This window comes from Carex rostrata, chromosome 4 (assembly GCF_964058835.1).
Source record: "Carex rostrata chromosome 4, lpCarRost1.2, whole genome shotgun sequence".
NCBI classification, from domain to species: Eukaryota; Viridiplantae; Streptophyta; class Magnoliopsida; order Poales; family Cyperaceae; genus Carex; species Carex rostrata.
In genome coordinates this window covers 1,188,141-1,260,229 of record NC_135921.1, presented here as the reverse complement: position 1 = coordinate 1,260,229, position 72,089 = coordinate 1,188,141, and the positions used below count along the sequence as shown (strand labels likewise).

Genomic DNA, 72,089 nt, shown 5'->3' with positions numbered 1-72,089 from the left:
GTTTAAATGTTTTTATCATATCTCTATTTTTAAAAAGCTAATAACTAAAATTTAAATTATAAATGATAAAATAAAATTGTTAAATATGATCTATATTATTTTTTCTATGCATTCATAAAATATTATCATATTTTTATTTTTTTAATGTAAATTAATAGGTTGAAAGATTAATACCTAAAAATTATGTACATTAATATATTTTTATAAGCTCTTGATGATAGTCAAAACAAAGTTGAAATGTTATAATTTTTTACACGTGCATATATATAAAATGATGTACTTCATATCTAATGGTTTTATTTTGACTTTTAAGTTTTAAAATTTTGAGTTATTGAAGTTTTTAAAAATGAAGGCATCAAGATGCACAAAAAATGAAGACATTTGAACCTCCCTTGTATATTTGATCATTAGTATTGGATATTTTTGTTCGAGTAAGAAATTATTTGATCTTCATTGAGTTTAAATAAAACATATAAACTTTTTTTTTGAACAGTAGTGGATTCAAGGTCCGCTGATTTTATTAGAAACAAGGAGAGCTAACATATACCAGGAACCAAAATAATAAATGGACCAGATGTGCCACATGGCCCATATCTAACCTTAGGTTTGGTTCGGACATTCCAAATCCCTACCGATATTTTTTTTTAATTATCATGCGTGGGTAGATTGTAGAAGAAGAAAAAAAAGGTACAAACGGATTTCATCCTGCCTTTTTGTGGAAAAATATATATTTGGTTGTTGAGCCTATCTTGGATCGTCAAAAAGCCAACGCACTGGTCAACCCTGCCTGACTCAACCAGGTTTGGTTTCCATTCTAGAGACATGGGTCTTAGAAAACTTTGTTTGGGTTTCCTATGTATTTTAATTTTAAAGCAACCATATTTATTTAATAGCCGTCACAACTCACAATTAATGAAGATCAAATTGTAAATAATGTTAGATATTTTTTTATTATTATTTAGATAGTTAATTTGTGTATTACATTTTGAATAATTTGAAAGTCATTTGTGTATTACATTCTGATGATATTTGGAGGTTGCGAGGTTAAACACACTAAATATTATAAGGTTGTATCTCATTGGAACATGTAGAATAGGATCTAGAAAATTTTAATTTTTTTGCATATATGTACATTGCTCATGAAATAGATTGATTTCAATAGTTTGAGTTTATCACTTTAAACCAATCTAATATATTTTAGAGCTATGCTTATGAAACATGAGCACAGTACATTCTAACTTTGCTCGAGCATTCAATGTGGATGTCAAGTAAGTTACTTATAGCCTCCCAGACTCCCAGTCGAAATTTCTTATTCTAATAAATCTTAGAGAAATTTATATATATCCCTATCAAGTAATAAATACGTAATTAATTATCTAGAAAATGAAAGTGATAAATATTGATTCTTAGGAAGTAAGGCGCTGGCAGTTCCGTGTACAGACAATTGGTATCTTCTAACTTCACAGGACCACATTTTACACCCCGCATGACCACAAACCCGTTTCCAAGACTTAGAGCTTTGCTGCTACTAATCAAACTTTGCTCCCGCAATTCCTAGTCACTTCTCATTTATGTTTCGGCTTTTCTGTTCATACATAACTTTCGTCTTACATCTGCGAATCAAGTTTGGGATGGTAACCACGGGTCTGAGTTGGAGATCAATCTTTTATATTGTGATTCTATTGGTGATTGTCACATGTCCTCTTCTTGTTTTGAAAGATTTGGTTGGTTCGAAGGAGAACCCTGTGATTCCATTCCATTTCCCTTCGGCACATGCGGCAGAGCCTTACCGGGCTTCGAGTTGAACTGCCATGCTGGGGAAGCCTACTTGCTACCAAGTAACAACCAATCTTACATAATCCAGGCTATCCAAAACAATACACTGTCTGTAAGTATTGGGAGTATTTACATCCGATGTTACAAGGATAATGGATCTGAAATAACAGAAGATCATTCTGGTTTATTAAACTTATTGGGAACTCCTTACACAGTATCTACCAGTGAAAATGTCCTTCTACTTGTCGGCTGTGATGATTTACTGAAGATCAATGTCACAGATCACATGCATGGATATTCATATATCCAACAAAATGGTAGTTGATTCGAACCAATGATCTTCAATGTTTCTTCATTTTGTAGGTTTTGTTGCACCCATTAAGGTTTTCTTGCACACATAGCTAAATCAAATGGTTTCTGTTCTGGAACTTTATTACTATGAAATAATTAGTACTAAATGTCAGTATTAATTTGTGATTATGAAAAGGCGCTTTATATTATAGTACTAGCTTCTTTGACGACAGATGTATTATTATATTTTCTTTTTGTTGTTTCCTCTCTTAATTTTTCTTTTTATTGTGGAGTCATGCCCGTTTGATAATTATTTTGTATGCCTGACCAGTATTTCGTGTTGTAACAAATAGTTCCAAACTCGTATTCTTGACAACAGAATAAATCTTTTACATGTAACAATTATGCTGTACTAGTCAATTTCAATTAATTATTCCAACATTCAGATGATCCATAACCAGGCCTGATAATTGAAAACATACTTAACTATTTACTATTTTTCAGATATCAATGAATGCAAGGATCCAGACTTGAACCCTTGCATTGGGAATTGCATCAATGAAATAGGAAATGTGTCTTGCTCTTGCCCCAAAGGCAAGATTGGTGATGGCAAGAAGCAAGGAAGTGGCTGCAGGAGGGTCTTTCCACTTTACCTTACCTTAGGTAATGGACATGTAGAAATCATTTAGGACTTGAAAACAACCATAATTAAAGAACATATCATAACAAACTAAATGCTAATGTGTTATATATGTTGGTATCATAACAAGCAAACAAACCAAATGCTAATGTGTTATATATGTTGGTATCATAACAACTAAATGCTAATGTGTTATATCATAACAAACAAACTAAAGAACATATCATTTAGGACTTGAAAAAAACCATAAATGCGAAGTGGGACTCAGAATCCTCTGACTTTGTGTTATATATGTTGGTATGGGACATTGACTTGTTTTGTTCACATGGACATCCATACTCATCCCCAGAACAAACTAAAATGTATGTTCTTGGCTTGTTTGGGTTACATCCAGACCTGAGGAGTTCACATCCGTTATTAGATTTAGTTGTTTTGAGTTTGGATCGTACTGAAATCTCAAGTTATATTATTTGATTTCTGTTGGAGCAATTCAGGACTGGGTAGTGGAGGATTGAAGTTATTTTGTGGAGTGAGTCTATGGTACTATGCATATCACGGGTTGTTACCGTGCTACGGCTCTATATTCGAGTTTTCAAATCCTAACAGTCGATCCGAACTGTTCATCTTGTTCTCCATATTAATATGTGTTTGGAGACCAAATTTTACATTTTTTGAAATTTGTTTACTATTTTTTTAGATATTTAGAAAATCACTTGATCTGAAAATTCTGGACCATCCAAAAACAGTGATTTTCAATAAATCTAAAAAAATAGTAAAAAAATTTCAAAAAATGTAAAATTTGGTCTTCAAACACATATTAATATGGAGAACAAGATGAACGGTTCGGATCGACCGTTAGGATTTTAAAACATTAATATAGAGCCGTAGCACGGTGCCAAATCGTAATATGCATAGTACCATAGACTCACTCTATTTTGTGTTATTAACTTAGCAAATTAATTTTGTTGGAAGATATTTATTTCTATAAATTTTGCATGAAGTAACTAGGACATGTATGACAAATAAATGCAGAAATTAGCACTTAAAGAAAATTATTCTGAACAATTTTTGCAGGTTTAGGGCTTGGTTCCTTGTTCATATTGACTGCTGCAAGTTTCTTTACCTATTTGACTTTTCAGAAAAGGGAACTCACAAAAAGGAGAGCCAATTTCTTTAGACAAAATGGAGGGCACCTGCTGAAACAACGATATGGCGCTGAAGGAATCGATCCAAAAACAAAGATTTTCATGGAAGAGCAGCTCAAAAAGGCCACAGATAACTACAATGAGAGCCAAGTCCTCGGCCGAGGAGGATTTGGTACTGTATACAGGGGAATTCTCCAAGACAAAAGTCTGGTTGCCATAAAAAAATCAAAGCTTTCTGAGGAAAGCCAAGTAGAACAGTTCATAAATGAGATTATCATCCTTTCTCAAATAAACCACAGAAATGTGGTCAAGCTTTTGGGTTGCTGCCTAGAGACTGAAGTCCCGTTGCTGGTGTATGAATTTATACCTAATGGAACGCTGTTTAACTGCATCCATGATCCTATTCCTTTACCGTGGAAAGATAGACTGCAAATAGCTGCAGATATTGCAGGAGCATTGGATTATTTGCACTCTGCTGCTTCTCCACCAATCATTCACAGGGATATTAAATCAGCAAATATCTTGCTAGACAGGAATTACACTGCTAAAATATCCGACTTTGGTGCATCAAGATCTTTGCCATTTGACCAAACTCATGTAACAACGATTGTACAAGGGACTTTTGGGTATTTAGACCCCGAGTACTTTGCTACACATCAACTAACAGAGAAGAGTGATGTATACAGTTTTGGGGTTGTTCTAGCTGAGTTGTGGTTAAGGGAAAAGCCTATCTCTCTTGATAGACCAACCGAAATCCAAGGTTTAGCTGCATATATTAACATGCTTTTTAGCCAAGGTCAGCTGGCGCAAATGATGGAGCCTTATATAATAGAGGAAGCTGGTTTTGAGCAAATAGAAGCCATTGGAAGGCTTACTAATAAATGTTTGAGCTTGAAAGGAGAAGAGCGGCCAACGATGAGGAAAGTGGCAACCGAATTGGAAAGGCTCCGACAAGCCATAGAGCAAGAGTCAGCTCACATGGACACAGATGCGCTTGTGCCATTGTTGAGTGGGCTCAGGATTGCAGAAAATTCTAGTTACTTAGGTGGTAGAGAGGAAGAAGTCACTAGACAGTATAGTCTAGAGACTAGCATACAAAATTCCATGGAACTGCCAAGATGATTTACTTGGGATATTTCCTGGTCTTTTATGATACCAAGTATCTATCAGACCTTTTAACGAAAAAGAAGAAAGCTAGTAAATTTTGTAAAATAACGAAATGGCTGTTGATCTTTCTTGCTTGTATCAGTATGTATGTTGCCTATGCGAACCTTCTGTGGTGTGTTTTGTTGTAAATGTTACTGCACATGAGTTAAAAATTTGAACTAGTTTTATTCGTCAGAGAATATAGAATGAGTGGTTAAGCACCAAACAGTGGTTTTGCTTTGTAGCAGATATGAAATGAGTGGTTAAGCACCAAACAGTTGCAAACTAATTAATACAATGCAAGTGAGGTAGCATTTATTACCAGTAAAGCTACTGTAAATCCCATCAATTCACAGGGACATTAAATCAATGGAAACCCAACATCAATACCAAGCAGATATCTTTCTACAAGTTAAGTAATGTTAGGAACATCACGAACCAATACCACATGTAGCAGTATTCACACAGTGTGCTTCACAAGGAGTGTCAAAAGTGTAATGCTCGGGACAATCAAAGTTATTTTTTTCTCTGTCATGACAGAAAATAACTTTGATTGTCATGACAGAGAATCTGGACTCGTCTTCTGAACTCATGCAGTATTCACAAGGAGTGTCAAAAGTGTAATGCTCGTGAAACAATATCCATATGTAATGAAAGGTATAAATTTGGTTGGGCTTCTATTTTTGGATGTTGATTAAAAATACAAAATCCTTTTTTTTTTATATATATCTTATATCTTATATCTTTTGTCATACCATCTTGATTTTATGCATTTGATTCATTCTGTTTGTATTAAATAGAGGCTGAGATAAATAAGGTGAAAAGGAACCAAGTCCTTCTGATAAATTATATATATTTTTTTCATACTTATCCTTTAAATTTTTTAATTTTCACAAAATTAATAGTAGTCTCCTCATAAAATGAAATTACATGATATTTATTTATTCTGCATCTTCAGACTTCAATCTTAATTTTCTGACTTTGTCTATGATTTAAATCAAAACGATATAATCTGAAGAGTAAGAAAAAAATAACAAGATTAAATTACATATATCATTATATATATCAAATCAAACCAAGTCATTGGCCGAAAGTTTATCCCATCAACTACGGCATCTATTTATTTTTTAAAATTTGGAAAAAGTTTGGACATTTTTACATGACAGACAAAACTAATTACTGTTTGTATTAGGTCCATATTCTTCCTCTGAAATTTCTAATACTACGCCATCAAAAGTCAATATGTTCACATTACGCTTACAGTCAATCTCAGGCATCTATTTGGAAAAAATTTGGACATTTTATCCAATCAACTACGGCATCTGTTTGTATAGGTCCATATTATTTCTCTAAAATTTATAATATTACGCCATCAAAAGTCAATATGTTCACATTACACTTACAGTCAATCTCCTCTCTTTTTGAAATAGCCTCAGAGGCCCGGCTCATGAGTCGACTCAGCTCGACACGGATTCAGTTCGGATTAAGCCATAATATATATTTGAGTCGGATCGAGTTGGGCTTTTTTCAGTTTAGAGTGTGATTCATTATAAAAAATTAAGCTATTCAACTCATTGGCTCATGAGCGGCTCGACCAGTGATACCATTGCAAAAATTAGGTTGGCACAATAACCTAGATTATTAATTAGATAATTGGAAATTTAAATATGCATTTTATCAATGTTTTTGTTTGTTATCCTACTCAAAGTTGCAATTATTGTTTCCATGAGATTTTTTTTTTCTGAACTGGATTTCATATTCAAGCCATGTATATGCATCTTTGCATGTATATATATCACACACACAGACACACATATATTTTTGTATACTTTACAAAATATCATATAGTGCCTGTAACTGCAAAAAATTTCACGTTTTTATAATTTATTGTAGTCCCGTCCCGTTTACAAGTGGTTTCCACCTGAAGCAGGCTGGGCCAAGTTGAACATGAATTCGATTGGGCCACATAGGCTTATTTAATTTGCATTTGTACTCCTCAACAAAATGGATAACACAACCCTTCATAAACAATGAAGAATTCAGGACCAATGTAAAGACCTGGTATTTTCAGCTCTTTCTGCTGGTGATTATATTATCATTATTATTTTTATTTCTTTTCAGCAATTGTAAACTACGTACCTGAGAACAGATCACTAGCATGTTTTGGAAAAATCAACTCGAAGCGTTCTGCATTTCATTTTGAATCCTTGATCATCACTAAATAATGACTTTCAGAAATCAACTCTAATTTTGTCAACTAAGACAGTATTTTGGTAAGAGAAAAGGTTCTTGTCCATTAGGTTTTGTCCACCATCTGTCCACAACAGCTTTATCCCCTTATTCTGTACCTTTTAACTAGTCCCCCGACCTCCCTGAAAAATTCCCGCAACGGTCTCCACACGCCTTTAACTGTCCGCCTCCAAAGTCAAAACTACCATATTTAAGATTTTTCCAATCTTTTATGTTCTCTTTACTCTCTCTTCAAATTTTGTCGATCAGTTTCACTTTTCAGAGAAAATTCATGGCCTCTTTCTTCCCCGACTTTCTCTCCAACAGCCTCTCCTCTGACAAAATCCAGCTCGCGCCGGATCTCCTCAGTTTTTGTTACAACTTCTACCTCTACGCAAATCAGGTCACCATTAACAACAACGAGACATGTAATCTATCACCGGAGGACACGATCGAGCATGATTCCCTTGTGTATCGCTCTTACTTGAGTGCCAGATCCGACCCCTTGAATCTGTGCCACTAGATCTGGGCAAGTGCCGGATCCAACCCCCTTCTATGGAGACTCGTGCTTCCCTTGGCACAATCTCAAAGGTAAAATCAACTTGATTCAATCTTTGTTCAGTAGATTCAGATTGTCGTACTTTAAGTAACTGATTTTTGTAAAAATAAATGTTGAAATTTGATCTTACTTGACACTTTGACTTGTTTGAAGTTATTTTGTATGAAATATGAACCATGCCGTCTCTTCTATATATGTTGATTTTCTTTTTTTTTGTGTCAAACTAATATTGTTATAATTAAATTCATATATAGAACTATAGTTATTGGAGCAATTAGTTGAAATTAAGTTTAGATTGACCTCAATTTTACATAAGTAGACAAAAATTGAGGATTTTTGCCTTTAAAGGTTTACTGTTTTTTACAAGTTCTTTTGTATGATTTTGTATTCTCTGTTTTTTACAATACATATATATATGAATTGCAATATATATGTCTCATTTTACAGGATATCAAACTGTTATGAAAGTTTCTGGATGTTTGAAAATGTGAAGAACGTTTTTTGTAATATTTGTTATTTAAGTTACAACATTGAATGTTGAATTTTACAGTATTGGTACATATTGAAATATTTTCATATTACAGGCACTCCTATGATTTTCAGTCAGGTAAAAAACTTGTAATATTATTTTGTAATTCTTATTTGTTATAAATCGAATTTGTTTCATTGTTTATTTTATTATTATGCAGGATGACATCTCAAAAGAACGTGTTGTTCTTGTGATGAGGCTTCTTACTCATCCGAACAATGAACACAAGAGGTTTTTAATGTAAAAGTTATTTGTTCATAGTTTTTTTGTTGCTATTATACTATTCTGAATGTTGCGGTGAATATTTTTATCTTGTGTTGAACAAATGTTGTTTGTGGTGAACATATGTTGTTTTGTGGTGAACAAATTTTTTGTGTGATGATGGATGTATATATAGATTTACCAATTTTAGAGTATACATGGTATTATTTTATGGTTTATATTTTGAAATTTTACAGTATACATGATTCTTTGTAGGTTGTAGTTTAAACTGAAATGTAGCATTTGTTACATTTTATCTTATTACAGTATAGATGGTATTATTTTATGGTTTAGTTTTAGAAATTTTACAGTATACAAAAATCAATTGAAAATTTACAGTATTATATGAAAATTTTACAGTATACAAGATTCAATTGAAAATTTACAGTATTATTTGAAAATTTTACAGTATACAAGATTCAATTTTACAGAATATATTTTACAATATACAAGATTCAATTGAAAATTCTACTGTATACAATATTCAATTTTACAGTTCTGCTGATTCAATTTTACAGTATACAAGATTCAATTGTAAATTTTACTGTGTAGAAGATTCTATTTTATAGTATACAAGATTCAATTGAAAATTTTACTGTATACAAGATTCAATTTTACAGTATACAAGATTCAACCCAGTGCGGAAGCTAATAATTAACTCTAACTGCCAATAACCGCTAATAACTGCTAATAACTAACTCTAACTGCCAATAACTTCCTATAACTATAATTTCCGAAAGTACAATTTGAAAGTACATTTATTTTGTCATGTTGTGCAAGTTGCAATCTTTTTCTAACTATCATGGGACCACTTCAAATAGTTGCTGGATGTTTTGTGATTAATTGATATATTTTATGTGATATATTGTATAATTATACAACATGTAGAAGTAATTTTACAGTATTCGCGTAAGTCAAAGCTGTGGACATATGGTGGATAAAAGGCTGTGGACAATTAGACGCTTCCTTTTGATAAATATTATTATGCTTTTAAATAAAACAAAATAATGATGAAAGAAGAAGAAGACAATACTTCCTCTTCAAAAGTCAAAAACTATATATAAGGAAACATAGTTTGTTATTTTCAGACTCTGAGGGCATATTTGCAGGAATTATATTGTTACGAAGTTTAATACTTTTTTCCCCTTTCAGTCAATAAATTCCTCATCGCAGTGAGAAAGTTACAACATTTATACATTCTTTCCTCACTATTACAACAGCAACAATAATAATAAAATCAATAAACGAGAATGATTATTTATAAGGTCACTGAATTGAATTTATAATCAAAGTTCCAAATGTTTATCACCAAGTAGTAAAGCATCCCAATAGCATACGCAGACCATGCATGGTAGTTAAATTTACAATCATCAAATCCAATTCCAAATAAAAATAATACACAAAGCAAACACAAATTAAACAAGGTTCCTTGAGTCATGAATTTTCATGATAGTGCGCTTAAAGTTGCTAAGGTAGTATGAGGCCTACAGCTTAACAAATCACAAATTTTTGTCATAAATAAACACTACAAGGAACTGAGACTCAACTTTATTTTGATCCAAACTATAAGGAAAAAAATACAACCAAATATTATTCATTACATAATAACAACCATCTTAAACAAAGAGCTCTGGGCTGATTTTTGATGCTGCATGCAATTTGAATGTGTGAAAGACCTGCGATATTGAGCACATATTTTTCAATTTTTGAGTTTTAAGGTAACTTGGAAAAAATAAGTAAAACACTAATTATTTTATACCGATTATTTAATATACATCAAATTAAAATGATGGTAATTTAAAAATTATTCGTGGCACAACTTATTTATTACAAAAACATACAACATATAGATTTTGCAACAAAAAAAAAAACGAGTTATTTTGTTGTTTTACAAGCTCTTGTAATCTCATTACATAAAATATTCATGATGAAAAAATAAATGGCAGTGGGGTAAATGTTGCATGCAGGAACAAAAAAAAATACAAATAGTGAATAAATAAGTAGAACTGTTACAATCATAAAGAAGCTAACTCTACTTTACATTCATAAGTAAATCAATAAAAAAAATAAGGACACAACAATTTATTTATTTATTTTGACACATTAATAATTGGTACAAATCCTCAATTATTTTTCATGTAACGGATAAAAAAATTATAGGCACAAGTTTCAGAATGCAAAATGAAAAACAAAAATTTAAGTGGAGGCATACCTTGCACTCAAATCATTGAATGTGATATTGGCTGCCAGCTAGGAAACACGACAGGTGAAATGAAATAGTTGGTGAGTTCCTTCAGCTAAACCCCCAAAATCAACAGGCATATCTAGGCAATACATCCACTTGAGAGAAACGAGGTGCTCGATGCCCTTCGGGACCTCCATTAGCTGTTTCAGTTCCGACAACCCAATCACTTCAAGACTCGCCATGGTGCCCTGCTCCATCTCCACTTGAATCAGATTAGGCATTAGTCCCAAAAACAGTCTCTTCAATTTAGGAAACCACCCTGCCTTAAAAATTAGTTGTTGTCCTTCATATACTCTTTTGAGGAACAAGTACGTGAGGTTTCTGCAATGGGAAAGAGATGGCAGAGGATCATTTTGTAATTCAGACCATCCGAGTTGTAGCGTTTGGATACTATTGCCAGATATTTTGAATAAAGGCCATTCAAGCATGGTTTCTTTCAGTTTCCCATAGAGAGCTAACTTCTGAAGCTGTGGGAGGTTCAGGCCTTCCAGGCCTTCAAATTGGACAATCTCATTCTCATCACTTGCACTAATATCTAAGTTGGAAAGGAAACTCATCTTTGATAATGATTTGCATAACTCTACTGAGTGGTTTTCTTTCACATTCCTTATTCGGAAGGTTCTCAGTTGAGTTAAATTACCCAGTTCTCTTACTACCATAGCATTTGATCTTAATCCCTGTATAGTCTGGAGATCTTTCAGGTAAAACATTCCCTTAGGTAAAGAGATTGCAGTACGGGTAAAAGACCTATATGTTGGATCTACCTCCACCTCATTAAAGAGATGGCGTAACTTTTTTAGCTCTGATATATCATCTGGTAGGTTTTGTATTTTGGAAAGTGCAAGATCGAGTGTTTGCAAGTTGCGAAGTTTTTTGATAGATTTTGGTAAACATTTAACCTTTGTTTTTCTCAGACCCAAGTAGTGGAGATTGAACAAATCCCCTAATGCATTTGGAACCGTGTCAATTGGCAAGCCTTCTAAATCCAAAACAGTAAGATATCTTGACTTATCAAAAACCATGGATAACAAAGGAGATGAGGACACATCATTGTCAACTAACATAAAGGTTCTGAGTTTTGGTAGACAAACATCATGGTTGACCGTCTCCCTCAGATTGATTATTGACAGCCGACGAGTAGAACTATCAACATTTTCTGACTTGTTGTCCTCTAGAATCAATCCAAAATTTTCTCTTTTGCATAAAGAGATGGCCAACTCTCTCAATGTATCATGCATTTGGCACCTCTTCACTCGACCAGAATAATTTGTTTCTACCACTTGTAACATGCTGCGATGTATGAGCTCCATGAGATAACCCTCTGCCACCTCTTCTAATGTGCTTCTCCCTTTTTGTTGTATAAAGCCCTCAGCTATCCAAAGCCTTAGTAGTTTTTTTCTTGGAAGGGGAAAATCCTCTGGAAACAAACTACAATGTAGAAAGCAATTCTTGAGGTATTTTGGAAGGCGCTTGAAGCTTAGATTAAGAATATTTTTTAGTGGATCCAAATTTGGGTTGTTGTCTAGCTCCCAGGTTAGTTGATCATGTACACGTCTCCATTCAGATTCTGTTTTCTCAGAGCAAGATAATACACCACCCAACGAAACAAGTGCTAATGGCAACCCGTCACACTTCGAAACAATCTCTTTTGCCCACTTCTTCAAGGGAGGAGGACATTCATGGTTTCTTTCAATAGGAAACGCCTTTTTACAAAACAGGTCCCATGAATCTAATTCTGGTAAAGGTTTTAGCTCTAACCTATTGCTTTCTGGAGCAAGAGATGCTACACTTGCAATTCTACTCGTAATCATAATTCGGCTTCCTCGATGGTCATTAACAAGCGTGTCCCTTATATCTCGAAAATCATTTAGATCCCACATATCATCTAACACAATTAGATATTTTCTCCCTTTCAAGAGTTTGACCACGATTTCTTTTAATTCTCTGAGATCCTTATTGCCTGTGTTGATTGAATTATTTTGCCCTTCTTTACAAATCTCGGAGATCATATTTTGGAGAAGATTATCCACGGTAAAAGATTGAGAGATATTAATCCATGCATGACAATCAAAGTTATTTTTTTCTCTCTTGAAAACATTAGTAACAAGGGTTGTTTTGCCTACACCACCCATTCCCCAAACAGATATCACAGAGAGTTCTAGATTTTTAGAATTTAGCCAGCTCGTCAACTTCCAGCTATTATTTTTTATTCCCACGATTTGATTTTCATCAATGAAATGGGCAGAGATGGCCATTTTATATGAGTATTCATTTGAGTAGTTTGAGTTTTCCCCAGTACTGACATTTGTTGTCGGCACCCATCTCTCTTTCATCCTTGCAAGATTCACAAGCCTTGTTTCTGCTTCGAGCAATTGAGAGGCAACTCGTTTAAGGTCTACCAATAACTTCGGATCTTTAAAAAGTTTGGTAACATAAATGGATATTCCATCAAACTTTTGATTATTAATTAGGTATGCAAATTCAGATACGATATCTTCAATGTGATTTGCTAACTCATGTACCTCTTTTATCCAAGCTACCTGAGGTTTATTGCTTTGATCATCCATTTCTATCCCATCAAGAAATCCTTGCATCACCCGAAGTTCACTATTAATATTGTTTATGTTTGATTCAAGGTTTTTGTAAGTTGAGCAAAGCTTTGAAAATTTTGAGATTGCTAGCTTGGCTACTTCATTAGTTAAGGTTTTTCCAATGACCTGGAGGGCTGCAAGAATGGCCGCCTCAGCCATGCTCAGTTAACCGGGTTCAACTGTACTATTTTTTATTCATTCATTCGTGAGCTGTTCAAAGCAAATAAATATAACAATTAGGCAATCATATAAAACCTACCATATCATTTATAAACAATTTTCAATTCTCTCTTTTATTGAAAATTGGTTTTCTATTCATTAATTAAAAACTAATAACTATTATATATTCTAAATATGTTAAGACAAATATTGTTGGATTTTATGTATGGAATCTTCAGATTATCTCAAGTTATTTGGATTTATTTGGATTGATGTCAGATGAGTTGGATTGACAATAAGACTGTAGATATTAATACAACGTGGGTATTGAAATTACCACGATAATAAGACAACCATAGTTCCCAGAAAATTGTATCGGCAAAAATTAATACCTCTATATATAACTATAGCGATAATATTTATCGGTTCAAAATAAATGAAAAATTAAAAAGGTGCTGTAGTTGACACTAACTCTTTATCACGAAAATAACTTAGAGATGTTTTTTTTTTTTCTAAAATAAAAAATACTATTATTCCCTGGCATATGTTCATAAAAATAATAAGCGGCAGACTTATTCTATATTTTTTTTGTAGGGGCAATTTCATGTATATCCTTTAAAAGCTTTGAAATTACATGCTGCCCCTCTAAATTTCATAATATCTTATTTATCTTTCTAAATTTTAAAAAATCACAAATTTACCAATTTTATTGCCTTTTCTATTAAAACTCCTATTAAATTTATAATTACCCTTCACTAAAAATAAAATCAAAATATGTAGCCTCTTCCAGAAAAGTATTGGTCTAGTATCCAAGAGCAAATGATCTATATGTCTACTTTTGATGGATGCATACTATTATTTAGGTATATGTTTCGATATACTAACATTTAGGTAGAGAATTGAACAATTTTCTCTTGAAAACGGACAAATTAAAATACTGATATATATTTTTCTTAGACATGCTACATAATTTTTTTTAATAAAGGATAAAATATATACTTTATAAATTTAAAATGAGTTTTAATAAAATAGCTAAATTTGTGAATTTTTGCAATTGAAAAAAATAAATATGATATTATAAATTGTAGACGATGGAGACAATAGATAATTTCAAAGTTTGTAAGGATATATGTGAAATTCCCTCTTTTTTTGGAGGCAACTCTAGTTCTTTCCAACGCACGAATCTTATCGGATACGAATTCCTCTACCTTGGTTTTCCTCCTTTTCATCGTTGTTGCTCTCTACTCAACCCGACCAGCCCTCGGCCTGGCCCTCCTCTCGCCTAGGTTGAGCCCTCGAACTTGTGAAAACTCTAGATTGAATAGATGTGAAACTAGGTGGCGTTCCCAATTTCAGTCTCTCCTTCTCTCTTTACCCTTTGGCTACCCTTTGATGGATCTAGACGTAGATATAAAGCCGCTCTGAGTTACACAGTTGAGACACACGGATGGCTATATAGGGTCTCTATGAGCATGAAAATTTTGGTCTGGTTGCCCATAATATGTGCATTATTTGTTCTTCTAAAGTTATCTAAATGATTTACGGAAGGATAAAAGATGGAAAATATGTGTCTGTATAGGTGCTTTCGACTGAGTCAACACAAGGCATTAAAGAGTTCTTTACAGAGGTAAAAGTTGTCTCGGGTATTATGCATGAGAATCTTGTGCGGGTCTACGGATGTTGTGTGGAGAGAGACCACGGAATACTATTCTACAGTTATCTTCTAGACGGGATCAGGGATCAGCTGCCACTACTGGCAAAAGCAGGATTCTGGTCTGACAAGGGGTATAGGGACAACCAGAGTGGTACTGGTACCAGCGCTAGGCATTGGTACCAATCTATAAGCTGTAAAGAAGGGTTACTACGTAATAAATTTTACATAATTCAAAATAATTGGAAGTAGCATCTAGATGTAGATCTTAAGAAAAAAAAATTAAATTTTGTTTACCGATTTATAGTATTCAAATAAATGGTTTATAGAGTTATGTAATAACATTTATAAAATTAAATAAAATTGAAAGTAGTATCCAGATGCAGATTTTAAAAAATAAATTGATTAAATTTACTGATTTACAGTATTGAAATCAACAATTCACAATGTTATGTCATAAGGTTTACAGAATTCAAAATAACTGAAAGTAGCATCTAGATGAAGATCTAAAAATAAATTAGTTTTGAAAACAATAAAATTTTGAAAAAAAAATTACTAGTTTACAGTATTAAAAAAACAGTTTCTAAAGTTATGTAATAATATTTATGAATTCAAAACAATCGGAAGTAACATCTAGATGCAAATTTAAAAAAAAAAATTACCGGTTTACACTATTGAAAGGAACAGTTACAGAGTTTAAAGTGGTACTAGGACTGCTAATGATTAAAATTCGGCTCAAACTCGGCTCGGCTCAATGAGAGAAGCAAAATGATTCGGCTCTAACTCGGCTCACTTTTAACAGAAAAAAGTTCAACTCGGCTCGGCTCGGCTCATGTAAGCACTTGGCTCGACTGCGCTCGTGAGCTCGCAAGCCGGCTCATATTACATGTTGAAAAAATGATCATTTAACTATTTTAAAGAAATGATCGAAGTGAAATAGAGATATTCTTATGACTTTAAATTACATGTTGAAAAATTTTAATTATTTTTTAAAGAAATGATTTAAATTTTTTTGAAAAAACGATCATTTCTTTAAAATAATTTCAAAATGTCAGCTTTTATTACATGTTGAAAAACATTAAAATTTGAAAAAGAAAAAATTTTAAATCTAAAAATTTTTAAATCTGAAGAATTTTGAAATCTGAAAAATTTTGACATCTGAAAAAATTTGAAATATGAAAAAATTTGAAATCTGAAAAATTTGAAATTTGAAAAATTTTGAAATTTGAAAAAGTTAAAGTTTGGAAAAATTTCAAATTTCAATTTTTTTCAGATTTAAATTTTTTCAGATTTCAAATTTTTTTCATATTTCAAAATTTTTAGATTTCAAAATTTTTCAGATTTCAATTTTTTTTAGATTTAAAATTTTTCAGATTTCAATTTTTTCAGATTTAAAATTTTTCAGATTTAAATTTTTTTTCAGATTTCAAATATTTTCAGATTTCAAATATTTTCAGATTTCAAATTTTTTTCAGATTTCAAAATTTTCAGATTTCAAAATTTTTCAGATTTCAAATCTTTTTCAGATATCAAATTTTTTCAGATTTCAAATTTTTTCAGATTTCAAATTTTTCAGATTTCAAATTTTTTTCAGATTTCAAATTTTTCAGATTTCAAAGTTTTTTCAGATTTCAAATTTTTCAGATTTCAAAATTTTTCATATTTCAAATTTTTTTCAGATTTCAAATTTTTTTAGATTTCAAATTTTCCAGATTTCAAATTTCAAAATTTTCAGATTTTAAAATTTTTCTGATTTCAGATTTCAAATTTCAAAGTTTTCAACATGTAATATGAGCCGGCATTTGAAAATTATTTGAAAAAAATGATATTTTTTTCAAATTTCTTTAGATCATTTCTTTAAAAAATTATCAAAGTTTTTTTTTGAAAGAGAAACATGGGAGTCTAGCCCCCAGATTCCAATAAAATAGACACCAGAGGTGTCAAAAGGTACAGTGTTCATAAGTAAATAATAAAATAAAATTAAAAATGCAAAAATTGAAAATTATGTTACAAAACACAGCACAGTTCTTCGCATGGTTACTCTCCTCGCATTAGTGGTTCCCAGCTATTGCATTCTTGACAGATCTCATCCCCCACTGCCTCAACGTTCTTCCTCTTATCCTGGAACAGTCGCCTACATCTCTCCTTCCATAGGATGAAGCAAAATGCCAACTGCATATGCCTTACCTTAGTATGCTTTGAGAAGAGGAGTGCAGCTTTGAAGGACCCCCTTTGAAATAGCTGACAACTGCTAAGTTCCAGTATCTTCACTGTGATTTCCCTTCGCAGTAGGCTTGTAAACTCGCAAGCATGAAAGAGATGCCTCATTGACTCAGCTTCCTTTCGACACAAGTAGCATATGTTCGGCAACTCCCATCCTTTCCGGGCAAGGTTGTCAGTTGTCAATATCCTATTCTTAACAGCAAGCCAGGCAAAGATTAGGATTCTTAGAGGCGCTTTGAGTTGCCAAATTTTTGCATTACAGTTTTCAATAAACGGCCCACTTGCCATTGCCTCGTAGGATGTTTTTACTGTAAATTTTCCTTTCAATCCCCACTTCCAACTCAGCTGATCAGTTTCCTCTTGACTCACTAAGTATGCATTGAGCTCCTGCATTAAGGCAACATTTTCTTGCTCAGCCTGGATCGATAGTTGCTGAGATAAATTCAGATTCCATTGACCCCCATTCCTAGCTTGCTGAACCGTCATATTTTTTTCCTGCGCGTGGCTGTATAGCTCTGAGTACCTATTGCAAATCGCCCCACTAAGCCAATCATCCTTCCAGAATCTGGTATGATTACCCTGCCCCGCTCAATAGGTGATGGAAAATTCAAAAAAGACCTTAACCTGCTTTAACCCCTGCCATAAGGGAGTAACCTGCCGGATGTCCCATGGTCTGATGGTTTGACCCGATGGTTTGACCCGTAAAGGTCAGTAGCTTCATCCAATCTGGTCTGTCGATTTGTACCCATCTCCACATGATCTTTGACAGGAGCGCCTTATTCATGGTATGCAAATTAAGGACTCTCATTCCTCCTAACCTCTTATGCCTTGTTACCACTTCCCAGGCCACCAAACTAATCCCTCTTTCGTGTTGTTGCTTATGGCCGTGCCAGAGGAATTTTCTTCTAATTTGATCAATCCTTTTGATCACCCACTTGGGTAATAAAAATGTCTGCATCATGTACAATGGCATGGCCATTAATGTTGCATTCAATAGTGTCACTCTGCCTCCTATTGAGAGCATGCTCGCTTTCCAATTTGTCAACTTATTTTCTATCTTCTGTATCAATGGCAAATACTGACTTTTCAGTAATTTTTTGTTGGATAGCGACATTCCAAGGTAAGTGATCGAAAAAACTCCCGGCTTGCATCCCATGATCCTTGCCATGTGGTGCACTTGAGTTTCATCCATTGCCGTAATCAGGAACTCATACTTTTCCAGATTAATCCCTAGACCTAACAATTCTTGAAAGATCCGAAGAATATTTTTAAGAACTTCACCTGCTGGCTGGTTGGTTCTATAAAAAATAGCGTGTCATCGGCAAATAAAAGACATGGTTGACACCCTTGGAATGGCGGCCTGTATAGATTCAGCTGCACAAGTTTCTTTGACCATTTTGCTAGAAAATCCATAGCCAAAATAAATATATAAGGAGATAGCGGGTCTCCTTGACGTAACCCTCTCTTAAGTATGATCTTCTTCCCTTGAACTGAGTTGACCAGCACCTTTGCCGATCCTATAAAGACCCCATTTTTTATCCACTTCACCCATTCTTGAGGAAATCCTTTAGCCATCAACACTCTCTCTATGAACTCCCACGATAGTGTATCAAAAGCCTTAAAAATATCCGCTTTGAACAACCCAACCTGTTTCTTTTTCCTTGTTGCCATTGTAACCACCTCTTGAGCATAAAGAAACCCTTCATTTATGAATCTGTCTTGGACAAAACCTGTTTGGTTTGGTTCCACCAAATCATTAATTTTTAACTTGAGCCTATTTGCCATTACCTTTGAAAAAAGCTTTTGAACCGAGTTTAATAGGCTAATTGGCCTATAATCTCTTGGTTGAAAGGATCCCTTTTTCTTTGGGATAAGGGAAATATAGGAATCATTCAAGGGGTGCATTGTCTGATTTATCTCCCTCAGAACACTGTTGCAAACTTCGAAGAGATATGGTAATAGCATTTGCTTGAATTTTTTGTAGAACTCCCCCATGTATCCATCCGGTCCCGGTGCCTTATTTGGTGCCATATGCCCTATTACTTGCTCAATTTCTTGTACAGAAATAACATCCGACAAGTATTGAAGTTGATGGTCTTGTCCATCATACAGTGACTCATAGTCAAAGTCCATGCTGCTGCTATGGTTTGTTCCCATTAATTTGACAAAGTGGTTAAAAAAAACCTTTGCCTTCTCCTTGTGTTCCAAGATTTGGATGCCTTCCAGTTGTACAACATCAATCCAATTTCTAGTTTTTCTGAGAGTAGCCACTCGATGAAAGAACTTTGTATTTCGGTCTCCCAACTCCATCCAGGTTCCTTTCGCTCTCTGCCTCCATTTGTTCTCATTTGCCAACCTGATGGTGTTATGCCTATTTTCCACAAAGTTTCTCAGCAGCTTCTCCACCCTCGTTAGAACCCATTGTTCCGATTTACTTTCAAGCCATGACAAAGTTTCAAGGCAGACCTTGATTTGGTATGACAAGGCTTTAGTGAAATTCCTCTTCCAAACCGTGATTGCTTTTGTTACCTTTGACAGCTTTTTTGCATACTGAATTGCATTTGTTGCCAACGGAGATTGAGCCCACGTAGTCTCAACCAGCTCCTTGAACTGATTCAACTTGAGCTATGAGTTCTCTATTCTGAAAACATTCGACGTTGGGAACTTTGTTTGACTAATGCATATTAATGGGCAATGGTCCGATAACGGGTCTGTTCGTGCTGTTTGGATAGTGTTTGGGAAACTGTGAATCCATTATGTAGAAACTAGAAATCTGTCTAGTCGTACAAAAGTTGGGTTTTCTCTTTCATTAGACCATGTATACCTTCTTCCATGCAGCGGTAAATCAATGAGCTCTAGCTGCTCTATCAACCCTCTAAATCCCCTCATCTGATTGACATGGTGGTTCATATTCGACCTGTCTTGTAGATTTAAAGTGACATTGAAGTCTCCTGCCACCATCCATGGCATGCCAATTGTCGGCTTAGCCCCCTTTAATTCTTCAAAAAATGCTAACTTGTCCCTCTGATTTGATGGCCCATAAACCCCTGTTACTCTAAGCACTGATGTGTCAATGTTGACCATGAGGTCTACTGACAGTATGTATGCCCCCACCTGCTTATTTACCAATGTCATCAAATTTGCATCCCACGCAAGTAGCACCCCTCCTGCTGTGCCTATTGCTGGCAAAACCACATAATTCATGTATTTTGCGCCCACTGCTTCCCTAACATTTTGTATGTCATCCTCTTCCCACTTTGTTTCTTGCAAGCACAGCACCGTCGGCTTTTCTTCCTCAATTTTCTGCTTTGTCATTATTCTTTTATTTTTCCCTTTTATCCCTTTAACATTCCAAGAAAGAAATTTGAATTTTCTAGTTTGATTCATTAATTAAAGTAATTGCAACATTCATACCATCAATTGCCTTCTTTTCTTTTACAAAAATGAGCCTTAAGAAAAGAAGCAAAATTCGGATCCCACTACCTAGTTCTTCACTGCATTTCACTCCCATCTGACATTCTTGCTCAATCAACAGCAAAACACTAACATGACCTCTACTTAGAACAAAATACTTAAATGAAGAGAAGAATTGGAAAGCATTTAAAAAGGGAAAAAAGGAAAAACAGATGCTAAGGACCTCTTCATTCATTGGAGAAATTGGTACTCAGCATTTTGACCTCCAATTCATGCCCAGCCGCACTTGTCTCACCCTGAATGAGCACCTGATGGCCTTCCTTTGCAGCGGCAAGAAACATTTCTCTTATTTCGGTGGTCATCTCAGCACCCGATTCTTGCACAAGGTGGATTGCGAGATTTGCATCGATATTCGCCTGTCTGCTTTGGAAAAGAAGCTTTAAGCTTTCCTCTTTCTCCTTTTGTGGCTTCCCAAAGAATTTGCGTTGAGTTATCCTTGGGCTTCTTCTGTTTCCTTTATGAAGTTCCAGATTTCCCATTTCACAGCCCATCGCCTGTGGTTTGCTTGGCACCAGCCCACTATCTAAATAAATCTCCCCTCCATTTGCTTTATCTCCCAGGCCCATTTTTATTATATCTCCTTGCAAGCAATCTGACAGCCCATGCATAGTTGGGTTTTGGTCCTCCCAGATATCGGACTCACTGAGCCCGTTTGATTCCTGACCGAAACCAGTGAGGCCCAAATCCCCTTTATAATTTTATGCAAAGGCAGCTTGCTGGGCTAAAATAATTTGGAATTGACTTTGTCGGCCTGGTTCAGTTGCCAACCCATTCCCTTCCTGCACTACTACTGGAAGAGGCGTCCCTTTTGCTCCTTCTTTCTCTCCCGTAACCCCATTGACAAAGCATTTATTCTCTGACTTTTGTTAGTTGTCACGATCCTGCCACAGTCCCAAATCCTTCCCAACACGTCCCAATTTATCTTCCCTAGATGAGAATGATCATTCCACTGTTGTACCCTTTCCCAGAATAGTACCGTGCATTTAATTCCATACTCTTCTCTCGTCAGTGCTTTTTGCAAAGCCAAAAAAATCAACCTGCAACACTACCTGCTGGGTCTTACCATCACACATTTGAACCGTTATTGCATCCTTGCAAACGAGAAAAGGTCTGACCTGTACTGTGTTGACAGGTGTCTTGTTGGGATTGATCAAAAAAAACATTTTCTCAACGGCTTTCTCATCATGCCCTAGCAGTATTGTTTCCTTGTCTTTTTGTTGCTCTACCACTGTAACTTTTGGTGCAACCTTCTTCTTCCTTCCCTTCTTCTTATTTTTTTTCCTCCTGACCTTCAATTTTGACTGCCAAGTCTGCCTACCTCTTGAAGGGCCTGCTCCTGCTGACCCATTTACTGCCTTTGACCCCCCAGTACTATCCTCACTTGAGGAAGTTGAACCATGTTGCATGGTGCTACTATGTGCCTGAGGTGGCGAATCCGGCTGCTCAGGTGGATGATTTGCCTGCAGGTTTTGCTCAATTTGCAGATGATCATGTTGTAAGGGATAAGGTCCCTCCTGCCACTCCCTCCAATGTAGGATATCAACCCTAACCCTACACTAATGGTCATCTTCAGAGTATCTCGCAAACCTCGGTATCTCTTGTGGGTCTCTACAATTAACTCTTACCGTGATATGCCTAAAATGTCCCGCTTGCCGACCATATGGCAAAACCGCCGTTAGGCGACCCAACTCAGTGGTTACCTTTTTGATACCCTCCATGTTCCATGCATGAAATGGCAAGTTTGTGAGCCGTAACCAAGCCTGAAAAGGCAGCAGGTTATAGACCATGTTCCATGTTCTGTCCCACAGTATAACACCCACCTGCACTCCTGCCCTTAAGGTGTAAGGACTATTCCACACAATTTGCTGTAACAGATTCCTGTTTGGTACCATAAGCACAAAAGGGGCATCTTCATTTGGGCTACCAGAGTAAACCTCAAATTGGCGGGGGTGCCCACCAAACTGCCTTGCAAACAGCCCAGGAACATCCTCATAGGGTGGTCCTTGCGTCATGATGACCATACCCGTGCGCCATAGTTCAGCATTTTGTGGATGGAGATCTTCTCTATGCGGCATGTAAACGTTGCATTCCTCTGGTCTGACATCCCATAAATCATCCATACTAATGCCCTTTTGTTTTGCTTGCTTCGGCTGTGTTTTTTGTGATCCCTGCTTAGATGGTTGCTCTGTGTTGTGTTCTTTCTCCTTTTCTTTTCCTTCAGCTCTCCCTCGAACTGTTTAAGCATATGTTTGCCCCTGTGTGATGGTAGAAAGATGTGTCCTTTTTTCTGTTTCTTTTATGGGTAGCTTCTCCTTTCTATAGGCAACATATTTATGACCTATGCCTTTGCACTTATAGCATCTCAGCGGCTCTCTACAATTTTCCTGTTGGTGGCTTTTGGAGAGGCAACAAAAGCATCTACCTTCATTGAATGCTCTCCTATACTCCTGCGTAGCATTCAATGGTGGCTCCTTCTGAGCTTTTCCCTTAAAGCCCTCTCTATGGTTTGAATGCATGTGCACTCCAGGGTATCTATTGTTTGGATTTACACGTTTCCTCCTTGGCAGGACCTTCTGCCATCCCCCCTCTGCATTAATGTCATTTTGAAACTCCTGCCTTAAAGTCTCCCTACTTTTACCTGCCTGCTGCCTTAATGAAGGGCGACTGTAGAAAGGCGGCTCCCTCCAGACCCGTCCCCTGCCCTGGTGTCCCCTTCCCTGCTGTTTTGCTCCCCATTTGTCTGATTGAAATGCATCCTTCTTTTCTCCAATATCGCCTCCATGGTCGCTCCTTCTTTTGAGCTCCATCCCACTTTTTTTGAGCGAGTTTTAATTATCAAAGTTTTTCAACATGTAATTTAAAGTCACAAGAATATTTCTATCCCACTTCAATCATTTCTTTAAAATAATTAAATTATCATTTTTTTAACATGTAATATGAGCCGGCTCACGATCCGACTCACGAGCTCGCGAGTCGAGCCAAGTGTTTACATGAGTCGACTCGAGCCGAGCTTTTTTCTTTCAAAAGTGAGCCGAGTCGAGTTAGGACATTTTTTATTTTTGAGTCTGATTCGTTATGAAATATTGAGCCGGTCAACTCATTGATTCGCGAGCCGGCTCAACTCATTAGCAGCCCTAAGTGGTACCGAATTAGTCGCTGGTTTTTGGAAAGTTGTTACATAACTTCTACATTCCAGTTAAAATAGTTAGACTGGGGTTTGACCAGGTAGGACATGGTAATGAAAAATCGCTCATTTTGACAGCATTCGGTGAACAGGTTTACATGATTTTGTATTGAGATTTTACATTCACTTTCAAGGTGGCGACAATTAGTTTTGGGGAAAATCCGGAGATTGGTGTTTGAGGACAATTAGCTGGATCCAATAAGAGAATTCAGCAGGCTTGCCCTCCAATCATGAGTGTATTTTATCGTTAATTAATTAAGGCTTGTGCTGAAATGGAGAAGAGGACGGAGATTGAGCAAACGCCAGATTATTCTTTTTTACTATTTGCTTAGTAGAAAGGAAAAGAACCAATTCAAAGAAACTTCTGTTATTCATGGCAGTATTCACTACATTAGTGCTAAATGGTAGATTATAAAACAATGATTTTCAAACAACGATTTTCAAACTTCTGTTATTCATGTCAGTGTTTGTTGTTTTTATTAAAATTCTGCATCATTCAAAAACAATGATTTTCAAACAATCTTAATAAATAGTAAAAGATAATTCAAAAAATATAAAAAATCTACAAATTAAAAATTAAAAATTAAAAAAAGAAAAATGAAACATAGTAGAATTAAAGCAACAAAATCAGAGAACTTGTGGTACCTCGAAGCCCAATATGTGATGGTAGGAATTGCTATCGAGGCCTTTGCTAAAAGATCAAGCCCAATAGGAGATTCGAAGCCCGATCACAACAGCCATATCTGCAAACTTTAGTATATAGAACTTTAGTTCAATCTCTATTTCCTCCAGCTGCAAGTAACGATAATATACTTTTCTTTTTACCTCAAAAAAGAAACAAACAATGCTTATATAATTTCATAACAATAGCATATATAGTATTTCTTGACAATTTACAGATATATTCTAGACTTAAAATGGTTGTGCTAATTAATGCTCCAACAAATAATAACAATCATCGGGCGTTGATGCTCCAATTGTTTTTTTCAAAGCATGGTACAAGCTACCAGCTGAGATAAACATAGATGCTACAAAGTTTAATGTAAAGGGTTTTGATTGACCAATTCAAACTGTTCAATTAGATTTATAGATTAGTATTGTTAAAAATTATAGGTGCATATAATTTTGTACTTCTCTACTACTTTTCAGATACAAGAAAATCTATTCATTTAGACAAAAAAAAAACACTTATTTTGGAAAAAAATAAAAATAATAACAATAGTAACAGTAAAAATAACAATAATAATAATATTATTGTAATAATAATAATAATAATAGTAATAGTAATAGTAATAGTAATAATAGTAAAAATAATAACAATAATACTAATAACAATAACGATAACAGTAATAACAATAACAACAATAATAATAATAACAATAACAACAACAACAACAACAATAATAATAATAATAATGTAATACTAACAATAGTAATTATACTAATAATAGTAATTGCAACGGGCACATATTATAAGAGAATAAAAAAAAATAATACAAAATGAGATAATTTCATATAAAAAATTGGACTAAATAACAAATAACATTTCTTAAATAATATCTACATGTAAATAATATTTTTTTTATTTGAATGTATATAATATTTTTTAAATGACATATTAGATGATACATGTTCTAACATATTTTCATTAAAAATCTCATACAAAATAACATATTAAATGACAACTAACATTCTTTAAATAATATTAAAATAGAAATAAATGTAGGCAAGATCAATCAATTAAAAAATTTCTTAAATAACATATCAAAATAGAAAAAATCAGATCCAATCGGAAAGATAATACAATTTGTATGCGATAAGTACTTGTCTAAATAAATTTAGACTTCCACACGTAAAAAAAATCAAAAAGATACATATAATCAGAAATGTCAGATTGTTTGATTGGAGAGTTGATATTAAATCTGAAACCCTGACACACACACACACACACACACATTCATATATGTCGAAATGAACATGCCAACAAATGAAATGGTTGGTATACTGATATGCCCAAATTAAAATGATTTTAGATTACTGGCATGCTGAACTAGTGTGGAACCAGCTTATAGTAGGTACCGGTAGGGGCGGATCCAGGATTTTCTTCAGGGTAGGATATTAATTTATTGAATACTAGATTAAAAACAATCCACATGTTTTAACCTGTAAAAACCAAAAGAATAAAAAGAAGATTCAACCATAATAGTAATTCGTTACAAAAATATACATATAACCAATTCATGAAACAGTGTATAAAAGGAACAAGATACTTTGAGGTCTACGAGAAAAAAACGAGATACTTTCATGAGGTCTATGAGAAAAAAAAAACGATGAATGTCAGTCATCTCTAGAGTTTATACTGGACCAAAAATTCAGCGAAGTGGCGCAGTTAAAAAAAAATTCAGCAGCCAATAGAATAGAGGAACAAATTCATTTTTTTCCCCTCTCTGTCTTCATGTTAATATCTCATAAAAGATCTGAATCAAGATTAGCATACAACTAACCTGTTCACAATTTAAAACAGCAGTAGAAGAGTTCAACTATATTGGCCCGAAAGACAACTTAATATATATTCTGCTGAATTATATTGCTTAATATATATAATAGTAGTTTATATGGTGGGTAATTTAATTTACCGGCAAGGTCACGTCCCAATTAATTAATGTCACCTTGTTATAGTGCGCAATATATATATAGGTGTTCGAGAGGAAATTCGTGAGTGAGATTTTTTTTGTATCCTATACTGGAAAATATAGTTTGAACTGGTCTTAACCTAACTGAACCTGGGTTTGCTATGCAAGGATTAATATGGTAATTGATAATGATTTAGATAAGTAAGATTGCTAGAACTAGGATATTTAACTTTTATATGAAAATTATATATATATATATATATATATATATTTTGTCAATTTAAATTATTTTACTTATTTTAATAATTGCAATAGATAGTTTTATTTAATTTTAAGAATTTACCATTAAATAACAATAATTTGTTTTTCCTCCAAAAGTATAAAAATGAAAGGTAAAATAAATAAATATAAAATTAGCCCTTGATCGATAACATTTGATCGTTTATAATATCATATTTTAAAAATCAAGATGCGAAGTCAAAGGTACTAGCTGATGGATCGATTAAAGAAGTAATATTATAGAAAAAAAAATTATAATTATATTAAAAATGCAAATTAATAAAAATAAAATAGGATTACCAACTTACATCTGGAGAAAGTGTTGCTGCAGACTTGCGCGTCTTTAATTTCTTGTCCTTTTATCTTTTTCTTTTTCGTTTTTTGTTAACTTTTGGCCTAATATCAAGACGAATCGACGCTTGGGATGCAGAGAGAGGAAAGCTCTGAGATAGCGTTGTATGAACAAGAATTAAAAAGAAGTGAGAAGTGGAGAGAAATTGTGAGAGACAAAAAATTGATTAGCAGCTTTAAATTCCTTGATTTTGACTGTTTGAATTTTGTGCAAAATCTTTAATTGCATCTACTCTGATGTCGGTTGGTGACACTTCCTTGTCATACAAGTGCACAATAATTAAGTCGCAGGAATGGTCCTTGCAGTGCATCATGCTTATCCAGTTCTGGCACCTATTATTTGAATCAGTAGGGGTGTAAACGGAGCGTACTTTGAGTGAATATCAATACGAATACAAATAGTAAACAGATGTCAAAATTTAAAAATCAACCCCGTATTAAATAATCTACAAATACAAAATGGATAATTATTAGATAATTGAGTCATATGAATAATTAACTTGTATAATATAATATAAGTATTATAATCAAAACAAACTTTTTTTTAGTAATGTAAAAAAAAAAAAAAAAATATAGCCATAAGGGGAATCAAAATATAATTGAGGACTTTATATACTACAACCTCACATTTCACGTGAAGTCCTTCAATCACATAATCACATCGCCCGGCCTTTGAAAAGGAAAGCGGATTCGGATAATTGATATTATTTGCTTCTGTAACTGCTTTGTTTCCCTTCGGATAGAACTGGATATCTGGTCTATTTACGAATCATCAAATTTATTTGTTTTGGAATTAAGATTTGTTCTTCATATTTAGTAATAATCGAAACTCGCATCTGCAAAAATATCCGCTCCGTTTATTCTTATATATTCGGGTCATAAGTGAATACGGAGCAGATTCAGACATATATTACCTGCTCCGTTTTCACCCCACGTTTGAAGCATTTTTGGAGTCTGGTAATTTGAGTATTTATTAGTCTCCGTGTTGCTTCATTTCCTAATTAATATAAAATTGAACATTAACATGGAACTAATCTCATAAATTTTGTTCATGCTTTTCTTTTTCATTAAAAAAAATACGGGGATGAAAATTATAGTACTCATACCAATTTCCTAAGTGCCACTATGCTAAGTATAGATAATACAGATTTAACCCTAGGAAAAAAATATGAAGTTTAAACACCAAGTAGCAAAAATAAAATGCTTGCATTTATGTATTCGCCAATGAAAATGCTTGCATTTATGCATTCTCAAGTTCCAAGTGGGGATTTTTTCAAATTACTCTTTTTTTGTGGAAGAGATAGTGGATGACAACCATACTCAAAAGCAATTTGCTCAAACATTACAATGCTAAAGAAAAAGGAATAAACAAATTTTATTTTCTTCTGACATTTGTAGTTCATTTGTGTCAAACACATGACTTAATTCTTCTACAACCAAATAACTCTAAATCAATGAAATTAAGTAGTTTTTATCAAAAACTACTGGTAGTTTGGTTCTCTGTAGCTCTATAAATTGCAGAGACCAGAGGATATGACCTCCATATGCTGAAATGCAATTATATGTACACTAAACGAAGATGGGCCCAGCCAATTTTTGTTGGTGCATGTGACAATGTTCACTCCTATTAAGAAGAAAGCAAGTTTCGGTGATTGCAACAGGTTGATCAAATTATGCAAAAAGAAACTTGAGACCCTTGCTATATGAAAATTTTGGAAAGGGTAAATGAGTACCGTATTGATTTGGAAGAACTTGCGCAGATATATCTGAATTGGATAGCTGGAATATTCAATTGTCGTATTGACATTCACTGCAATGGAATTCCTGCTCTGTTTTTTCTGCAACAATACAAGAACACAATTAGGAAGATATTTTTCCTTAAATAAGAAACCAATCCCAAAATAAATTTCATTAATTGTCAATATTAGAAAATTATTATTGCCATGCATTCATACTAGGGCGACCAACTGGTCCCATATGTGATGTTCCTAGGTAGCGTTGAATGTTCATCCAATCTACAATTTATTCTTTTGGGTATCATATACCTTTTTCATGTTACATGATTCTACTTTTCGCGATGAAAAACTAGCAATTTATTACATGGAACTCTGCAAAAAAAATAAAATAAGAAGAAGCCATTTTCATGCGCCAATTGTCATTGGAAATTTGATCTCCAGGGAATTTTATCACAGTAAAGAAAAATAAAATCAATTTCAGCAACAAAATGATCAGTACAGAACCATAAATTAAGTTGGTTGATTTATGTATTGTTCTGTCTGTTTTGTGCTTATTCTGGCCAACAATTGAATTGTAGTTTGGTTCGGTATTGTGCTGCACTAATACCATTTCAAAAAATTTGGTTGGCACAGTAATCTAGATTAGTAATTAAATAATTGCAAAATTTAAATATGCATTTTATCATTTTTAAGTTAGTTACCCAAATAAAATATCCGATTATTGTTTTCATGGCATTGTTCCAATATTTTTTTCTCTAGTGGATTTCTTATTCAAGCTTTGTACTATGCATCTTTGCATGTACAGCGTGTATATATATGCTTTACAAATTAAAAAAAAAACATATAATTCCTATAATTGATAAATGTTCCACCTTTTTATAATTTATTGTAGTCCCGTACTGTCTCCTAGTGGTCTTATTTAATTTCAATTTTGTACTCAACAAAATAGATAACACAACCCTTCAAGAAACGGAAATAAATCTGCTGTGATTCTCAAAAGAATCACAGGGCTCTGCTTTTCCAAATCCACCCATCTATTTAAAAAATGCACAAATCTCAGAATCTGTTATTTTATATGCACAAATCTCAAAACAAATGAATGGGTAGATTTGGAAAAGCAGATCCTGTGATTATATTCTCAAGAATCACAGCAGATTAGTTTCCGAAAGAAACAATGAAGACCCAACTCCAATGGCTGTTGTATTTATCTGGTATTTTCAGCGTTCTTTGCTCGTGATTATATATGTTATTTTTTTTTTTCTCAGTTCAACTGTAAACTACCAGAAACAGACCACTGACATGTTAAAAAATCAATGTGAAGCTTTCTTCATTTCAATTTTAATCTTCACTGCGTAATGAAACACATAATTAAATAAGCACTACTTTAATTTTATCAACAAAGTTGCAGCAGTGCCATTATATTGTCAACTAAGCCCTTTTTTTTGTTAAAGTTTATTATGCTTCTAAATATAACAAAAGAATGAAGATGTTTCTTATATTTTGTTAATTAGTTAATACAAGCTTAAAAAAAAAATTAGTTGATACTTGAATGTGAAAGAACAAGAGACAATAATTCCTCTTTAAAGGTAAATAAAATTAAAAAAAAAAAAAAACTATGAGGTACATATGACATATGTTATCATGGGGCACTACGTACTGTGCCAGACAAAATAGAAAATTTTCACAAATTCTAGTTATATATAGTGAGGGTAATTTTGAAATTGTCCATTTGAACTCCAGGAAAGATTTTTCAAATTATAATGGGAAGTGATCCAGTACGTAGGAGATACTATTTAGGAGATACTATTTCCCAGGCATATGGAAGTGATCCAGTAAGTGGAACAACTGTTGAATTTTATGTCAGCAACAATAATCAAACCCTGGTAAGGTAAACCAGACTTCAATCATGCAAATTTCAAACCCTATTAAGGAGGAACATAATGTGTTTTTATTTCTTAACTCTGATTTTATATACAATAAAGTAGACCTCAACTTTAGGGACTTATTTGCATGAATCAAAATATTATGTAGTTCACTGCAATTTAGTTTCCCTTCCAGCTATATCAATTCCTCATCACCGTTGATAAAGTTTCCATGTTATATATATTAATATTCGTACTCCTTAGCATTACTAAAAAGAAAAAAAAATAATGAATGATTATTTCTTTAGGATAATGTATTGAAATCATCACCAAAAGTAAAAAAAAATATGTTTGGCATACACTACATTAAAGCTGTACAATAGCATGCATACATAGTACATATGATCGGGCTGTTAAACTTGCAAATATCAATATCAAAGTACAAATAATAATACACAAAGCAAATAAAAAGTACAAGATTGTTACCAGCCATTTAACCCTTCATCCCAATCTGAAAAAGTTAAATAGAACTGGGCAACAATAGCATACATAGACCATGCATGGTAGTTAAATTTACAATCATCAAATCCAATTCCAAATAAAAATAATACACAAAGCAAACACAAATTAAACAAGGTTCCTTGAGTTATGAATTTCCTTGATAGTGCGCTTAGAATTGCAAATTATATCGCAAGTTGCTAAGGTAGTATGAGGTCTACAGCTTAGCAAATCACATAATTTTGCCATAAATAAGCACTAGAAGGAACTGAGACTCAACTTTATTTTGATCCAAACTGGAAGGAGAAACACACAATGAAATATTATTCATTACATAATAATACAACCTTCTTAAACAAAGAGCTTCGGGCTGATTGATGCTCCATGCAATTCAAATGTGTAAAAGGCCTGCGATATGAAATTGTGCAGATATTTTTCAATTGTAGAGTTTTAAGGAAACTTGAAAAAATTAAGTAAAGCAGTAATTGAAAAAAATTAAGTAAAACAGTAATTATTTTATACCGATTATTTAATATATACAACCAATAAACTAATTATAAGCTTCATAATCTCTCAAGTAAATAACATTAATTAATTTATGGTTGGAAAAATATAAAAGGTAAACTTCAGAAAAAGCATGGTGGAATGGCAAGTGTGTCTAATCAGTTTAAGTGTATTCAAAACAGCAAAACAATTAAAAACTAATTCGTGGCAATGCATTAGATGAAGGTAATTTAAAATTTATTTATTACATAAACATACAATATAGATTTTGCAAAATAATGAAACAACAAAAGCAGTTATTTTCTTGTTTCACAAGCTCTTGTAATTAATTTCATTACAAAAAATATTCATGACAGAAAAAAGTAGTAATGGAATAGATCTTGCGTGGAGAATTTTTTATTGGTAGTTATTAATAGAAAAGATGAGAGAAACAGAAAGAGTACAGTTTTTTTTATATGGGCAATAAGATCAGTACTGTTCATACCAATTTTAACTTCTTATTTTTTAAGTTAAGATCAGTACTGTTTATACCGATCTAAACTTCTTCTTTTTTTAAGTTAGAATCGGTACTGTTCATACTAATCTAAACTTTTTTTTTTTTGCAAAGTTTGGATCGGTATTTTAAAACAGATCAAAGTTTGGATCGGTACTGTTCATACTGATCCTAACTTCTTTTTTTTAAAAGTTGCAAAAAAATAAAGAGTTAAAATCAGTATGAACAGTACCGATCTTACTACCCATATAAAAAAAGCTATACTCTTGCTATTTCTCTCTCTTCTTTTCTATTAATTACTACCAATAAAAAATTCTCTCTTGCGTGCAGGACAAAACAATTCAAATAGTGAATATATAAGTGGAACTGTGACAATCGTAAAGAAGCAACCCAGTTCAGTTTCATATATAAGTAAATAAAAAGAAACAGGACACAACAATCTTTTTATGCATTTTGACAAATTAATAATTGGTACAAATCCTCCAAATTTTCTCAAGTAACGGACAAAAAAATTATACGCGCGAACAAGTTTCAGAATGCAAAATGGAAGAATAAAAATAAAATAAGTGGAGCCATACCTTGCACTCAAATTATTGAGTGTGATATTGGCTGCCAGCTAGCGAACAACACAGGTGAAATGAGATAGTTTGTGATATCCTCTAGATAAACCCCCAAACTCAGGCATATCTGTGCAGATCATCCACTTGAGGGAAACGAGGTGTTGGATTCCCTTTGGGACCTCCACTAACTTTTTCAGTTCCCACAACCAAATCTCTTCAAGGCTCGCCATGGTGCCCTGCTCCATCTCCACTTGAATCAGATTAGGCATTATATCCAAGTCCAGTCTCTTCAATTTAGGAAACCACCCTTCTTGGAAAATTAGTCGTTGCCCTTCATATGCTCCCTTTAGGGTCAACAACATGAGGTTTCTGCAATGGGAAAGAGATGACAGAGGATCATTTTGTAGTTGAGACCACGAAAGCCATAGCGATTGGATGCTATTCCCAGATATTCTGAATAAAGGCGATTCAAGCATGGTTTCTTTCAGTTTTCCATGGAGAGCTAACTTCTGAAGTTGTGGGAGGTTCAAGCCTTCCAATTGGAGAATCTCTTCCTCATCGCTTGCATTAATAGATAATAAGGAAACGAAACTCATCTTTGATAATGATTTGCATAACTCTACTGAGTGGTTTTCTTTCACATTCCTTATTCGGAAGCTTCTCAGTTGAGTTAAATTGCCCAGTTCTCTTACTACCATAGAATTTGATTCTAATGCCTGTATAGTTTGGAGATCTTTAAGGTAAAACATGCTCTTAGGTAAAGAGATTCCAGTACGATTCCGTAATGACCTATATGTTGGATTCACCTCCACCTCAGCGAAGAGATGGCGTAACTTCTTTAACTCTGCTATGCCATCTGGTAGTGTTTGTATCTGAGAATAAGCGAGATCTAATGTTTGCAAGTTTTGAAGTTTCTTGATAGATTTTGGTAGAGATTTAACCTTTGTTTTTCTCAGACCCAAGTAGTGGAGATTGAACAAATCCCCAATAGAATTTGGAACCATTTCAATTGGCAAGCCTTCTAAATCCAAAACAGTAAGATACCTTGACTTATCAAAAATCATGGATAGCAAAGGAGATGAGGGAACATCATTGTCAACTGACAAAAAGGTTCTGAGTTTTGGTAGACAAACATCATGGTTGACCGTCTCCCTTAGATTGATTATCGAGAGCCGACGAGTAGAACCATCGGCATTTTCTGACTTATTATCCTCATGCAACAATCCAAAATTTTCCTTTCTGCATAAAGAGATGGCCAACTCTCTCAATGTGTCATGCATTTTGCACCTCTTCACCCTACCAAAATAATTTTTTGTTGCAACTTGTAACATGCAGCGATTTACGAGTTCCATGAGATAACCCTCTGCCACCTCTTCTAATGTGCTTCTCCCTTTTTGTTCTATAAAGCCCTCAGCTATCCAAAGCCTTAACAGTTTCTTTCTTGGAAGAAGAAAATCCTCTGGAAACAAACAACAATATAGAAAGCAATTCTTGAGATACTTTGGAAGGTACTTGAAACTTAGCATAAGAATATTTTTCAATGGATCCAAGCTCGGGTTGTTGTCTAGCTGCCAGCTAAGTTGATCAAATAACTGTCTCCATTTGGATTCTGTCTTCTCAAACAAGGACAACATAACACCTATGGAAACAATAGCTAGCGGCAATCCACCACACTTTGAAGCGATCTTTCTTGCCCACTCTTCCAGGGGAGGAGGACATGCGTGGTTTTTTTCATGATTAAAAGCCTTTCTACAAAACAAGGACCATGAATATGTTTCTGAGAAAGGTTTTAGCTCTAGTCTCTTGTTTTCCGGAGCAAGATTAGCTACCTCAGCCATTCGGCTAGTAATCACTATTTTGCTTCCCCGATGGTTATCAACAAGTGTGTCCCTTATATCAAGGAATGCTTTTGGATCCCACATATCATCTAAGACGATCAGATATTTATGTTCTCCCAAAAGATTTTGTAAAGTTGTATTCAATCTCAAAACATCCATGTTGGTTGCATCAATTGTAACACCCTTCTCATCCCTACATATTTCAGAGATTATATTCCGTAGAATAGTTTCAGGGGTATATGACTGAGATATAGAAACCCATGCATGACGATCAAAGTTTTTTCTTTCTCTCTTAAAAACATTGGTAACCAATGTAGTTTTCCCTACACCACCCATTCCCCAAACAGATACAACAGAGAGTTGCTGCTCCCCAAAATTTAGCAACTTCGTTAATTTCTCCCTATCTTCTGTGATGCCCACAAGATGATCTTCATCCACTAAATGTGCATACACAGCCACATTGTGTGAGTACTTGTTTGAGAAGTTAGAGTTCTTTTCATTTTTTATTTCTATGGTTGGCAACCATCGTTCTTTCACCCTTGCAAGATACTGAAGCCTTTGCTCTGCTTCATGCACTTCAGAGGCAATTCGGTTAATAGCTATCAATAACTTTGGCTCTTTAAAACGTTTTTTCAGATAAAATGATATCCCACCAAACTTCTGATTACCAATTAGGTATGCAAATTCAGCCACGATATCTTCAATATCATTTGCTAACTTCTGTACCTCTTTTATCCAAGCTACTTGAGATTCATTGCTTGGGTGCTCTGTTTCTATCCCATTAAGAAATCCTTGCATCACGTGAAATTCAGTACTAATATTGTTCATGTTTAATTTGAGGTTTGGGTAAATTGAGCGAAGCTTTGAAATTTTTGAGCTTGCTAGGCTCGTTACTTCTTCAGCCAAGGCTGCTCCAAGGACCTTGAGGGCTGCAAGAATGGCTGTCTCGGCCATGCTCAGTTAATCAATTTCAACTATACTTCTTATTTATCCATTCATTCGAGAGCTGTTCAAAGCAAATATAAAGATTAGGCTATCTCATTAAATTTTCAATTTTGTATAAAAAATTAATAATTGGTTTTCCTCATATATAAAATCTTTACACAATTTCTCTCTCTCTCTCTATATATATATGTTTTTTTTTTTCAATTTTCTCTGTTATTCGTAATTGATATTCTATTCTTTAAAAAGTAATAATTAATTATTCAAAATATATGTTTAGATAAATATAGTTGGAATTTCGGGTATGGAACAAATTGGTGTTGTGTTTTTCTAGACACTTGTGATTTGGATTAATCTTAGATGAGTTAGATCGATATAGACTTTTTTGAGAGAAATAGATCAATATAGACTTAAAACAATGAAACATGGTGTTACGACTAATGGAAATTTGAGGCTCCATCACGGAATGGGGCTTCGATTAGTCATTTAATCATTCGTTCTGGGATAAATGAAAAGGTTTTGAGTGCCATAACTGTCCATCAGGGCGCAGTTAGGTACAAACCGAACAGTTCACACCCTATGTATCTCTCATGAACCAAGGGACTCTCATTATTTTTCCTATTTTTGAAGTGCACAAGGCACTATTTCGCCTAGTATAATATATTAATATGATCCACGGTCTGAGTAATAACTAATAACTTGTGAATACAGTCAAATATTTAGAGAAGGTTTCTATAGAGAGAAACCAAGTACAGAAAGAAAGAGACACACAATTAGCAAAGGTTTGCACTTGGTTTTACAGAAAACCACAAGCTTAGAATGAGGTTCTTGAGTCATGGAACAGATAAACATGGCTGGGTTTCATGGTCTTTTTTCAGCCGGTAATTTTTAAGAGATTTGAAAACTTAGGATGTGTCACACGTGAATGTAACTCATAAGATCTTCTGAACAAATCAAAGAATTGCGGTATATATATATCATGTTCCGTTCATGTTTTCTTTCAAATATACAAAATAACCTAAATGTACATACATTAGAATTATCCATAATCCATAATAATAAATTCCGATAGTTTCATACCTCCATGCATGCAGTTGGCATCCCATGGAAGTTCTCATCCAAAACTTTTTACCTTTTAAAAAATTTATTCATTTGCGACCCATGTGTACCATGTCAGTTTACATGGCAAGTTAAATATACGAACTCTCATTAGACATAGTCTAAATATATAAACCATCATCATGTTGTCGGGGCATTAATTAAGTTGGTTCAGTGTGAAGCGAACGGTTCATAGCTCGTGAACCCAACCATGAATCAGGCAACTCCTCACATGACACTATTGCATCAAGTATAATATAGTAATACGATCCTTAGTCTAAGTACTCTCTTATGGGCATTCACAAATACTAACAAAATGTTTCTACATACATACATTTCAATCAAATTAAAATATTTAAATTCAATAATATTACCTCCTAGGCTCCTAAATAGTAAATACTCTTAACATAATAAGTATTATCGGCGCTATTCTTAACAAATGGGTCTAAGGCATTTTTCTGAATTAAGGCAGATGAACATGAAACTGGAATGGTACAGAGTGGGGGCGAGCGGGCGCACAACATAGGATGACGTCGGATGGAGGTTAACAGCAGCAGGGGTTTTCACAGTATAGTCGGTGTTTGTAGGCATGAAGGACAGCCCGCGTATTGATTCAAGGATACACATGATCTGGGATTTAAATGCTTCTACAAGGGTGAAGGTTTTTGCGTGGCTGCTCTGTATTGGGAAAATATTAATGGCCGAAAATTTGGTGAAAAGGGGCTGCGCTATGCAAGCAAGATAGTGAAAATATAACTATGTAAGGCACCTGTTCACTGGATGCCCCATTGCTCGTTCTTTATATCTCTCAGTTGGTCACAGATTTTCATTATCACAGCACTTTTGGGAATTGATGCTTTATGAAGAAATTTTAATTATATAGTTAGTTAACAGCATAATTAAAAGTATCATATAAAATTTAATCTTTATCAATTATCCTATAGGTTAACGGGTTTTAAATTTTAAATTTATCAATTATCGTATAGGTTAATGGATTTAAAATATCTCTTACTAATATCTATACTTGATAAACTAACGAAATTTTTTTCTTGCCCATATCCATAAAGTTCACAACATAAAATTCGTACTCTTGTGTTACTGAATACAATACATATCCGGTACAATATTGTATCCTCTACAATATGGTTAAAAAGGTCTTGTTGACATGGACAAGTATCCTCTACAATATTGTAAAAGATTCCCTTCACTTTATTGTTTGAGATTAACTCTCAGCCGCTTTGAGATTCGGGCTAGCACAGGGGCAGTGTTATTGGGCTTTGAGATTCATGCAAAGTTAGAAAGAACGATCCAGATCCAATAAGCCTAAAAGATTCCCTATTACGGTACCGGGGAGGATCTGAATTCTATTGACACCCCAACTAATTAATTAGCATGGACAAAATCCGATCCATAGATCTCTCTAACAAAAATAGTAACTTAACACACACAATGTATCAAAAGCATTAATTTCAACAAGACTTTACACTACGCTGGGTTGAAATGATTCATGTGGGCTTTTCTTTTATCTTTTAGACATCTGTAAATAATAAATAGTCAATTAAAGACTCTGCCAGCCATGATATATATAGTTAAAAAATATATATGGTGCTTCGGATATATTCTACCCCAAATTATAGATGTTGTAGAGTTCTAATACCAAATTGACATTAAAAAAAAAAAAAATAGTAGAAGCAACAGAACAAGAAAAATTAAGTTACCTGAAAACCAAGATCTGTTAAGGATGCCAATAGACATGAGATGATAAGAATCGTTATCGAGGCCTTGCTAACATTTGGAAGTGAAAATCAAGTCGGATAAAGAGAATAGAAGCCCAATCAGAACAGCCATACATGCATATCTGCAAAACTTTAGTATAGATGACTTCAGTTTATCCTTAATTTATTTCATCTGCAAGTAACAATAATAAACTTTTTTCCCTTAAAAAAAAAGGCGCTTACACAATTTTCATGACAATATCATAATATTTTCTTGACAATTACAGGAACTGGACTTAAAAGGAGTTAAGCCTAATACACGGATCATTCGGTGTGCTTGCTCCAACTTTTTTTTTTTTTTCCTTATATTCATTTTAAAAATCTTGGGAGAGGTTTTTAAGATAGAAATCATGGTTGCTCCAAATTTCAATGTTAAGAATTTCGATCAGCTAAATATCTGAACCGTTTAATTGTCATAAATAGATTGTTCTTGTCAAAAACTAAATTCCGTTGATTTTGCTAATATGATCCTAATTTCACAAAATAATATTAACAATAATAATAATAATAATAATTCAAACAACCAGATAAAAATAATTAAGGAGCCTGAAGCAACTTAATTATAAACTCCGTCGACTGGTCGGTAATGTTTTAATTCTTATCTCATTGTTCTTATTCCCTGGTGGGCCCTAATTTTGATTAACTTATCAAAATTAAGACTTACATTATAGTGATTTACAAAATGCAGATCAGCAATGACGATTCAATATGTGCCACTTCATGTGCTATACATATTGAATTTTTGTGTAAAAAATAATATAATATTGCAAATTGATTTATTTTTTTAAGATTTCTTAGGATGGACAGAAAATCAGTTAATTTAAAAAAAAATTAGACCATTGAACTCACAACATTTTTTTCATTTAAAAGTATAATAAGAGAAATGCAAAGGAATATAAAAATTGGCACTCTATAATATTTGACCGTAAACATCATATAATACCGAATCTTGAATGAACCGTTTAAGATGTAAAGTCAAACTACCATTGATCGATCTTTTGCGAAGCACCGGAGCATAATTTAAAAATTAAATAAAATACAAATTAATAAAAATAAAATGGGATTACCGACCTAAATTTGGGGAAACAGAAGAGTAAGGTTGCAGCCCTTTTAAGGCTTTAACCTCCATCAGGTCTCGCAGACTTTTGTGTATTTTCCTCCTTTCTTCACCTTTTCGCTATGTATCGGAAGAGATCGATCGGTATCTCGAGTAATATCGCAGCTAGCGATGTAAAGAGGAAAGTTTTGAGATGGCGTTGTATGAACAGGAAAACAATAAAAATGTGAAGAGTGATGAGAGACGAAAGTTTGATTAGCAGCTGCTAAGCTCTCATTAACTCAACGCGCGGTTAGGGTAATTTGGGTGTCAAATAAGAAAGGTTCAGATTCTCTGTTTCACAGGCATAGAAAATTCTATACGACTAATCGCGGATTCTTTAATTTTTTTTTCTTTCTTTTTTTTCTGTAGAGGGGCAATTTTAATCGGTCTGGACTGTGGAGTCCGGGGAGCATAAGCAATTAATCCGCACTTGTTAATAGATACATCTTTGTGTACGGGAAGCAGGAACTTCGTTAAAACTTGTTTTAAGTAGAAAGTGGTAGATAACCATGTTTCATTTACGTTTTCTGAAAAAGTTGGGGCCCAAACACAGAAAATAACAGCTGAAACCCTTCTTCTATTTTTTTTTTTTTTTTTTTTTTTTGTGAGTAAATCTCCTTGTTCTATTTAAAACCAAAAATCATGAGTTGCTCCGATCCAGTTCCTTTTTCTCTTTCGCAGAAAATAAAAGAAGAATAAGTTTAACATGTGGTGGATCCCATGTGATTTACAAAGTAGACACTTTTTGCGAGGGAAAAAGCGCATTTATGACGGTCGTTCGTCACAAAAAGTACCGTCGCAAAAAAAAAAAGCTGAACAATGAGAGTAGTCCGTCGCAAAAAGTCATTGTTTTATCCTCACGAAAAGTGTCTCATTCTTGTTGTGGTTGCCAAAAATTTAAATTTGTTTCAGCAAATTTCGCATCTTGGAACTTCATCGGACGTTCCAGATTTTGGTTTTGAAAAATTGCAAATATTTGCTATATATATTTCATGTTGGGCTCTAGTAATCTTAATCAGATGGCCAATAAAATTTTGTTTGAAACTAGAATTTGTAACAGGGCAACAGCACAGGCAATATGGCCCTGGCAAGAATAAGTCGATTCCGTCATCATGCAAAAGTTGAGAAGCTCTTAAGTGAGGAGTTGTGTGCTCTTAGCATAATTCAAAGTTGATATGCTTGTGTCCTCTGCTGAATGGAAACTAGTCAAAATTATCCGTTTTTTTTTAATATTCAACATTAACTAAAAATAATACAAATGTTTAAATATTGTAAAGAATTTTAAAAATGTTCAAATTCAACGGCTGAGAAAAGAATTGAGCTGTTGAAATTTTCTAGATGGAACAAATGAAGTAAGTTTTAGAAAATACTTAATAAAAAATGAAGCAACATATATGTATGATAAAATCAAGCAAAATTTCTCTGTGCCATCATTTTTTTGTGAAAATATGTTGGAGATTCATTCATAATCTGGGTTACTAGATGCGAGACTCCTTCTGTGGATAACGATTTATTTTACCAGCCTACTCTTGCATCTTTTATTAAAAAAACAAAAAAAAAACAAAACATGAACCTACTGATTTGATCTTTTGTAGCCCGAACTTTCCGCAACCCGTGCAATTATATTTTTTCTTGTACACAACCTAATATATGCATGCATTTAGTAATTTAATTTTTAATAACAATAAATTTGATCTAATAAGTTTGACAACTATATGTATAATTTTAAATATCTTCGTTTAGTAGTTAAATTGAATTCGTATACTAAGGAAACTAATACAAGGGATTGAACACGTGTTCAGAGCCTTATGGTCAGTCTATTTATTTATCCACATACAAAAATAAAATTCAGCCTTTTTGCATAGCTGAATGGATCCGAAATTTTTATTAATATTAAGAAAAAAATAAAAAATTTAACAATCTGCACTCTTTTACTAGAGAATTCCAAATCAGCCCAAACTGAAGAATTATTCTCCGGATCCAGGCCTTTTGCTGAAAAATAATTCTCCGGTTCCAGACAATCCCTTTCCAAAGAATAATTCTTCAGATCAGTAGTTCCGAAAAATTATTTTCCGGAAAGAGGGGTTTGTTTTATAAAATATGGATCTCGACAGAAGAGAAGAGGGTTTTCTATTTAAAAAGGGAATGAGATGGTACAACCGCATACCGATGGAAATGGACCGTATATAAGGTCGGAGTCTCAGAGATCAAGCTCATCGTGAGACTATTAATAGAAATGCAGCAGGTAAAATGTATAATTTAATTATTTACATATACTAATTTTATTGGTTTTCTCTTTAACAAATATTAATTAATTTATATATGTTTTATACCTATAATATAGAGGAAATAACAAGACAAGCAGAAACAAAAACATCTTTCTCAAGAAGATCAGCAAGAAGATATCTTCTTTTGCAAGAGGATCTTTTTTCAAACAGACACCAACGATGATGTTTCTTATTTTTTTATCTTATTGCATTTTCAATTTATAGTAGTGACAATTCTAGTCTTATTTAGTAATTTTATTTTCTATGATGTTGTAAAATTAATCTGTAGTAACATTTCATGTTTTTATTTAGTAATTTGAATTCTAATGGCATAATTTGTATTTCAATATTATTAATTTACATTTGACAATATATTCTTATAAAAAATTGCTAAATATAATTTCACATAACTAAATTGCACTGTGCCCGCTTCACAAGTAGAGAAATAAACCATTTGTCCTCATAAATCGATCAATTAGAAGGCTTTACAATTTTCTCACACGTAATACATATTTTTAGTATATTCAATAAAGAGTAAAATGGGTACTTTATAAATTTAAAATGAGTTTTAATAAAAATACGGTAAATTGGATAAATTCGTGAATTTTTTAAATTTAGAAGGATAAATATGATATTATAAAATGTAGAGGGTAATACGTAAGTTTTGAGTTTTTAAAGAGTATGCATGAAACTCCACTTATAATTTATAATTTACTGAGAGATAATTAATTACCAAAAAATATTTGGAAAGAGAAGAAGGAAAGAACATTTTTGCCAAAATATATCACATCTGTAGAAAGGTCATTCAATGGTTTGTTTCATTTAGACAATGCAATGATAAGTCAATTTTCAACATCTGTAGAAAGGTCATTCAATGGTTTGAAAATTTTTATATATAACAATAAAGTTTTCATTGAAAGTATTTTTCAAAAAGAGTCTTTTGCTTTATTTTGCAATGATAAGTCACATCACAGATAGCCAAGGTTCTAAATAGTGATTATAGCGGTATAGCGGGGAGATCAAAAAAAAAGTTATTGCGAATAGCGTAGCTATAGTGAAAGCTATCGTACATAGCAATTTTTTCTTTTCAAATTTTATATTCTATATTTTTACTAATTATCAACAAAATCAATATTAGAAAATTGATGTAACAACTAAATGATAACTAATCTAAATCTATACTTTTTTATCAATTATGCAAATAAGAAGAAAAAATATATATAAAAAGTAACATTATTTAATAGTTCATACTTCATAATATTACATATTATAATAGAAAAATAGCAATTAATTTTATAAGGTAAATGAAGTCGATATACATATTTAAACATTTTATATATTATTATAATAATAATAATAATAATAATAATAATAATAATAATCAAAATCAGCTTTCAATTGAAACAAACGATAATAATTTTACAAATGAATACTATGCGAAGAGCAATCAAAATGAAGAATTAATATTTGAATATTTCTTGATATAGATTGAGAGAATAAATTACAAATAAAAACAGAACCACAGTTTGGTTTAGTATAATTATAGTAGAAGATCATGTAGCATTAGAAATAAGAATAGAAATACAGAAGTTCATATAAATTGCAAAAAAAAGCCCATGCAGCATAGCGATAGCTATAGTGGGTCACATATAGTGGTAATAGCGGTTAGCTATTATAGCTATAGCGGTCGTAGCTGAATTAGCACACTTTTATGTCATAACTTAGCGTTTATGGTCCGAAAAAACTACAGCGTAGCTATAGCTAGCTATTTAGAACATTGCAGATAGCTGTTAGAAATTTTGACAAACATATATAGCAACAGCCGGAATATCATGAAAATTATCCTACATAACATATTTTATTAAGATATATGCTTTAAACATTGATCTGAAATATTAAATTGCATCAAATTTCAAGTTTGTAATAGATAACAAAAGTAATTGAAAATGATATGCTGATGATTTGAGATTTAGTTTATTATATTAATTTGTAGCTGATGAAGTACCATAAGAAAGCCGTCAAGTTGATTAGTAGTTATTTAATATTATATTCTATCATTGCTTTCAAAATTAGCTTTTTAGTTTTAGATCTTCTGATTAAGGGTGACGATCAGTTGTGTTAATAGGAAGATGCATGAAATGAAATATAATAATTTTCAGAGTGAGGCTATGTTACTATGCACAGCACATTAATTGTCCGTACTAAAAATTTATATTTATATTTTAAAATTGAATTAATTGTTTGCAATCATTTAACATAATTGTCATATGAAAATGTACTTACTACTTACATACTAATAAATTTTTTTGACTATCTCTTTAAGTAGAGATCGCTACTTTTTAGTGGTCTAATATTAATCAAGTAATTTTCAATTTATTTAAAAAAAGAGAAAAAAAATCCTAAAAAATATAAAATGTTATTTACAAGTATATTTTCATATGGAGATTCATATATATTGAACGGTTCAAATCGATTGTTTGAATTCTAAAAATAAAAATATTAATCTATATATATTATAGACTAATATGCACTATGCATAGTACTATAGTCTCACTCTAATTTTCAATGTACGCTGTGACCATGACAGAGATAGACAATGCAAGATGCAACAAAGGAAGTGTAAAATTATAGAAAATTGCGGTTAAAAGTTTAATTGGTAATTTAATCGTGTTATAGATAAAGCCAAGCTTGATTACATAAAAACACATCGTATTGAAGTTTGAAAAATGATATGAAGTTATATGTGTCATGCCTTAGAATTAAAATGGAAAAAAAAAAAAAAGGACGAAGGGACCATTGCAATTTGCAATCGGCTTTAAAGGTCAGCTATAACGGTCATAGAGGCATTTTTGAATTTTATTCAATTATATCATTAATGTCTTTTTAATAAAAAGTATCATTAATGTCTGAAACTTCAATCGGCTTAATTTCCACAGAATAAGAAGTCTATAAATTAAGCCTGAATTCCAAATTGATAATTAGCAACCCATTCATTGAAAACGAAAAGAAAAATGAATAAAATGAATATTTTTTTAGTACACTATTATTTTCCATTTAACTTAAAAACAGTGAAATAATATCATTTCTATATGTTACACAAAAACCAAAGGAGTATAAATTTTTGGGTCAACTTGTAACAGTGAGCTAGTGTCAAAATTAGAATACTGAACAGTAAATAGAAGTTAGTACCTCCATTTTGTATTTTAATGATTTCTCATTTGATCTGGCAGCATCACCGACCATTACGCCATCATTTTGGGATATTTGTCTAATCCCTCTACAATCATAATTTGTAGAAACCACTTGCAATTCACTACATTTTTTATAACTAAGTTTACATTGATAGTTCATTGCAAATAATAAATGGGGGAATAACTAGCAAATTTTGAAAAATATAGAAATGTACCAATTATGCTTTTCTTACTAAAAATATTTGATTTGCTGTATTAATTGTAGTGAATAAAAAAAAATTAGGATTCTAGGTGGATTTTACTGAAGAAATATTATAGGAACTGGAGATGATTAAAAAATAATACATGATGGTACTAAGGCTCTCAAAAGAAGAAATTAAATTAAAACAAAAATAGATCACTCAGTCACTCAGCCTAGTGATTTGAGTATTTGACTCATGCCTCTCAAATAATACCATCACTTGATACAACAAGAGCACACTATTTAGAGTAGGAATCAGATGTTTCCGTTAGTCAAAACTCAGACACCAGGTTCATTCAATAAATGCTTGCGATCATATATAGTTAATTGCAACAAGACCCACCGCACCAGTTGCAGAACCAGGTTGGAAGATTCTGGCATCTCTTAATACAAAAAAGAAAAATTTCCTTTCCTTTTCTTTTTTTTTATTACCAGAAAGCCTAGACTTTCCAGAGCTATGTGACACAAGGCCTACATTTATTGGTTTAGTTTCAACTCTCTCATATTCCAAGTGGATCTATTTTGTGGAAGAGATAATGGAATGATAACCATACTCAAAAAGCAACTTGCTCAACCATTACAATGCTAAAGAAAAAGGAATAAACCAAATTATATATCATTTTTGTCAAAATATGATGTAATTCTTCTACAACCAAAGAAACTCTAAATCAATAAAAATACAAATTTTATAGTCAAATTTGTTGATATATATATATATATATATAGAGGAGGGATCGGATTACACCGTTTTTTGGTGACATCGGGTGACAATGTCCATTTTTGAAATTTCAAAATCCAAATAGTCGATCCAAACCGTTCAATATGATGGATATATTAAGAGTAACTTGGAAATCAAATTTTATATTTTTCTGAATTTTTTTACTATTTATTAAGTATTTAACAAAATCGCTATATTCAGATCGTTGAATTTTTGAACCCCTCTGAATAAACCCAAAAAAAATTCAGAAAAATGTAAAATTTGATCTGCAAGCACATTTTAACATATCCATCAAGTTGAACGGTTTGGATCGACTGTTTGGACTTTGAAAATGGACGGTGTCATCCGATGTCACCAAAAAACGGTGTCATTTGATCCCTCCTCATATATATATATATATATATATACATTTTTTCAATAAAAACTACTGGTGATTTGGTTCTCTATAGTACAATAAACTGCAGAGGCCAGAGGGTCATATGCAATTATATGCTGTATGGGGACAGCTAGTACACTAGAAAAAATGGGCCCTTCCAATTTTTGTTGGTGCATGTGACAATGTTCACTCCTATTAAGAAGAAAACAAGTTTCAGGGATTGCAGCAGGTTCATCTAATTATGTAAAAAGAAACTTGACACCTTTGCTGTATGCAATGCACTAAGAATGTTTATTTGGGTCCCTATTATTGCTATCTAATTTTAGTTGGACTATTAATCATAGAGTTTCATGATAATATTGTATAGTCCTCTGAGATGGGATGTTTTTGATTTTAACATTTTTTTGTTTGGAAAAAAAAATGTGATAGAAACTGACATCCGTTTACCATGGAACAACCTGTTCATACAATTTTTTGAGTATTAACCCTCAATTACTTAGAAAAACTAAAAAAGTTGTTGCATTGTGAAACTAGAATTTGGAAAGGTTAATGAGTACCGTACTAATTTGGAAGAATTTGTGCAGATATCTCTGAATTGGATAACTGGCATTCAATGCAATGAAGAATTTCTGCTCTGTTTTGCAGTTTTGTTGCAACAATATCAGTACACAATTAGCTAGGAAATATATTTTTCCTTCAATAAGCAACCAGTCTTAAAATAATTTTTCATTAATTGTTAATATTGAAAAATTATTATTGCCATGCATTGATTCTAGGGTCATCAACTGGTCCCATATATGATGCTCTTAGTTTAGAGACGGATCCATGTAGATTGAAAAGGGTTATTGACCTCTATTTATTTTCAAAATTTATGTACTTATACGTAATTTTCTATACAGTTTATAGTAAAATATTATTGATATATACTGCAAAATTGATCTCATACACAGCATGAAAATTTTATATGATCAAACCACCAACGTATTTTTGACCGTCATGGCTTGAAAGTACTAATTTGAGCTCAGAGAATTTTATCACAATAAAGAAAAATAAAACAATTTTCAGTACTGAACATAAATTAATTTTCAGTACTCTGTGACACTGATACCATTGCAAAAATTAGGTTGGCACAATAACCTAGATTATTAATTAAATAACTGGAAATTTAAATATGCATTTTATCAATGTTTTTGTTTGTTAACCTACTGAAAGTTCCAATTATTATTTTCATGAGATATATATATATATATATATTTTTTTTTTTTCTGAACTGGATTTCATATTCAAGCTATGTGTGCATCTTTGCATGTATAGTAATAGCACACACACATAGCTATATGTATGCTTTACAAAATATCATATAGTTCCTATAACTGCTAAATGTTTCACCTTTTTATAATTTATTGGAGTCCCGTACAATCTATTAGTGGTTTCCACCTAAGGGTGTGCTCCAGTTGAGGTTACGCAGAGGGAGAGGAAGGAAAATACACTGTGCGGAGGTGAACGGTGCCTCAGACCGCAGCTGCCCGAAGGTTTCACCTGCTCCAGAACTGAAGAAGCGGAGAGGAAGCGGAGGTGAACGCGTACTGTGCGGAGGTGAACGCGTACTGTGCGAAGGTGAATGCATAGTGATTTTTAGCGACAATCTTCACCCCAAATCGGAGTGTAAAGATTACTGTTCGGGAGTGAGCGTCTTCCTTCCCCTTCCATTAATGAAGGTTTTCACCCTCAATTGCGGAGCACACCCTAAGGCAGGTTGGGCCAAGTTAAACTTTAACTCGATTGGGACACATGGGCTTATTATAATACCTTAATTTTGGATGCGGGGATGAACAGTGTCACGCCCTCTCCTTACCGTCTGATACAAGATGGATGGCTCAATCAATTTTCAGCTGATGTCAGCTCACGTCACTCCGCAGAGAAAAAAAATAAAAAACCCAAATATTAGACCGTCTTTCTCCGCAAAAAGGAAACCACACTGCTTCCTCAGCTTACAAGGTCGTCCAGGCTCACTCTCCCTCGCCACGTGTTTCCTCCCCGCTGTGTGTTTCCCTTTCCGCCCTCCACGTTTTTCCCTTTTCTGCTCGGTGTGCATTTTCCCCTCTTCTCCTGCGGTTCGGTGAACTTCCTCTCCATCTACTGTCAAACGCAGGTTCAACCTCCTCCCCCGCTACCTGTCCTTCGCCCCCTTTTTCTTGGCGCGCCACCTATTTCCGCTCTGCCGCTACGTGTTGCTCTTGCTCCAGTCTCTCGGAGTACAAAACGACCTCTTTAAAGCTACTCCTCTCCCTCATTCCACTCTTGCTCCTCTCTTAGTGACCCCGACCGCTTCAGTTCCGCTCCTCTTATCTCCTCTGTCGCTATTCGGCTCAGAGCCTTCGCTTCTCACTGCGATCGGCACTTCCCACCTCTGCTGGCTCCTGTTCTTCCCGGTGGTATGATTTCTCACAAATTTGTCAATTATGGATTGAGAATAATTTCATAATTCTTATAGCTAAGTTCAAATAAATGTTCATGCCGATTCTTATAACCATTAATTGCGGTTGTAGCTATATATTTGGTTTCGTTCTTGTAATTTTTTTCTAGCTTTTTTGTTTTTTATTCAAATTTGGTTAAATAAGCAGTAAACAACACACAAATTGAAATATTGAACTAGCCAAGCATAATTAGTTTCTTATCAATTTGGGGAATAAAATTTGAACTAAATGTTGAATTTAAATTGAACTGTAATTGGTTCCGTATCTCATGTTTTAAATTTTAGCCATCGCTTAATTGGATAGCTGAGGATTTATAGGAACAAACAGGGATATGTCGGAGTTCTAATTTGGGTTCAATTACAATTGTGGAGGTTGTGTATTGACATCTGTCTCCGAAGTGGTAGGATTTCCAAAGTTAAATAGGAAATGAGCAAACAAATCGATGCTAGAATGGGAGAATCTTACCAGACGATTGAAACGGACACCAGAGAAGTTGTAGGCGGAGATTTGCTCTACACCAATGAGCTATTGCACTAAGAGGAGAACAGAAGGCAGAGCAGGAGAACGGGTAGGGGAGAAACTGGAGCCATTGTCTCCGAAGTGGAAGCGACAGATCTAGAAGCACCATTATTTTTTTTAGCTGGACCTATCTGACTATAACTGAAGTGTCTAGGCCATTGCCGTATGGTAATACACCCTTATTCACTGTCTCATTCTCACTTGCTATTGCTTTTGGTAGGGATGCATATATATAAGAACAAAATTGAATTTAACTGAAAGAAAAAACGACAAATTGCCAATGCATGTTACAATGTATCGATTTATTATCATTTTCATTCAAATAAAATAAAATAAAATACCAATTATAGCTGGCTTACATAATATATTTTTTAATGTTATTAAGGCTGAATGATGTGTTGCACTACCGAACAGTAGAGTACGAAGCTGGCTGACTGCATCCCTGAGAGGTAGTTTAGTTAACTCTCTTTTTCCATTCCAGCCCAGTCTACATAATTGAGTGTTTTTCCTACCCATACAAAAAATATTACCAATTTTTTTCTCAAAATGTAAAATTTGTTGTACAAGTACATATTCATATGGAGACCATGTTGAACAGTTCGGATCGACCGTTGCGATTCTCGGAAGAAAAATATTTATCCGTAGTACATACCAATTTGGTGCTATGCATAACAGCATAGCTTCCCTCATGGAAAACCTTCTGCCATGGCAATGAATGTCATGTGTGAATTTTATTTCACCACTTTGAGCCTACTATCATGGATAAAACAAGTCACATATTCATAAGCAAGGACTAAAGTGCATAGTTACACTTATTGAGTCAGACAAAAAGTAGATTTGCACCTCTCTTTATAATTTTCTATCCTTTTTTTTTTGGTATACTGCTTTCTTTGAATTTGTGTTTGAATTTGAGAATAGGTGTTAGGTACTGTGTAAAACATTGATATCAACTTCAAGCCATTGTATCAGTCATCTCATGCCTATATGGCTAAGAGAGATGTTGTAGGTATCTCACTGGTACACTGTACTACCCAAAAAATAGACTTAAGAGAGAACAAATTGAAAAATGCAGTTGCTGACCATAAAAGGTCCCCAAATTGTGCATGTAGCTAGGGTGTAACGTGCCAATTATCTACGTTTAAGATTTCCCATTTATTGGAATTTCTATACCTTTCTAATTATCTGTTGAATCCCATACATGTAAAAAGGAAAAATTACAGTGTGAATTACGTGCTGGCACACACCTGAAATGCACAAGACCTTGAATATAAAATTTCCCGTGCATATTTTGTAATGTATAGCTGGCTTTTCTTCAACAGTTACTATATATATTTTTTTAATATTCTTCCTTCAAATAACTCCTCCTAAAGAGAGTAGATGTCAAAATTCAGTCTACTCGTAATTGAAAAAAAAAAAAAAAAAGTGAAGGATTTGCTTTCAATTTTCTATCATTCATCCCTGTCTTCATTTTCCCTTATTTTTGATACTAAAATCTGGTATTAGTTACATAATTGTGTCTCTATTTCTTACTTCATATTTGGGAGAACAAAGAAATTCAAAAGTAATTGATTATTTGTATCTTTCTTGGTTCTTTCTCTCCCAGCATCGACCTTCCAATGGTTTGGTAGGTAACAGTTAGAGAAATGTTATTCTCCACAACTGCCACAGTGTTCAAGGTAATTGTTTTCTCTACTATTTCCAATACAACACTTTATAAACTGGGATTCATAAAAATATTTGAGGATTTGAAACACACACTACCAATTTCCATCTCTGTCGGGATTTTTTTTTTCACAACCTAGGAAAAGTACATCTTCACAATGCATTTTATACTTTGTGTTTTATTGCCTCCTGATTTTTGTTGCTGCAAAGTTCCACTGAATTTTTTCCCTGTTTTGCTTTGCTAGGTTTTGATTTTCCTGTTTGCTTAGTTTGACTCTTACGATGTCAAAATGCACTAATTATTAGATTGCACAGTGATGATTTTAGTTTATTTCGTTGCTACCACTAAGGCACACTAACAATAATCCTTCTTTGATTTTGAAATCCTGAAAAAATAAAGGGAAAAAATAAAATTTGTACCAGCTTTTCTATTCAGTTATCTGCTAAGGATTTACCAGTAAAGCGAAATGCATACCACTGGTATCCACTCGATATTTCATGCAATAGGCTTGATCTATGCTATGGGATTGGATTTTACAATTATTTAAAATCTATTTTGTACTATTTGTTTGTGAAGAGCAATAATTGATTTCATTGGTTATGTAGGGACATTGTTGCAGGAGTTGTGATTATTCAAGAGGTTGGTGATCTTTTGTTTGATCCATGGGCTTCTCTTTTCCTCTCTATCTAATAGTATAATTAAAGGAAAATAATAGAGATTGTATATGCCTTCTAATGGTCCAGAGATGGAGAGAAACAGAAATGATGGCAAAGAGAGCGGCAACATCAAATAGTCAGGATGAGTTTGTAAAGTATCAAGTTGTTTGATATTTCTTTTTAACTGGGCAATCAATATAATGCTAGATAATGTTAGATAATGTTAGATGCAATAACATTTATATGTAAATATTTTTTTAATATTTAGATATATGTGGCACCATCATATAGAAGAACAAAAAATTATCTCCTGTATACGTCAACTTAAATTAAAAAAATAGTTGCGGCGGAGCCGCAACAACGATGCCACTAGTTTAATCTGAATTTGTAATTTGTACTCCTCAACAAAATGGATAATACAACCCTTTATAAATAATGAATTGCAGAAATCAACTCTACTCTAATTTTGTCAACAAAGCTGTAGTAGTGCCATTGTCAACTAAGGCAGTATTTTGGTAAATATTATTGTGCTTTTAAATATAACAAAATAATGATTAATGAAGAAGTTTCTTTTGTTTTGTTAATTAGTTTATAGTTGATGGTGAAAGAAGAGGAAGAGACAATACTTCCTTCAAAAGTCAAAAACTATATATAAGGAAAATATGACATATGTTATCACGTAGCACTACCGTGACAAACAAATTAGAAATTCTCATAATTTCAAATTATATAGAGTCAAGGTAATTGCAACATTTTTATTTGAATTCCAAGAAAGAATTTCAAATTATAATAGGTAATCTCATGGTACAGTTGTAAAATGGAAGAATTAAGTTATTCCTATGTAATCTGGAGATCCTATTTCCCATGCATATGAAAGACAGTCCAAAGATTTCAATCATGCAAATTTCAATATTTAAACCCTAGTAAGGTAAACCGGACTTCAATCATGCAAATTTCAAACCCTATTAAGAATTAAGGAACATAATGTGCTTTTATTTCTTAAACTCTTTTTTTTTTATAAAATAATGTAGACCTCAACTTTAGAGGCTTATTTGCATGAATCACAATATTATGTAGTTCACTGCAATTTAGTTTCCCTTCAAGCTATCAATTCCTCATCACAGTTGAGAAAGTTTTCATGTTATATATATTAATATTCATCCTCCTTATCATTACTAAAAAGAAAAAAAAAATGATGAATGATTATTTCTTTAGGATAATGTACTGAAATCATCACTAACAGTTAAAAATGTTTAGCATACAACCACATTAAAGCTGTACAATAGCATGCATACATATATAGTATAAGTGAACGGGCTGTTAAACTTGCAAATATCAATATCAAAGTACAAATAATAATACTCAAAGAAAATAATAATACACAAAGCAAATAAAAATTACAAGATTGTTACAAGCAAATAAAAGTTCCAAATGTTTATCACCAATTAGTAAAGCATACCAATAGCATACGCAGACCATGGATGGTAGTAAATTTACAATCATCAAATTCAATTCCAAATAAAAATAATACACAAAGCAAACACAAAACAAGGTTCCTTGAGTCATGAATTTCCTGAATAGTGCGCTTAGAATTGAAAACTATATAGCAAGTTGCTATGGTAGTATGAAGCCTACAACTTAGCAAATCACATATGTTTGCCAAAAATAAGCACTACAAGGAACAAAGACTCTTATTTTGATCCAAACTGGAAGGAAAAACACACAACAAAATATTATTCATTACATAATAACAACCTTCTTAAACAAATAGCTCCGAACTGATTGATGCTGCACGAAATTTAAATGTGTGAAAGGCCTGCGATATGAAATTGAGCACATATTTCTCAATCAAGGAGTTTTAAGGGAACTTGAAAAATAAATGTAAAATAGTGGTTATTTTATACCGATTATTTAATATACAGCCAATAATAATTTCTAAGCTAGAGTATCTCTCATGTGTTTAATTAATTAATGCATGGGTGAAAAAATATAGAAGGTAAACTTCAAAGAAAAAAACATGGTGGAATTGCAACATGGTCTAATCAGTTTGAGTATATTCAAAATAGCAAAAAAAAAAAAAATCTAAAACTAATTTGTAGCAATAAAATAGATCATGGTAATTTAAAATTTATTTGTGGCAAAACTTATTTATTACAAAAACATACAACATATATATTTTGCAAAATAATAACAAAAGGAGTTATTTTGTGGTTTCACAGGCTCTTGTAATCTCATTACATAAAATATTCATGATGAAAAAATAAATGGCAGTGGGGTAAATGCTGCGTGCAGGAACAAAAAAAAAAAAAATACAAATAGTGAATAAATAATAAGTAGAACTATTAAAATCATAAAGAAGCTAACTCTACTTTACTTTCATAATTAAATCAATAAAAAAAAATAAGGACACAACAATTTTTTATTTATTTTGACACATTAATAATTGGTACAAATCCTCAACTTTTTTTCATTTAATGGACAAAAAAAATTATAGGCACAAGTTTCAGAATGCAAAATGAAAAAAAAAAAATATATATATATAAGTGGAGGTATACCTTGCACTAGAATCATTGAATGTGATATTGGCTGCCAGCTAGAAAACACGACAGGTGAAATGAAATAGTTTGTGAGTTCCTTCAGCTAACCCCCCAAAATCAACAGGCATATCAGTGCAGCCCAACAACTTGAGGGAAACGAGGTGCTCGATGCCCTTTGGGACCTCCACTAGCTGTTCCAGTACATCCAACCAAATCTCTTCAAGGCCCTCCATGGTGCCCTGCTCCATCTCCACATGAATCAGATTAGGCATTTGTACCAATTCCAGTCTCTTCAATTTAGGAAACCACCCTGCTTGAAAAATTAGTCGTTGCCCTTTATATGCTCTTGTGAGGTTCAAGAACGTGAGGTTTCTGCAATGGGAAAAAGATGGCAAAGGATCATTTTGTAGTTGACACCACAAAAGCCATAGCGATTGGATGCTATTCCCAGATATTTTGAATAAAGGTGATTCAAGCATGGTTTCTTTTAGTTGCCCTCTGAGAACTAACTTCTGAAGTTGTGGGTGGTTCAGGCCTTCCAATTGGAGAATCTCTTTCTCATCGCTTGCATAAATAGACAAGTAGGAAAGGGAACTCATCTTTGATAATGATTTGCATAACTCTACTGAGTGGTTTTCTTTCACATTCCATATTCGGATGCTTCTCAGTTGAGTTAAATTACCCAGTTCTCTTACTACCATAGCATTTGATTCTAATGCCTGTATAGTCTGCAGATCTTTCAGGTAAAATATGCCCTTAGGTAAAGAGATTCCAGCACGAGTCCGAAATGACCTATATGTAGGATCTACCACCACCTCAGCAAATAGATGTCGTAACTTTTTTAGCTCAGATATACCATCTGGTAGTGTTTGTATATGAGAAAATTGGAGATCTAGTGTTTGCAAGTTTTGAAGTTTCTTGATAGAATTTGGTAAACATTTCACCTTTGTTCCTCTCAGACCCAAATAGTGGAGATTGAACAAATCCCCAATTGCATTTGGAACCGTTTTAATTGGCAAATCTTCTAAATCCACAACAGTGAGATACCTTGACTTATCAAAAATCATGGATAGCAAAGAAGATGAGGGCACATGATTGTCAAATGACAAAAAAGTTCTGAGTTTTGGTAGACAAACATCATGCTTGACTGTCTCCCTTAGATTGATTATTGAGAGCCGACGAGTAGAACCATAGGTACTTTCTGACTTGTTGTCCTCATGTATCAATCCAAAATTTTCTCTTTTGCATAAAGAGATGGCCAACTCTCTCAATATATCATGCATTTGGCACCACTTTACTCGACCAAAAGAATTTTTTTGTACAACTTGTAACATGCTGCGATGTATGAGCACCATAAGATAACCCTCTGCCACATCTTCTAATGTGCTTCTCCCATTTTGTTGTATAAAGCCCTCGGCTATCCAAAGCCTTAGTAGTTTTTTTCTCGGAAGGCGAAAATCTTCTGGAAACAAACTACAATGTAGAAAGCAATTCTTGAGGTATTTTGGAAGGTACTTGAAGCTTAGATTAAGAATATTTTTCAGTGGATCCAAATTTGGGTTGTTGTCTAGTTCCCAGGTTAGTTGATCATGTACACGTCTCCATTCAGATTCCGTTTTCTCAGAGCAAGATAATACACCACCCAATGAAACAAGTGCTAATGGCAACCCGTCACACTTCGAAACAATCTCTTTTGCCCACTTCTTCAAGAAAGGAGGACATTCATGGTTTCTTTCATTAGGAAACGCCTTTTTACTAAACAGGTCCCATGAATCTAATTCTGGTAAAGGTTTTAGCTCTAACCTATTTCTTTCTGGAGCAAGAGATGCTACATTTGCAATTCTACTCGTAATCATAATTCGGCTTCCTCGATGGTCATTAACAAGCGTGTCCCTTATATCTTGAAACGCTTTTAGATCCCACATATCATCTAACACAATTAGATATTTTTTTTCTTTCAAGAGTTTGACCATGATTTCTTTTAATTCTCTGAGATCCTTATTGCCTGTGTTGATTGAATTATCTTTAGAAATCTCGGAGATCATATTTTGGAGAAGATTATCCACAGTATAAGATTGAGAGATATTAATCCATGCATGACAATCAAAGTTATCTTTTTCTCTCTTGAAAACATTAGTAACAAGGGTTGTTTTGCCTACACCACCCATTCCCCAAACAGATATCACAGAGAGTTCTAGATTTTCAGAATTTAGCCAGCTCGTCAACTTTCCGCTATTATTTTTTATTCCCACGATTTGATCTTCATCAATGAAATGGGCAGAGATGGCCATTTTATATGAGTATTCATTTAAGTAGTTTGAGTTTTTCCCAATACTGACATTTGTTGTTTGCACCCATATCGCTTTTGCCCTCACAAGATTCACAAGCCCAGTTTCTGCTACGAGCAATTGAGAGGCAACTCGTTTAAGGTCTGACAATAGCTTTGGATATTTAAAAAGTTTGGTAACATAAATGCATGTTCGATCAAACTTTTGATTGTTAATTAGGTATGCAAATTCAGACACGACATCTTCAATGTGATTTGCTAACTCATGTACCTCTTGATAGAATTAATCTTGTTGTTATGTTTCAGTTTGTTTTGTTTACGTTTTGTTTTAATTCTAGCAGAAGTTTAAGTTTTCTGTTTTTAGATAAAGTGTACTGTCAAGAGTAATCCTAACGGATGGCTAAGAATAGAGTAGAGGTTATTCTTAGTGAGCAGTTATTTAGATTCCAGTTTTTATTTAGTGGATGTAACCTTTCTTATAGCAGTTATGATTTGTATATATAAGAAAAACCAGAAAATGATGCAGGTAGTTTTTTAAGCATCGCAAATATCTGTCTTTTGTTTTTCTCTCTGTGATTGTGTCACTGGCCGTATGCAAGAATAGCCAACATTTGGTATCAGAGCCAAGGTTGTCAAAGCAATGGCCGGTGATGAAGGAGATCAATCAAAGACACTTGCAGTTCCCATGGCCAAAAGTGTCTCTATACCGATCCAATATCCCATGTTAAGCGAGATTAATTACGGCATATGGGCTATCAAGATGAAGATAGTCCTACGTTCGCTGGGAGTTTGGTCTGTGATAGAAGGAGGGGTCAAAGATGAGGACAAGGATCAAGGAGCGATGGTTGCAATATCTCAGGCAGTGCCGGACGACGTGATGATGGCAATCGCAGAGAAACAGTCGGCCAAGGAGGCCTGGGACGCTCTCAAGGAGATGCGTATAGGCGAGGATCGTGTCAAGAAGGCACGTGTACAAGTCCTGAAACGGCAACTAAACAAATTGCATATGCAAGAATCGGAAACTGTGAATGAGTATTCGATGAAGTTGATTGGATTAGTTGGTGAGATCCGATCCCTTGGCACAAAACTAGAAGATACTGAAGTGGTAGAGAAGTTATTCAGTTCGGTTCCAGATCGGTTCCTTCAGATCATCGGAACAATTGAGCAATTTGGAGATTTAGACACGATGTCAGTCTCTGAAGCAATTGGTAGATTGAGAACATATGAAGAAGGGCTAAAGGGGCGGCATCATACAAAGGGCACAGGGGAGCAGTTGCTTCTTAGTCAAGCCGAATGGGAGGCTAAGTTCTCAAAAGGTAGAAGAGAAGAAGGTTCGGGCAGTACCAAAAGAGGAGGCCGACATGGAAGGGGTCGGGGCCATGGACGTGGTCAAGGTGCAGGCCGAGGAGGCTTTGATCACACGGGAGATGATCGAAAACCACGAAAGTTTGATATTGCTAAGGTGAAATGTTACAATTGCAATGATTATGGTCATTTCGCTAAAGAATGTCCCAAACCAAATAGAAGAGAAAAGGCTAATTTGATTGTAAAGAATAATGATGACGAACCAGCACTGTTGTTGACTGAAACCTGTGAACTTATCCACACAATACCGAAGGAAGGAAAGGTGCTAAAAGAAGATGAAATAGCGCTAAAGGCCGTCAGCAACCTGGACACAACCTGGTATTTGGACAGTGGCGCAAGCAATCATATGACCGGCTGCATTGAAAGATTTGCAGAGATTGATACTACAGTCAGAGGCTCTGTGAAGTTTGGAGATGGTTCAACAGTAGAGATACAAGGAAGGGGTTCGATACTCTTTGAATGCTTCACTGGTGAACACAGATTACTCACTAACGTTTACTATATTCCAAGGTTAAAAAGTAACATAATTAGTCTTGGGCAGTTAGATGAGAATGGATGTAAGATAGTGATTGAAAGAGGAGTACTGTCTATCCTGGACAGAACACAGAAGGTGCTAGTCAAAGTGACCAGATCTGGGAATCGGTTATACCTTTTGCGTACTTCTCCAACCCATCCAGAATGCCTCCTGGCGAGAAGCAAAGAAGGAGCTTGGCTCTGGCACGCAAGGTATGGTCATGTGAATTTTCATGCTTTAAAAATCATGGGTAAGAATGGGATGGTGCATGGCATGCCCTTGATAGATCATGAAGATCGCATTTGTGATGGATGTTTGATTGGAAAACAACAACGAAAACCATTCCCTGCTGAATCAAATTTCAGAGCCGAGTACCCTCTTCAGTTATGGCATGTAGATTTGTGCGGGCCAATCACACCGACTACGAATGGAGGAAAGCGTTATTTTATGCTAATTGTCGATGATTGCACAAGGTTTATGTGGCAGGTTCTGATCTCAAGCAAAGCCGAGGCGTTCGAAAGTTTTAAAAGGATCAAAGCTGCAGCCGAAATGGAGAAGGGGTGTAAGTTGAAAGGCTTTCGAAGTGATCGTGGTGGTGAATTCACATCAAATGAATTCAAGAGCTTTTGTGAATTAAATGGTATTAAACACTACCTTACTACACCTTATTCTCCGCAGCAAAATGGTGTTGTGGAACGGAGAAATCAGACAGTGGTTGGCATGGCAAGAAGTTTGCTGAAAAGTAAAAGTGTTCCCGGCGAATTTTGGGGAGAAGCGGTGTCAACGGCAATTTACTTGCTGAACAGAGCACCAACCAAGAGTCTAGTAGATAAAACTCCCTATGAAGCTTATTACAATCGAAAACCAAGAGTAGGACATCTGCGGGTTTTCGGATGTATTGCTCACGTGAAGAATGTCACACCTCACCTTCCGAAACTAGAAGATCGAAGCAAACCTATGGTGTTTATTGGGTATGATTTGAATACCAAGGGTTATCGGATGTTTGATCCAAAGACAAAGAGGGTGGTAGTGACTCGTGATGCCGTGTTTGATGAAGAAAAGAAGTGGGACTGGACTGATTCATCGGTTACAGAATCTAGACCAGCAAAGGATATCTTTACTGTTCTGAATTTTCCTGTTGCAGATTCAAGTGCTGCTGCCCATCAACGAATTGAGGAAGAAATGCTGCATCCTAATATGGCGCCTCCACAGCAAGAGTTCAATCAATCTGACCAGCCTGAGGATACACCTACTGGTAGCAACAGAGCAGATGGATTCGACTCTGGAAATGCACAAACTCCAGTGTCGTTTCCTGTTGAGCAGAGGGCATCCGAATTGAACCATCCAGAGGATTTGGAAATAGGGCCAAGAGGAACACGAGATATCAAAAGCCTTTACTATACGGGGCTATGTTTGCTAGGAGAGGAGGAGCCTGCGAATTATGAAGAAGCAAGAACAGATTTAGCATGGAGAAAGGCTATGGAAGAAGAAATTTCCAGCATACGGGAGAATGCAACATGGAGGTTAGTTGATTTACCAGAAAAACATAAGCCAATTGGTTTGAAGTGGGTGTTTAAATTGAAGAAAGATACTCAAGGGAGAATAATCAAACACAAGGCAAGGTTAGTAGCAAAGGGGTATGTTCAAAAGCACGGGATAGATTTTGACGAAGTTTTTGCTCCTGTTGCTCGATTGGAAACTGTACGGTTATTGATTTCAATCGCTGCACAAAAGGGGTGGCAAGTGCATCACATGGATGTAAAATCCGCTTTCCTTAACGGTGAATTGGAGGAGGATGTGTATGTTCTGCAGCCACCGGGTTTTGAGATAAAAGGAGAAGAGCATAAGGTGCTGAAACTGTATAAAGCTTTGTACGGTTTGCGACAAGCACCTAGAGCATGGAACTCCAAGTTGGATAAGTCTTTGAAGGCACTGGGTTTTGAGAGATGTCTATTAGAACATGCTGTGTACACGAGAAAGGAAGGTAATTTAATTGTTGGAGTATACGTAGATGATTTGATCATCACCGGAGAGAGTATTCGAGGTGTTGACAAATTCAAATCTCAGATGAAAGGTGTATTTAGCATGAGTGATCTTGGATTACTTAGCTATTACTTGGGGATTGAAGTGTGTCAGACTCCAACAAGAATCACCTTAAAGCAATCGGGTTTTGCAAAGAAGGTACTGGAGAAATGTGGGATGAAGGACTGTAACCCAACACAGATTCCTATGGAGCCCCGTCTGAAATTGAACAAGGACAGCATTGAACCTCCTGTAGATGTAACCTTGTATCGAAGTATTGTTGGCAGTATGAGATACTTACTGCACACACGTCCAGACTTGGCATTTGCCGTTGGAATGGTAAGCCGATTTATGGAGAAACCCACGCTGGAACACATGGCAGCAGTAAAGCACATACTAAGGTATGTGAAGGGAACATTGAATTTCGGTTGTGTGTATGAGAAGAAAGAAGAAAATCCGGAACTGATTGGATATTCTGATAGCGATTTAGCAGGTGATGTTAATGACAGAAAAAGCACCTCAGGTTCGATGTTTTTCTTTGGGTCAAATCCTATCAGTTGGTGTTCACAGAAACAGAAAGTGGTTGCACTGTCTTCATGTGAAGCAGAGTACATCGCTGCATGTGCAGCAGCGTGTCAAGGAGTATGGTTGGGACGATTGTTAGCTGATTTGCTTAAGACCGAGGTTAAGAAAGTGGTTCTAAAGATCGATAATCAGTCCGCAATTGCCTTAAGCAAGAATTCAGTTCATCATGAGAGGAGTAAACATATTGACACTCGGTTTCATTACATAAGAGATTGTGTGGAATCGGGATTGATTGAAGTTCAGCATGTTCGTACCGAAGACCAGCGTGCCGATATCCTAACGAAGTCACTGGGAAGGATAAAGTTTCAGGAGATGAGAGGAAAGATTGGTGTACTGGACATCAATAAAGAACAACAAGCTTAAGGAGGAGAATGATAGAATTAATCTTGTTGTTATGTTTCAGTTTGTTTTGTTTACGTTTTGTTTTAATTCTAGCAGAAGTTTAAGTTTTCTGTTTTTAGATAAAGTGTACTGTCAAGAGTAATCCTAACGGATGGCTAAGAATAGAGTAGAGGTTATTCTTAGTGAGCAGTTATTTAGATTCCAGTTTTTATTTAGTGGATGTAACCTTTCTTATAGCAGTTATGATTTGTATATATAAGAAAAACCAGAAAATGATGCAGGTAGTTTTTTAAGCATCGCAAATATCTGTCTTTTGTTTTTCTCTCTGTGATTGTGTCACTGGCCGTATGCAAGAATAGCCAACACCTCTTTTATCCAAGCTACTTGAGGTTTATTGCTCTGATCATCCATTTCTATCCCATCAAGAAATCCTTGGATCACCCGAAGTTCACTCTTAATATTGTTTATGTTTGCTTCAAGGTTTTTGTAAGTTGAGGAAAACTTTGAAAATTTTGAGATTGCCAGCTTGGCTCCTTCATTAGTTAAGGTTTCTCCAAGGACCCCGAGGGCTGCAAGAATGGCCGCCTCAGCCATGCTCAGTTAATCCGCGGGTTCAACTGTACTATTATTTATTCATTCATTCGTCAGCTGTTCAAAGCAAATATATATGAAAATTAGGCAATCGTATGAATTAAACCTACCATTTCATTATATACACAATTTTCAAGTTTATCTATTACTGAAAATTGATTTTCTATTCATTAAAAAACTAATAACTTTTATTCTAAATATATGTTAAGACAAATATTGTTGGAGTTTTATGTAGAGGAGGGATCCACTTACACCCTTCTTTAGTGACACCAAATTACATCTTACATTTTCAAAGTTTTTGAAGTCCAAACAATCGATCTAAACTGTTCAACATGACGGATATATTAAAATGTGTTTGCAGATCAAATTTTACATTTTTTTTATTTGTTTTACTATTTATTAAGTATTTTTCAAAATCGTTGTTTTCAAACCATTGAGTTTTTGTACCCATTTTAATAAATAGCAAAAAAAATTCAAAAAAAATGTAAAATTTGATCTTCAAGTACATTTTAATATATTCATCATGTTAAACGGTTTGGATCGACGGTTTGGACTTTGAAAGTGTAGAGTGTAATCTGCTGTCACAAAAAAAGAGTGTAAGTGGACCTCATAAATTAAAAAGTAAAAAGGTGTTGTAGTTGACACTAATATTCTCTTTTATCACGGAAATAACTTAGAGATATTTTTTTCTAAAATAAAAATTGCTATTATTCCCGAGCATATGTTCATAAAAATAATAAGCGACAGACTTATTTTTTTTTTTTTGTAGGGGCAATTTCATGTATATCCTTTAAAAGCTTCGAAATTACGTACTGCCCCGCCAAAGTTCATAATATCATATTTACCTTTCTAAAGTAAAAATCATAAATTTACCAAATTTATTGCCTTTTCTGTTAAAACTCATATTATATATATAATTACCCATTATACCCTTCATTACAAATAAAATAAAAATATGTAGTCTCTTTAAGATAAATGTTGATTGGTATCCGAGAGCAAATGGTCTGTCTCTCTACTTTGGACGGATACATACTATTATTTAGGTATATACTTGTGTATACTAACATTTAGGTAGACAATTGAACATTTTTTTTCTTGAAAACTGATAAATTAAAATACAGACAATTATCTTAAACATAACTTTTTTTTAATAAATAGTAAAATGTATATTTTATAAATTTAAATGAATTTTAGTGAAAAAAATAATAAAATAGGTAAATTTGTGAATGTTTGCAATTTAAAAGTTTATAAGAATATATGTGAAAGTTTGCTATTAGAGAAAGGAGAAAGTAGATAATTTCAAAGTTTATAAGGCTATATGTGAAATTCCCCCTTTTTAGGGGCAATTCTAATTCTTTCCACCCCCATTGTCCCCTCGACATTCGGGCCGAATTTTTTTTAATTGACACCTCATTAAATCTGAATTAAACAATTACTATCCAATCAGTCATATTTAAAATCTCATCCAATAAGTCATATTTAAAATCATACCACCCATTCATATCCAGTCGACGCACCAAATTGAAATGGTGCCCAGACTGGGGACGCGCACCAATTCGGTGCGATGACTGGGTATGCGCAACAATTTTTTTCTTTATGTTTTGCAATAAATTTCGTATACAACTCATTTATTTGGAAGTATGCATTTATCGAGGCCAGATGTTCACAACAATGAATTGTATATAATTCATTTAGTTGGCAGATAGTATGTGCACAATTACATAGGTCAGAATCACAATTCATTTATTTGTTCACACCAATGAAGCCTTACCCATATATTGGGTAAGGCTGCGGTACTATGAGTTGCATAGAGAGCTACGGTGCTACGGCTCAATATTCGAGTTTTCAAAATCCTAACGATCGATCCGAACTGTTCATCTTGTTATCCATATTAATATGTGTTTGGAGACCAAATTTTACATTTTTTGGAATTTTTTTACTATTGTTTTAGATAGGTAGAAAATCAGTTGATCTAACAAATTCTGTACTATTCAGATATTTAATTTTCTACCTATCTAAAAAAAATAGTAAAAAATTTCCAAAAAATGTAAAATTTGGTCTCCAAACACATATTATTATGGAGAACAAGATGAACGGTTCGGATCCACCGTTATAATTTTGAAAACTCGAATATTGAGCCGTAGCACCGTAGCCCTCTATGCAACCCATAGCACCGCAGCCTTACCCTTGTATATTATATCAACCCCATTTTAATTAGATGTTATAGAAATCTACAAATAAAAAAGAAAAAGGAAACATAGTAGAAAACAACAAAATCAGAGAACTTGTGGTACCTCGAAGCCCAATATGTGATGATAAGAATTGCAATCGAGGCCTTAGCTAAAAGATCAAGCCCAATAAGAGAATGGAAGCCCGATCACAACAGCCATATCTGCAAACTTTAGTATATAGAACTTTAGTTCAATCTCAATTTCCTCCAGCTGCAAGTAACGATAATATACTTTTCTTTTTACCTCAAAAAAGAAACAAACAATGTTTATATAATTTCATAATAATAGCATAGTATATTCTTGACAATTTACAGATATATTCTAGACTTAAAATGGTTGTGCTAATGCTCCAACAAATAATAACAATCATCGGGCGTTGATGCTCCAATTTTTTTTTTTTTTGAAAGTATGGTAGAAGCTACCAGCTGAGATAAACAGAGATGCTCCAAATTTTAATGTAAAGAGTTTTGATTGACCAATTCAAACTGTTCAATTAGATTTATAGATTAGTCTTGTTAAAAATTATATGTACATATAATTTTGTACTTCTCTACTATTTTTCAGATAGAAGAAAACCTATTCATTTATACAAAAAAAAAAACATTTATTTTGGAAAAAAATAAAACTAATAACAATAACAATAGTAATAATTAAAAATAGCAATAATAATAATATTACTGTAATAATAATAATAATAATAATAATAATAATAATAATAATAATAATAATAATAATAATAATAGTAATAGTAATAGTAATAATAGTAACAATAAAAACAATAAAAATAACAGTAACAATAACAATAATAATAATAGTAGTAGTAGTAACAATAATAATAACAGTAATACTAACAATAGTAATAGTAATACTAATAATAGTAATTGCAACAGGTACATATTATAAGAGAACAAAAAAACATTCATACAAAATGACATAATTTCATATAAAAAATTAGACTAAATAACAAATAACATTCCTTAAATAACATCTACATGTAAATACTATTATATTTATTTAAATGTATATAATATTTTTAAATGGCATATTAGATGACACGTGTCTTTTTCTGACATATTTTCATTAAAAATCTCATACAAAATGACATATTAAATGACAACTAATATTCTTTAAATGATATTAAAAAATAGAAATAAATGTAGACATGATCAATCAATTAAAAAATTTCTTAAATGACATATCAAAAATAGAAAAAATCATAACCAATCAGAAAGATAATACAATTTGTATGTGACGAGTACTTGTCTAAATAAATTTAGACTTCTACACGTAAAAAAACATCAAAAAGATACATATAATCTGAAATGTCAGATTGTTTGATTGGAGAGTTGATATTCAATCTGAAACCCTGACACGCGCCCACGTGAACACACACACACACATATTCATATATGCCCAAATGAACATGCCAAAAAATGAAATGGTTGGTACACTTATATGCCCTAATTAAAATGATTTTGATTACTGGCCTGCTGAACCAGTGTGGAACCGGCTTATAGTAGGTATAGGCAAGGTCGTATTCAGAATTTCCATCAGGGTAGGGCACTAATCGGATTCTAATAGTTAAACGGGTTCAAATCTATTAATTTATTGGATACTAGATTAAAAACAATCAATATGATAAAACATGTAAAAACCAAAAGAATAAAAAGAAGATTCAACCAAATAGTTATTTGTTACAATAATATACATATAACCAATTCATGAAACAGTGTATAAAAGGGACGAGATACTTTGAGGTCTACGAGAAACAAAAACGATGAATGTTAGTCATCTCTAGAGTTTGTTTGCAATGCAATGGTTAATAGGGTAATTGATAATGATTTCGATAAGTAAGATTGCTAGAACTAGGATATTTAACTTTTGTATGAAAATTATATTTTTTTTGTCAATTTAAAATATTTTACAATATTTTAATAATGAGTTTGGCTAATATAACATCAGTGTCATTTTAACCTATATAACACCAATTCTAAAATCTATCAAATCGACTTCGAACGACTAATCCAAACCGTTCAAACCGATTTACATTACGAGTGATGTGTTTACATACAATTTTTTTTATATTTTCGAGTTATTTTAATATCAAATCAAGCGGTAAAAATATTTTAAAATGAATGTATTAAAATTAACTTAAAAACTCACACTTTTGACCGCTTGACTTGATACCAAATAAACTCAAAAACTTATAAATTTTACATGTACACGCACAACTAATGAAGTAGATCGGTTTGAACGGTTTGGATTCACCATTTGAACTCGATTTGATAAGTTTTGGAGTTGGTGTTATGTAGACTGAAATGACACTGATGTTATATTAGCCATACTCTTTAATAATTGCGATAGATAGTTTTATTTAATTTTAAAAATTTACCATTGAATAACAATAATTATTTTTTCCTCCAAAAGTATAAAAATGAAAGGTAAAATAGATAAATATAAAATTAGCCCTTGATAACATTTGATCGTTTATAATATCATATTTCAAAAATCAAGATGCGAAGCCAAAATACTAGCTGTTGGATCGATTAAAGAAGTAATATTATAGAAAAAAATTATAATTAAATTAAAAATGCAAATTAATAAAAATAAAATAGGATTACCAACTTACATCTGGAGAAAGAAAAGAGTAAGCTAGCAGCCCTCAACTGGACCAGGTGTTGCTGCAGACTAGCTTGCGCGTCTTTTATTGTCTTTAATTTTATCTTTTTCGTTTTTTTTTTTGAGCCAGAAACAGGGGTCAAGCCCCGATTTAATTGATCGGTAAGAGTTACAAGTGGTTTGTAACTAGAATAAGAAAAGTAAAATACAAGCTCAAATATCTGAGCCAAGGCAAACTAGAGTGAATGAAAGAAGAAACAGTAAAAAAAAAGGAAGATAAATTAAAACAAAGAGGTAAGTTATCTAAAAATTGTAAACTCTCTTTCAACGTGCCTGTGCCCTTGCACTGTATTGCCACTGTTCTTGTATTTCATTTACCAGTATTTCGTCCGGTTTATCTGAATCTCTGAAAATACGGTTGCATCGTTCTCTCCATATTACAAATTGTGTTATGAGTGTTACCGCCCTTTCCTTTATTGATCCTCTTCCTTTGAATATATCCCTTCTATGCCTCGGCCTTCCTGCCATGTGCATTCTGATTGCCACTTGTACGTGTATTTGCCTTGTAGCCGGGCATTCATCAAATAGGTGCCTTACAGATTCGGTATTTCGTCTACACATGACGCACCAATTCACCATATTCCAACCCCTTTTCACCAGATTATCAATCGTGAGGATTTTATTGAGATTCATAAGCCATGCAAATGTTCTCATTCTCGGCGGTACCGGTAATTTCCAGATCTGCCCCATTTTGCATTTTATGGTAGGACCATGTTTAAGCGCAAAGTATGCAGTTTTGACTGAGTAATGACCCGAGCCATGCCATTTCCATTGTGCCCCATCCGTGTTTTGTGTTAGGTGTACCTGTGACAGGTTGTGTTGCAATACCTGGAGTTCTTGTGCTGCGTCCTCTGATAGTTCTGGTCTGAACAGTTGGCTAGCCGTCGGTGCCTGTAGCGCCTCGGCCAGTGTGATGTCCTTCTTGAAGGTGTAGGTGTATAGTGTTTGTAAGTTGTTCTTCATGATTCCTTGACCCCAATCATGTTCCCAAAGCATAATGGTTGTGCCAGTACCGATCAACCTACGAATTGACATGTTAGCAAAGTGATACGTACCTTTGAGTGTGTTGGTGAAGAGTTGTGATCTCGGAATCGGTTGTATCACAAGGTTTGTGGCTGTAAAGATTGTCTTCCATAGGCATTGTTGAGGTAGAGTCCATTGCCAATACCATTTGATAAGCATGGCACTGTTAAAGGTTCGAAGGTCTATGACTCCCAACCCTCCCAATTTTTTGGGAGTGCAAACCAATTCCCAATTGGCTAGGTTTAGTTTCTTCCTTTGCGGAGTAACTCCGTGCCAAAGAAAATGTCTTCTTATCTTGTCAATTTCGTTTATAATTCCTTCTGGAATTCGAAGACATGACATGTAGTATGTTGGGAGGGAAGAGAGTACCGCATTTATGAGAACAAGCCGACCTGCTATGGATAAGTGCCTAGCTGCCCACCCTGCTAAACGGTTGCTGAATTTCTTTAGAAGGGGTATGTAAGCTGATTTCGGTAACCTTTTGTTTGAAAGCGGTAAGCCCAAGTAAGTGAATGGAAGTGTGCCCAGTTTGCATCCCATGGCTAAGGTGAGTTGTTGCCCTAGTTCCTGTTGTGGTATTGATAACAGTAATTCTGATTTGTGAAAACAAACCTCGAGTCCAGAAATGTTCTGAAATGCCACAAAGATGATCTTTAGCATTTGGATCTGCTGTATGTCGGGTTTGAGAAAGAATAGTGCATCATCCGCGTAAAGCAAGCATGGTCTCATGCCCTCGAATGGTAGGCGTATTGCTCCGATTGCTGTGAGTTTGATTAGCCATCTGTTGATGAAATCCATGGCTATGATGAAAAGAAATGGTGAGAGCGGGTCTCCTTGTCTGACCCCTCGTTTGAGGATAAGTTTCTTTCCAGCCAAGCCATTTATGACAAGTTGTGAAGATCCTTTTAAAACCGAATTCTCAATCCAGTTACACCATCTGCTTGGAAAGTTTAAGTGTTGAAGTACCGCAAGTATAAATTCCCAACTCACCGTGTCGAAGGCTTTCCTTATATCCGCTTTAAAAATCACAAGTTGCAGATTTGTTTGGTTGGCATGATGTAGAATGTGTTGTGCATAGACATAACCCTCCGTTATTTGTCTATTTTTGACGAAACCCGTCTGTGCATAATCCACCAAGTGGTGGATCTGATCTTGCAACCTATTCGACAAGATTTTAGAGAAGATTCTCTGAATTGCATGGACTAGGCTGATGGGTCTGTAGTCGGATGGCGTCTGTGGGTTTTCTTTTTTGGGAATTAGGATTATGAGTGAGGTGTTAAGTGGTTCAAGGGGTATGTTTTGGGAGGTGACTGTTGTCAGCACAGAGTGTATGTCCGGCGCTATTGTGTCAATAAATTTCTTGTAGAACTCCCCCGTAAACCCGTCGGTTCCCGGGCTCTTATTATTCGGCCATGCTTTTATGACTTCTTTTATTTCATCAAGTGAGATGGGAGTGTTTAGGTGTGAGAGGTCTCTACTTTCCGGGTATAGGTTATCCCAATGGATGTGTGGCATCTGTTTCGAATCTTCTCCCATTAGGCCTTTATAAAAGTCGAAAAAAGCTTGGTGTTTTGTTTTCTGATCCGAGAACATCTGGCCTTGATATTCTATTTGTGAGATGTTATTCCTTCTCTTATGTCCTGAAGCTATCGCATGAAAGTAACTAGTGTTGCGATCTCCTTGCATTTCCCATTTAGTTTTAGCTCGTTGTCTCCATATATCTTCTTCCAAGATTGATAAATCCGTGAATCTTTTCTTGATTAAGCATTGGATCAGCTTTTCTAGGTCTGTTATAATTCGGGTTTCTTTGACCTTGTCTATCCAACCCAAATATTCTCTGCAAACCGCAATTTGAGCCTTTATCATGCCAACTCTTTCATTTGCCCAATCCTTTATTGCTTTCCTTAAATGTAGTAATTTTTGGTGCAATTCAGTGGGGTTCTCTGCTCTCTGTTGCGTTTGCCATGCTGCAGTGACTACCTCCTCTATCTCTGGGAAGCGTAGCCAACAATTCTCAAACCTAAAGAAGTTTGATTTTCTAAAGCCCGTGTTGGCTGTGTAGATGATAGGACAGTGATCCGAAGAAGTGTTTGGTAAGGGTATCTGTTTCGAATTTGGGAATTTTGTGTTCCATTCATTTGAGATTAGGAAGCGGTCTAACCTTGCCATAGCCGGGGATTGTCTGTCATTACACCACGTGTACAACCGGCCCTGTAGTGACAAATTTAAAAGTCCCAGATCTCTTACTAAGTTTGAAAATCTGTTGGTACCTCTCCAATCCGATGCAGGGTTGTTTCTTTCGGAGTGTTGTAAGGTTACATTGAAGTCGCCGCAAAGTAACCATGGTCCACTTTGCGGCTTGATTTCATTAAGCTCTTGGAAGAAGGCCTCTCTATTAGACCTATCCGAGGGTCCGTAAATCCCTGTGAACCAAAATGTTGAGTTATCAGCATTTACTCTGAATAATATGGATATAGAGTATGACCTTTGTTTTTCATCCATTGCTGTGTATCTCATTGGTGACCATGCTATTAGGATTCCTCCTCTAGTTCCCATAGCATCAAGGGTTTTAAAATCTGTTAGCCTCCCCCCACATGCTTCTCTTGCTATGACTTGGTTCATTGCTGCAATTTTTGTCTCTTGAAAACATAATATGTCCGGGTTTTCCAATAAGATGGTTTGTCTAATTGCAATTCTTTTTTGTCTGTCATTGATGCCTCTCACATTCCATGATATAAATTTCATTTTGGTTTTGTAATTCATCTAAACTGAATGGACAGCGAGAGAGAAAGAAAATTTGCAAAATCCATTAATCGAAAATCCATTAGATAAAGGTACATAGTCATTGGATTACAAGTGCTTGCTACCAGCTTAGCAAATTTGGGGCTAACTGCCCTTGTGCAGTTGCACTGACTATATTCTAAAATCCCTGGGTTCACTACTACAACCAAAAATCCATCCACAATCCAAAAAAGTACCAAGAACACAATTCGGGTCAGACCCGTTAAGGAGAAATAGAAAAAGCTTAACATTAGAAACTTAATACACTACTAAATTTGATACACGGCGGCTTATGGAAGCTCGCCTCCTTCCTTTTCCATTGCCTGGTTGATCTTCTTCTCCAGTGTGGCATCAATTTCTACCCCTGCTGCGAAGACCACTAATTCTGCCTGAGCACCAGTCAGCGGGTCCACGCTCTCTAGGTACTTGAGGTTCGGCTTTTTGAAGTTTGCTTTCTTGGATGTGCCTGATCTGGTTCCCACCGTGGCACTGGAGGCCCCACGGTTAATGCTTTTGAGCTGCTCGGCCTTCTCAGTGGCGGAGAGGTAGGCGCCGCTGTTCCTCTCTTTGATACGTGGGCTTCTTCTTACACTGGTTAATGATTTACCCTTTGATTGCATTGGGGTTTTGGGTTCTAAATGGGTTGGAGTAGTAAGAGCTGAGTGTGGCACATTTTCTTCAAAGCCTGGTGGGAAAGTCGGGTCACTGTTGAGGGGGCCTTCTTCTAATTCTTCTAAAAATTCAAGGTTTGTTTCGGGCTCAAGGATAAGAGGCCCGTTCAGAGAGCTGCTGATATGAGAAGAGGTTATTTCAGGCTCAAGGAGAAGGGGCCCGATTAGAGAGCTGCTAATAAGAGGCCCGTATAGTGCATCTGCTGAGAGGAGGTCTGTTGAGAAGGTCTTTATTTGCAAAGGCCTGTTGGAAACAAGGCCGCCGAAAGGCCTGCTGGGAATGGGGCCAGCAACAGGCTTGATGAGAAGGGGCTTGGCAAAGGATCCTTCTGGTCCGAACTTGAAGTTGACCGAACCTTCTTGTAATGCTCTACTGGTGCCAGCTTGCATCTCTATCCCATGCGCAATTCCTGTTGAATTGACTAAATAGAGTAGGTTCTGTACAGACAAACCTTTGCATTCAATGCTGAAGGGACTTGGAGCGGCCCTGAGTAGACCTGTTGGTTGAGTCGAGAGGATTTGAATCATTCCTCGTACTTTGACAGTGTACTGTACCTCGCCCGTCTCAGCAGATCCCATGTG

General features: G+C 34.3%; 3 protein-coding genes and 1 pseudogene across 5 annotated transcripts; 1 reads left to right on the top strand and 3 right to left on the bottom strand.

The window, feature by feature from the left end:
- Positions 1-1,696: 1,696 nt before the first annotated feature.
- Positions 1,697-5,180, top strand: LOC144552446 (putative wall-associated receptor kinase-like 16 pseudogene; annotated as a pseudogene). Its single transcript, XR_013511153.1, has 3 exons — positions 1,697-2,093; positions 2,539-2,730; positions 3,782-5,180. The product of XR_013511153.1 is annotated as a putative wall-associated receptor kinase-like 16 pseudogene (transcript).
- A 4,632-nt stretch (positions 5,181-9,812) lies between these two features.
- LOC144552445 (disease resistance protein RPM1-like) lies at positions 9,813-13,622 on the bottom strand. The gene is made up of 2 exons (XM_078300429.1): positions 10,789-13,622; positions 9,813-10,252 (listed from the first exon to the last, which is right to left on the bottom strand). Exon 1 carries the CDS (start codon positions 13,569-13,571, stop codon positions 10,827-10,829), a length of 2,745 nt encoding a protein of 914 aa, XP_078156555.1. The 5' UTR covers positions 13,572-13,622; the 3' UTR covers positions 9,813-10,252; positions 10,789-10,826.
- Positions 13,623-31,624: 18,002 nt separating this feature from the next.
- Positions 31,625-56,715, bottom strand: LOC144552612 (disease resistance protein RPM1-like). Its single transcript, XM_078300604.1, has 3 exons — positions 54,435-56,715; positions 53,569-53,695; positions 31,625-31,741 (listed from the first exon to the last, which is right to left on the bottom strand). Exon 1 carries the CDS (start codon positions 56,705-56,707, stop codon positions 54,473-54,475), a length of 2,235 nt encoding a protein of 744 aa, XP_078156730.1. The 5' UTR covers positions 56,708-56,715; the 3' UTR covers positions 31,625-31,741; positions 53,569-53,695; positions 54,435-54,472.
- On the bottom strand, positions 31,735-67,016 carry LOC144552611 (disease resistance protein RPM1-like). Of its 2 annotated transcripts, none has more exons than XM_078300602.1 (3): positions 66,983-67,016; positions 33,038-35,863; positions 31,735-31,870 (listed from the first exon to the last, which is right to left on the bottom strand). In XM_078300602.1, exon 2 carries the CDS (start codon positions 35,809-35,811, stop codon positions 33,076-33,078), a length of 2,736 nt encoding a protein of 911 aa, XP_078156728.1. In that variant the 5' UTR covers positions 35,812-35,863; positions 66,983-67,016; the 3' UTR covers positions 31,735-31,870; positions 33,038-33,075. The 2 variants fall into 2 exon arrangements, with proteins under 2 accessions (XP_078156728.1, XP_078156729.1); XM_078300603.1 differs by lacking the exon at positions 66,983-67,016 and adding an exon at positions 36,880-36,898.
- Positions 67,017-72,089: the final 5,073 nt, after the last annotated feature.

What these genes read in the sequence shown, in the direction of transcription:
- LOC144552445 (XM_078300429.1), bottom strand. Translation starts at nt 13,571, where the DNA reads ATGGCTGAGGCGGCCATTCTTGCAGCCCTCCAGGTCATTGGAAAAACC.
- LOC144552611 (XM_078300602.1), bottom strand. Translation starts at nt 35,811, where the DNA reads ATGGCCGAGACAGCCATTCTTGCAGCCCTCAAGGTCCTTGGAGCAGCC.
- LOC144552612 (XM_078300604.1), bottom strand. Translation starts at nt 56,707, where the DNA reads ATGGCCATCTCTGCCCATTTCATTGATGAAGATCAAATCGTGGGAATA.